Source organism: Cupressus sempervirens, chromosome 3, assembly GCF_028749045.1.
Source record: "Cupressus sempervirens isolate cs-2001-9-10 chromosome 3, ASM2874904v1, whole genome shotgun sequence".
In the NCBI taxonomy this organism is placed as follows: Eukaryota; Viridiplantae; Streptophyta; class Pinopsida; order Cupressales; family Cupressaceae; genus Cupressus; species Cupressus sempervirens.
The window spans coordinates 643,771,463-643,843,551 of NC_143120.1; the positions used below are offsets into that span (position 1 = coordinate 643,771,463).

The 72,089-nt window shown below is 33.6% G+C and overlaps 1 protein-coding gene and 2 pseudogenes across 1 annotated transcript; all 3 read left to right on the forward strand.

Annotated features, from left to right (window-relative positions):
- Positions 1-1,806: 1,806 nt before the first annotated feature.
- LOC149568333 (G-type lectin S-receptor-like serine/threonine-protein kinase At2g19130) lies at positions 1,807-34,488 on the forward strand (annotated as a pseudogene).
- A 25-nt stretch (positions 34,489-34,513) lies between these two features.
- LOC149568334 (G-type lectin S-receptor-like serine/threonine-protein kinase At2g19130 pseudogene) lies at positions 34,514-36,978 on the forward strand (annotated as a pseudogene).
- Positions 36,979-37,424: 446 nt separating this feature from the next.
- Positions 37,425-39,475, forward strand: LOC149568335 (secreted RxLR effector protein 161-like). Its single transcript, XM_089816715.1, has 5 exons — positions 37,425-37,544; positions 37,632-37,825; positions 38,155-38,215; positions 38,971-39,096; positions 39,416-39,475. The coding sequence occupies exons 1-5, from the start codon at positions 37,425-37,427 to the stop codon at positions 39,473-39,475; spliced, it is 561 nt and encodes a 186-aa protein (XP_089672841.1).
- Positions 39,476-72,089: the final 32,614 nt, after the last annotated feature.

Sequence of the window (72,089 nt, forward strand, 5' to 3'; positions counted from 1 at the left end):
TCACCTCACCGCGTGAAAGAAGTGCGAGACATTTTAATTTGAATTAACAATGTGTCATGAGATCCAGGCTACAATATTGTTAAAAATGCAATAACCGTGCGCCACCCCATTCAACACACTATCAACTCATGATTCAACTTTGTTAGAATTAATCTGAATCTGTGGTTATCATGATGGGCAAGTAGTGATATGATGCCAAGTTTTAAATGCCTTCCGCCCTCCTCCCAAGTCGAGCCGCACGACCTTCGGCAATTGATGACACTATAATGCGTATTATCAATATCAAACCCCTTGATAATTGATGGTTTGATCTTGCACGTAAATGAATGACGCGAGTGATGTTAAAATGGGACAGATGAAGTGCGGGGACTCCGGTGGAGATTGCAAACGCGAAATGAATGATAGCTAAGGGCGGGATTACAGCTTTGGAGATGGTGAGCAAGCAAAGTGTTTGATATTAAAAATTCAATTTTACTGCCATTGCTAATACGCAGGCACTGTATCGGCTGCAAACCCAAGGCATGACAGAATGTCTCAGCCCGTAATGTTTTTGATTTAGAATAGTGCCAAAAGAACAAATTACCAGTATCGAGTATGGAAGATGCCTACAAAGTGTTTGATACATTGCCTAATCCCATGTGGTTTCGTGGACTACGATGATTGTTGGATTTGCTCAGCCGGAGCTTTGTATAGAGGCTCTCATCTGTTTTGCATACTGCTGCAGTGAGGAGCATAAAAGATGCAAGCAACTCCCGAGATCGCCCCTGATTTGTTTGACGTAATGCCAAGATAAAAAAAGGGTGGTGAACATAAACCGAACATACAAGGTGTTGGCAAAACGTTTGACAAAATACCCTTTCCTGACCTACAACTTTGGAAGCTCCACTCATTAAGTCACCCGAGTTTGAATCAGCATTCTTATTCTCTTTGTAACTCGACATATTTGAGAAAAGGATTGGAATTCAAACCATGAAGTACAAGTATCAGAGGCCGAATTATGCTCCTATTTTAAGAAGTACGCTTCCAGATATTGGTGACACCATTTTAGGAAGTATCTGCCTTCAAAACTTCTGGTCATCTCTTGTGAATGAAGAAAAGACTCCATTAGCTACAAAAATATTGGACAGTGGCTTGGCCCAGGCAGGTGGGCATCCCATTTCCGTACAATGCCCAGAATTAGTGTTGGAATGCATGAAAGCTTATCATCCCAGCACTAGAGAAGTTCTTTCACCGAACAATGAAACAATTGCCCGCCTGGACCCTGCCTCTATTGCTATCATTTTTCGACTGCCCACTAGGATGCAATATGCCAGCATTAATCTAAGAACTGCCCAGGAATATTTTACTGCCAATCCAACTCAATGTTTAAATACTGTGGCAAGATCGTGGTTCTTCCAACTAAGAAGAGGCAAATCTCAATTAGGCAAATCCATTCACAGATCATCACTGAAAGAAGATGTGGCGAACATGGTAACTTTGTTGAGCAGGATCGTTGGTCTTCGGGATTCACACGAGTTTGAAGGTTGGATGTTTCTATTCATTAATATGGTCTGTGAAGGAAAACAATACATTGATTGGGCTGAAATTATCAGTGACTCATTGCAAAGACAGCTCATGGGACTTCAGGAAAATGACTACTTTTATATGACTTCATATCTTTTCTATGCAATTGCAAGTACCAAAAGTTGGCCAGGACTTAACCGGCAGGGCATTTATGATGACACAACCATCATTTATAATTATCTTCCTCAAATTCAGTATGATAATAGCCTACACCATTTCAGAAGAGTGAATGACGCATTCACCATGCTAACTGTAAGGGAAATTCAGGGGAACATTGGGCTCAGGATTTCACCAGAGGCAGTGATGAAAGTGCAAAAATACGGAAGTGTTTTTATACAATTTCCGAAGTTTACTTATATCCGGCTAGCTGCCTATGATGGATGTCCGTTGATGCTACCTAGATTTGTTGATGATAAATTAGTCTTAATTGAAATGTGTAGGCAAATTAATCAAATCAACAAACTTTGCAGGAATAGGAGGACAGATGAAATAACTTTTCCTATCGGCATCGGATATTATAGTTGACACTGCATCAGATGCCAGGAACATTGAAAGATCTATTGCCACGATAAATTTGCATCCTTACACGATGCATTTCCCTTATGATAGTAAGGGCTATGCTGTGAATGAATTGAAGTTAAATCCCAGTCTTGGTCACTTCCCGGCTCTAGAAGACTTTTGGGAGGATTGTGAAAATGACTTTGAAGTCAGGAAGAGAGATTGGATGCGGCTTACAGTATGACAGGTAATAGACTTCAAGTTAGACATTGATGTAACATGCATAGATGATGATGAGGTTTCTTTGGTTGATCCTTATTATTATGAGAAAATTGAAGTGCTAGAGCTCTCTCCTATTGATTGGTCAATTCCCGAGTTGAAAAGCTTGAAGGAGAGGTCTTCCTATGTTCTTAAAAGAACAAGAGACTGGATCAGTAAGGTTAGAACCGAAAAAGCAACTGGTGAATCTCAAAATAAAGAAGGGAGAAATAATATAGGGGAATCATCTCAAATGGCGATAGAGGCCACTTCTAGTGAGAAGGTACAACAACTAGATATAGATGCTCAAGATCAAGATGAAGATTTGAATCAGCCAGACAAATTTACAGTCCAAAGGAAAAGAACAAGAATGAAAGGTAGAAGGAATGAAAAAGACCAAAGAAGCCCTCAAATTGTTGAATCACATGTTTCGGTTACATCCCCTCGTGATGTAGCGACTCCTCACTTGAGTCTTCCTCCTCCTGATGTGCCCATAATAGACATTACACAGTTAGATGACCCGTTATCTAATTCGGAAGACTTAATGATGGTTGCTGAAAATGTAACAGATGCCGAACAAGTTTCAAAGGTTACACATTCATGGTTCCAAGATAGTCTTCAGAAGAGGAAGAAAGTTGTTCAAATGGTTCCACCTCCATTTGATATGGTCTCTAGCATTCTTTAGAAGCCTCCTAAGGCGAAAAAGGCCAAAGTGATGTCCAGGTTAGCTATTGATAAAACTTCAGGCAATTTGTGTGTGGAATTAGCCAAGCCTATAGTTGAAAAGAATGTTGATGAAGCATCTGAATCAGATCTCATCCTAGAAAATGTTGAACTTGGTCCTTCTAATGCGGAAAGAGAGTTTCAAAATTTTGAATTGATTGTCGCTCAGATGTTGCAAAGGGCGAAGAAAGAAAGAAGAGCCAAAGAGCAACTCAAAGAACAACTTCAGATGATGGTAGCTTATGTTAATTCAATCAGCAATACTTCTAATACTCAAGTCGTGGCCACCCTGCCGGTTCTAACAGGTCTTGATGGTATTTTAGATCATATTGTTGTTGAAAGAATCGACCAACAAAATTCATATAGTATGATGATCGAGGCTTGGATAAACAGGATGATAGAAGATGCTTACAAACTTATAATTGGAGTAAAAGAGATATGTGGGAAAGCCATCACTCAGATACAGGAAATTTCTAAGGAGCTGGAAAATAGCAAAGAACATAAATCCAACTGGAAAAAAGTAGCTGATGAATTAAAGGAAATGGCCAAGCTGGATACGAGCACCCTACTCCTTGAGAAAATTATTGCTGATCCAAGCGACAACCAAATACGTATGTGGAGTAAAAGTGTTGGTTGGAAGATGATAAACATCAACAAAGGGATCACTGAGTTCAAAAAGTTAATAACTTCTTTGGAGCAACTGAAAGCAAAAAGTACAGATGAATTAATCTCCACTATCACAAGTGGGGTGCTAGTAAGTGATCTTCAGCATATTGATTGTCAGTTTCTCCTTGATTCCTTCAGTGTTCAGATTCATTCGAAGATAGAGAACCATGTATCAGATGCTGAAACTATGATGAAGCTTAGCCTGGTTGTAGTCACACTGGGAGATTGTAACATTTCAGCTTATCGGCAGGAGTCAGAAGAAATCCAAGATAGATATCTCACAGCCAAACTCAGGATGGAAAATGTGCTCATTCCAAACTATGAATCAATGATGCTCATCCGAGATGCTTACAAGGCTTTCCGAGATAGATCAATTGTGTCCAGATAGATAGGGCTAATAGCTAGAAGAATTAGTGATTGTATATGCAAACGTTCTTAGGAACTCTAGCTAAAGTTTTGCTTTTACGAGTTTCCTTGTATAGGTTAATTTTCTTGAGGTTAATTAACCTCACCCAAATCACATATTTGGGAGGTGGTTATTAACCTCAGAGAGGTAGTTATTAACCTCTATGTCTATATAAGGACACCTTTTGGGCTTTGTAAGGAGACTTTTTTTTGGCTTTGGAAGAAGGGAACACCATGCTGAAATTTCAATCTAGGGATAAATTTTGGAAAGTATGTACACTTTTTATCTCTGAATTGAAAAATCTCGATTGCTTTCTTGGTGCAAGAAAATAATGGAATGTGCAGTTTGAGTTCCCTCTTTTCGAATCTAAATTGTTTCAAATGTTGATTCTCTTTGTAGTGAGCATTCTCATGGTATGGTGTAGATGTTTATGAATTTGTGGATCAGCGTTGTGCTAGTAATAGTTTTTTTTTTTTTTTTAAAGCGTAGATCTTGATCATTATTATTAGCAATTTTAAGTTAGTAGTTTGAGAAAGCTTTGAAGTCGTGTGGTGCATTCATCATCATGAGCTTTCTCACCTTTAAAAGTTTGATTCCATCTTTTATTCAAAAAACCCTTTAAATATTATATCATACGAGGGAGCTGCCCCTCTAAACGCAGAGGAAGGCCGCATACCAAGGGCCTATCCAACTGTTGTGAATGATTTGCCACACACTCCGTTGGGCCAATTCTACTGTGACAAATCTGTTTACCAACAAAGTATCACAGTCGAATAGTTGCTTTGAAAAGCTCTCGTGAGAGTGGATGCAACTGTATAATCGATAGTTGTATGAGGTGAATCTGTTAGCCAGATTTGTACAAAGAAATTGTACATATAAATATTGTGTAATATATGTTCAATAACATATGCAAATAGACATTTTCTCTGCAATATTGATGTCTCAATAAATTGAGAGGAGTAGAGAGTTGTTATTGGTTTTGTAGAATTATACTTGGTTGAGTTTCTATTTCTACTTTGTTTTTTAAATGCGCTTGATGATGGTGCTCTCAATATGACGATTTCTATTCAAAATCATAGTTGCTTTTAAAATTGTTTTAAATTTATTAATTTTAATAGCCTTCTTCAATCATGTTAATTTCTTTCTTTTGTTTAAGGCTTCATATAGAGAAGAATGTCTGGTGGACACTATTTCATCTGATGTAACATCAGACTCGAAGATTTATGTAGGCCATTTTGAATCTTTATCTATCATGTATCATATGTTTTGATCTATCTTTATTTATGACAAAAGATACCTATGTTGTATGTTATTTCCATTATTTGTTTCTCCTACATTAATACCATAGTTACTAGAGGCCTACATTTTCATTTTCATAATCATTTACAATTACTGAATTATTTTAAACTAATTTCCTATAATTATTCTTTCCTCCTACATATGTTGCAAGAAATGAATTTCATGTAGTATTCTAAATATGTTTTTGTATTTCTTATTATTACATTTTTGAGCATATGGTTTGGCTATCGGGATTTAATTGTGTAGTTTTTCAAGTCAAACTCATTGAATCATGTTTCATGAGTAGTGATTTACACAAATCCATCTCTCACGGCAATAAATAGAACACTTAGCACTCATTGGATCTAGGTGATGCTCACAAAGGTGAGCATATCATGAATGAATCCTTTATCTTGAGATTTTTTTTGATATATTTTTGGCTACTTCTGATTTTCTTGTAACTAATTAAAAATATTTTGGAAAATTTTGATGGGAAGAGTTTATACAATTTACTATTGCAATAAATAACAAAAAATGATGAAATTTGTTTGGTAGGAGAGTTTGAATTTTTTCTTTGCTAGCAGAAATGCCAAAGTCAATCAAGAACACATACCAAGAAAATTGTGGGAAATAGCTATTCTAAACTTCTACATCTATCTAAAGGCATAGTACACAGTGAATTAAACCTCCTTTTTAATTGAAAGAATAAATTATTATTTTCCCAAGTTCCCTGGTTATACTTATCAGTTGAGGTTCCTCTATTGGAATAAATTTTAGAGTTGGCCTAAAACATGTATAGAGTTACGAACTAATAGGTGTTCAAAAGTTCAACTTCACTATCTCATAGCCTCATTAAATTTGTTAAGAGGGTATGGTGGAAGAACTACAAGCTTACCAGAGAGAAAAGCTTCAAAGAGTCTTTGGCTATCAAGACGCAAAATAGTGACATGCCAAACCAAAGGAAACAAGTCAAATGAGATGGAGGCCATGGGCTAGGAAGATAGCCTTTGTAATCAGGAAGCCTCAAATTCCTAGTCATCACAACCCAACAATTTCAGGTATACTCCATGATGTTTAAATTATTAAAATTCTATAACTACAATACACTTCTAAATGGGACCATTGCAAAATTAGTATAAATATTTAAAACATATTTATTCGTTAAGGGATAAGTTTAAAGTTAAAATATAAGATTTTTATTGTACAGGCCGAAATTTAATTTAAATATAGATTAATTTTAGTTTTTTGGGTTTACAATATTGAGGTGATTTCTTAATCAAAGTAGATTATTAAATAGTGTATACTAGGAAAATCCATTAATTAAAAAAATTCACATGCCCTATTTAATAGCTCCCATTTTTTAACAAGCGGGGATGATGTTGGCAATATTTGTGGGGTTTGGCTTTACTCCTGCCAATTGTATTTGCTAGAATGATTTTCAAGCCCTAAAAATCAAATCATCCAAATTTGGATTTGTTGGGAAATCATTGCAATGCATAGGCATTATGTCAAGCACTTCACATGCCCACTCTTCATATACATGTTTGATGGCTTTCCATGTCCTAGTAAAATTAAGGACTATTTTTTTTAGACTGGGAGTATTGAAGACATCAATCTTCTCACCTTTAATATATATGAATGAAGTAGAAGTAGTCAAAGTTAATGTGGTAGAAGTAGTCAGTGCTACAAAATCTCCCCATGTAGCTATTTTAATTTCAGAGAAATAACACAAATGCAAGTAGGATGACCACTATTCAAAATTATTGACAAATCATTTCCCCATCATTTCAAAATTTATCAGCAAATAAAAAGGAGCATGAGACTATTCCGGCAAGCTTTGCCCTGATGTAAAAGCCTGTCGACTAATTATTTATTAATTTCTTTGTTGGCTCTCATTAATAAAGGTAAGGAGAAAATGATTTATGCAAACCTATTTTTGATAGAGGTATATGCTTTATATCATTTCATAAAAGAGAGGAAGGTAAACATTAAATATTTATAGTAATCCATTACTATCTCACACCTCTATATATCAAAGGAATTAAAGACAAAACTATAATATCAATCATCTATCTATATTATATTGTAATTATTTAGCATGACTTCAATTGTCAATCTAAATATAATAAATATATAATAAAAACTTATAGAATATATTTTTCATACATAATAAATAATGCTTACATTGAACAAACATGTAATAGTAATGCTAGTAATAAAATAACCTTTCAATAATATATTAGAGTAAACAAAATCATAGAATATAATAATTGTATTTGTTAGGGATATCTATTTGTATTATAAAGAAGTTTAGTTTAAAAATATTTTAAAATCAAACATACATAATTGCAAATAAACAAATAGTACATTAGATGCAACTTGATCAAATGAATACTCGAACTACTAAGTAAAAATAATTTGTACACATCCTTGTCAAATGAAAAACTTCATAACTCATGAACAAATACAATGCATTTGAGGAAGATAAATTATTTGTACAAGGATAGCTTAAATACTAATGCATTGAAGAAGATAGATAGTCATTTTCAAGTTAAATGATGCAAATTTGATAAGTTTCAACATAAGCCTCTAGATAAAGATCAAAAAGAAAAAAGAAAAACATAATGGATATGGTTTTCAAGGTACTATTCAGTTTCATTATTTAAAATAATTTTAGTTCCTATTGTAAGCTAGGTCAAGAAATATAAATGTATTTCCAAATATCTTTTTCTCTTTCCAAATGGTTACCTCAAATTTACATTTCTTAAAGAATGTGACAATTTTGGGCACGGCCCAAGGTATTAAATGTACAACATATAACATGTCAATAAGGTTTGATAAATTTAAAAGAATACATCACAATAATAATTAAACTATTTGTGTGTCCAAAATGTATGATGGTGTTTATTCAACTGTCTCTTTTTTAGATTTATGCTTTTAACTTAGCATATCCTAATGGTTTGTTCTACATATCCAATTTTACTTTCTTGCTATATATTTTTACTATCATAATTTCTATCAATTTATGTAATTACTGCTTTTGTTTTGTTACTTTTCATTTGTGAAGAATTCAAACCTTGTCAAGAACAACATTTGGTGAAAGTTTTGTAGGATGTCACCCATCCCCATTTGAAAAACCTTAAGGGGCTTTCTAATAAATGGTTCATAAGGTACAACACTTGGTGAAGGTTTTGCAAATGAGGCTGCAAGTAGAGTGGGTTTAACCATGGAGGAAACTTTGTATTTAAGCACGCTTGAGTTGGAGTAGTACTGGGATGGGTGACCTCCTAGGAAGTCTCGATGCTTCGCCTCTGTGGGAATAACCTAGATCTAATGAATGCTAAGTGTTCTATTTACTCTTGTGAGAGATGGATTCATGTGTGAATCACTACTCATGAAACATGGGTCAATGTGTTTGATTAAAAAAAATACATAGTTAAATACTGATAGAAATATCACAAGAATGATAAGGTTGAAAATGCTAACCTCACTAAACCTAACTATGGTTAAGTATCTAACAAAGATTTATAAGAAATCAAAGAATTTATTAAACTTGATTTTCATTTTAATGAATTTTCAGCCAATTGATGACAATTTCCAAAGAACCAAGCTAGTAAATTGACCAAACAAGTACGTAGAATCTAGATTCAAGAGAATAGACAACATATTCCAAAACATTTGTCGTGAGAAATAGCATGGGAAAATAGTTGTGAAGGAAAAATCCAAATTTCAAATCACTCATCATCCATGTATTATCTAGTGATTCAACATTACAGTATGTCCAAGAAAGCCTTTGAAGGCATAGGAAATAACAACAAAATTGTGCAAACTAAGTAAACACACATTACATGTTGTTCTTCCAACCTTTTAAAATGCTACAAACCTACCTTACCTCCAAAAATACCTTTAGGGTTTCTTCCTAGAAAGAAGATCCCACAAAACTACCAAGTGGTAGTACATAAATCATCTATTGCCTAACCTCTTTAGCCCCATTCATTATTGACTATTTTATTAGTTTATTTTCCTAATATTAAATAATGATGCTAAATATTGTATTATAATGATACAATATAATTTCAAGTGTGACCTAGGAATATTCTGAAATAATATCTACATGTTGCATCATGTTCATCTAGGCGCTCTAGGTGTACAACACATAAATCAAAAAATTGCAAGTACATATATTATAATGAAATGTGTACAACACCTATGTCCTAAAATAATTCCACTTGTACATATATTTCACAAGGGTCAATAAGTAGCCACAAAAATGATCAATAGAATGATCCCTCTAGCAATATGTATTGTAATGATTCAAAGCACTTTATGTGCTATATAGAGATACTTGCAACAAAAACAAAAAATACCACCACCCCATACATGAATGTTCACATAATCTATTATGCCAGTTATTAAGTGAAACTCATAATATCAACATATACAACATGTAACTCATGAAACCAAAAAGATATAGGTGCAATCCCTGCCATGTGCATTTATAGAATCAGAAATCGCATAGATAATGTCAAAATTGAAATGAAACTCTTGACAACATCACATTGAGCTTGTGACCATAAACCTGTAATTTCAAGGAACATCACAATGATCTACACATGCAACTCACATAGCTGTAAACTCTTCCACAACATGTCAACATCCTCCCAAAATATGTAAACATCATAATCATGGAAGAAAACATATGATAAAGATACAAAACTTGTGAACTAGTAACCTACAAGAATTATTTTCACAACAATGCTCTAATAATCTAGATTATGTTCTCTAAAACCAACAAAATAAAGAGATAAAGAAACCTCAATGTTACATTCCACATGAAAATATTGTTAGCATGAATGATGATGATATTCTTGTGGGGGAGTATCGTATCATTGTTGGAGAGATGTTACAGTGTTCATATGTTGCATTTTTGTAGTATTATTTATCATTGATGTCAACATACATATTATTCCGTGAGACTAATAGAGTAGCAGACATAGTTTGAGGTCGTGATGTTTGAGAATTGAAGATGAGGCTATGCACAGTTGAGGACATGTTCTATAGAGTGTCCAAATGATGTGGTTAAGAGAACGTGTAAAAACATGAAGAGAATGGACATTTATTGAAGATATATTGAAGAAAATGTTTAGATAGAGTTCACGTGTAGCTATTGTTGATGTTTCGATTATATCTCCTAACAGAGATAAAATCTAGTTAAGAGAAGTTGTACATATGTAGAAGACATGATGAAGATGTTGTGGACAAACACGCACATCCAATTGAGCATCATATGAAGAGTTATGAATACTATGAGTTGATAGTGTAATTGCATTCGATGTCCCAATCTCTTCAAGCCATTCGATCAAATTTCTCACAAACATTGCCAATACTTCCACATTTTCTTCGATGGTTGAAAATAAGTTCTTCAAAGCTCGTGTTCACACTTTCCATCCAGACTTTGGCTTTGCAACTCTCGATTTCAAAATAATGCCTTTTCAATAATTACACTTTCAATCATTGTGTCCATTGACATGACAACTCTACTAGCTTGCATCTTGGTCTATACTTTCTACATATGACAATTTTCTCTTTCCCATATCTTCAAAAGGTTTGGGGCTCATTTTATTTGATAATTGTGTTGACTAAATAAGTCATTTTAATTGGTCACTGAAATAATTTACATTGTAATTAATGAGTCTATGTCCACTCTTTCTCATCTCGCGAGTCTAAAGAAGCACACATTGTGTGGGACTGGAAAAACAAATTCAAAATCACTCTAGGGACTGCAAAAGAATTAGTTTATATGTATGAAGAATGTAGGGATCAGATCTACTGCGATATCAAGCCAGAGAATATTCTTTTATATTTACATTTTTCACGAAAAGTGTCTGACTATGGGTTGTTAAAACTTGTCAGTAGATATTTCAGTAGAGTGTTGATGCCAACAAGAGGAGTGAGAGGGTATGGTTTAATGTTATAATAAAATGCCAATCGCACCTAAGGGTGGTGCAATAGGCATACCAAAGAGATATTGAAGGTGAGTTAGAGGTAAAATTTAGTATATTTTCTTGAAACATAAAAGTGATGTTATATAAATAAATTTACCCAAACTTCTAATTAGAAAGATAATCATGCTTCATATTTTAGATAATCATGTTTCATTACCATAGATCTTAATCTTAACCATAATCATAATCTTAAATTATATCATAACTTAACTATAAACACAACCACAACCGTAACATGTTGTGTTGGTTCTATCCTTAATGTTATTGTTGTCATTTTAAGCCATGGAATCCAATTGATTTCATATAAATTTACAAACATTTTTCACATTATTGTACTTTTTGTAGGCAATGTACTATTGCATTCACTTCAACCGATAACTCAATTAACCTAATGAATATGCACCAATCACAAATAAATATTTTTAGGTAATTTACATATTTCTTAAGTTCTATAATTTATGTATCATTTTTTATAGTATAAAAATCAAATATCTTAACTTTGATTTTCTTAATTCATTTTGTGTTATACGAGCCCTTTTTTGAAAGGTTCTCCATATTTCATATTTTTCAGCTAAATTTTTGATACACAATTTGTGAATTGTAATATATGTTAAGAGTTAAATAATATACTATAGCTATATTTGAATAATAATATACAATTAAAATGTAGGTACAAAATTCATTATAGATAATGTTTTATTAAAATATATAACTATATTTCATAAAACTCTGTGTGTGTGTGTGCGTGCGCACGCGCTCACAATTTACGTATAATATTTAATTCTATAAATTTATAATATGTGATGATAATTAAATAATATAATACTATTATATTTGAAAAATAATATAATATACAACTATTATACATTCTACACTATTTCTTATACTAAACTTATAATATACAAAACAGTAAAAAATGACAATTTAAAATACTTTAAAATATTAATATATACTATGTATCTAGTACTAGATATTAACTCTTTCTATATATAAAATAGTAAACTATCATTATTTAGCATACTTAAAAAATAAAATTATATACTATAAATCTAGTGCTATAATTATGACAACTTTATATTTCTAAAATCGAACTTGACAATATTCAATATTAAATTAAAATTTCTAATTATTATTAAAACTATTATGACAAGTACATGCCACTATGTGGCACTTGTTGCAAAAGTAATCATTTGATAGAAAGTTGTTACATTTCACCTATGCTGTGTCTAATCACATTTCCAAGTTTTTCACCCAAGGATAACTATTCTAAACTTCACACATTAATTTTTGAAGGAAAAAAAATCTCTAAAATTTATATGCAAAACTTTGAGCAAAAACACCTTCCAAAAATTATTTTCATTTTACTTTTCATTTTGATTTATTTTAAAATAATAATTATTTTTAATTTCAATTTTTTTTAAAATAACAAAAAAATTTACTATTAATTTTTTATGTAATTTTTTAAAATGTTTTATTTTGATTGAAATCTAATATTGATATCATAATATTTTTAATGAAAATACAATCAAATTTTCAAAAATGCAATCAAAATTTTAAAACAATGTTGTTTAAATATTTTCAAAATTTTCATAACCATTTTATAAAACCATTTTTTAAAAATATAGATTTTTGACTTAATACATTTAAATTTTTTTTTTTTTATGGAATACTCTGTAAGACACAAATTATAGTAAGATGAAATCTCTTTGGAACGAACTATCAAATATTTTGAATAATTTAAACTACTAGATATTTTAAATAATTTAAATAGCTTCCTTAATTAAAATGCAAATTCATTTGCTTGTCCTCACAACCACATGCATGTTTTTTGCATTTAAAATATAGAACAATTAAAACTCTCAACATTTTTTTTTTGATGGAGGGTTCAGACTTGCGAGGCAGCCTAGCGAGGCACAAAGCCTGCGAGCTACCAACCAGTGAAGGCCACCACATAGACTTTTTAAGAACCCGATACGAGCCCACTCATGCCTGAAACCTCTTCAGCTTAGAGCCAAGGACTGAGGGGCATCCACGTCATCAAAATCACCTGAGGCATGATCCTAGCCTCATCCCTTATAATGTTGGAGCCTTGCACTTAGCAAGACTTGATCCTTGGTGGGCTCTTTGTGAGCCATTCAACTTCACCAGTAGACCAAGGGCCCATTGACCTCTCAACATTTTTTCCTTTTACATGAAATCTATTAAAAAATGATCCATATTTCTCAAAAAAAATGTACTCTAAAATCATTTCCTCCTTAAGAGGAAGAGCCAGCCCGAATGTGGCTTTTGCCACACTCTACTTGCTTTGTCTATCCTTTAACTTTGCATGAATGTGTGAACAAATAATGGGATATAGTTTTAATACACAAGCTACAACTCAATTTGAAAAACATATGAAGTCATCTGATTTATATGGTTTTGTATCCATAATAAACAATTCAGTAACCCCAAAAATTTAACAATAAAAGCATAATCCATGTGTTCTTATTTATTCCTTCTTTACTAGTTTTTTTTATGGGCATGCAGAGGTAGCCAATGACATATGGCAAGGACAATGAATGGCTAGATAGAATGTCCATAGGAACAATCAAAGACATTGGACCCAATGTTGTGTTAGATGTAAATCTCCATGAGATAGCAATTTTATGGAGAACAACTTTGGAGAGCCCACTTCTTTTGTTTCATACTCTCTATGTTATATTAATAATTTTTTGATTCTAAATTGACATTTGAAAAGATGAAATGAAATTGACATTGTCTATATGGGGGAAAGAGTGATGAAGGTGAAGAATTTAGTGGGAACATAAGAGGGAGATGAGGCATGAGACAATTGTGGAGAAACCAAGTGAGACATGGAAATTGTTTGGGGAATTTGGGAAACAAGGAATTGTAATGGTTAGTTGTTTACATAATGGGTGTAGAAGTCATAGGAAATTAGTAGAGGGAGATGAAAGAAGATCAAGGAGAGACATTGCAAGAGAAGCTTATGCTAGAAAATAGTAACAATTTTCTCTTTGATAAAAGGGGGAGCAATTGCATTTTATCCATAAATGACTATGGTGCAAATCATTCGTGTAACTAAAAGCATCTGCTATGTGCATTATTTGAACATAAAGTAGATATGGAATCTGTTGCAATGAGCTCCCCCATTCTTTCTTTAAGCTTCAACATGCACTTTTGTAGAAATATTTTCTCATGTTCAATTGAGTTGTATCTACAGTAACCCTTGCTTCTTGCTAGGATTTTATGGAACATAGAGTTTCAAAAGCAATATAATCTCATGTTCATGAAAGTTGGAAGAGAAATAAGTTTACACAAAATCATATAAACAAGATTCAAATTAGTTGAAAATTAAAAAAAAAAAACATCTTAAGACTTCCAGAACACACCTTCAGTGTGACTTCACTTGTTGAATAGTTCCATGGATTTTGGACAAGACAATCCTCTTAGAGGTTATCAAGCATGGCTACAATGTTTGGAATTCTTACATTTTTATGAAAATCACGTGAGCATCCCTTATTACCCCAATTTTGGATGGAGTGAATGCGGTAGCAGCTCTATGTCTGAATGTACCACTAGAAGCCACATGTTGCAATGTAGCTATCTTAGCAGGTCAGTGTTGAAACATGGCGGTGACAACTGTAATTCTGTAAGTAGTAGCTTGGTGTCACATTTACGATAACGAAACTAATTAGTTAATTATTATCTTTTCAAAAAAATTCGTAAGCCAATATTTTAACATATTTTTTCTTTGACACCTGCACATTTACGTCATTTTAATAGGAAATAAAATGTATTAAAAAATAATAAAGTGATGGGAAAAATGGTATTGATGAAGAATTAAGATAGGTGAAAATCAATTCGACCCACCATTCAATGTCAATTCCCATTGGACAGATAAGATAGTGAATGAAATAAATGTTTGAAAAAAATTAAAATGATCTGACTATGGATGATATTTCAATCGTTTTGCACTATTATGAGTAAATATACACTATAGATGCAATTCTGAAGTTTGATAACTTCAGTATAGGTATGCCTTTGGTGTAATTATGTATTATGTCTTTAGTTTTGTCATTACAAACTACTTGATATTGGAAAAAATTATAATCAAGAATATATAAATGAACAATGTTGAAGTGATAAGATTTCTTATGGATTTTAAATGCTTCACAATTGTTCATCTTTATAATATGGACATCATCTAAATACATTAAATAAATAAAAATTATTTCTATGATAAATATATTTATGTAAAAAAAAAAGGTAAGAACAACTTGCTTTCTTATACTTTCACATCATTCTTGATGCTTAAAATAATACCTTTTCTAAAGCTTTTGTCAACATGGGTTGTAAAATTGTTGATGCTCATTGCAATTTGTGATATTGCTATCAGGATTTAAGTTTGTAGTGTTTGAGTCAAACTCATTGACACATTTCATGAGTAGTGGTTTACACAAACCCATTTCTCATGACAATGAATAGAATACTTAGCACTCATTTGATCTAGGTGATGCTCATAGAGGTGAAGCGCCAGGACTTCCCAAGAGGTCACCCATCCCAGTACTACTCTAGCTTGAGTGCACTTAACTACAGAGTTCCCTCCATTGTTAAACCCACTTTACTTGCAATCCCATTTTCCAACCTTCACCAAGTGTTGTGCCTTATAAACCATTCATTAGAAAACCCCATAAGTTCATCAATTGATAAGTAGGAGATATTTTCCATAACAAGTCAAATTGTGATATTGCTATCAGGATTGTGTAGTTTTTGTGTCAAACTCATTGACAAATATTTCATGAGTAGTGATTTACACAAAACCCATCTCCTATGACAATGAATAGAATACTTAGCACTCACTGGATCTAGGTGATGCTCACAAAGGTGAACCTCTTAGGAAGTCCTGGTGCTTCAAGCATATTTCCAAGCATCCAAGACATTTTGAAGGCAATATTCTCCATTGTAACAAGATTATCTTCCATTATAGGCAAGTAGAGGAGTTCTCAAAAAATAAGGAATATACTTTGTCCATTCATATACATTCTTTTATAAAAAGTTTTGTGACCCTTGTCTTCTTTCTGCGTTTCAATGTAAGCAACTATAATTTAGCTATCTTCTTGAATATGTGTAATCTCAAAATCTATTCTTGATTTTCAAAATAGATCTAATATTTATCTTTACATGTAATCTTTTTTTTTTCAATCTATTGATTTCTAAAAAGAGTTTGACCAAAGAAAACCACTTTCTATGATCTTTTTAGTATTGCATTTTGAGTCAGGAATTGCTTAATCAATTAAAAATGCTCTAAGTATACTTGGAGACTTAGTTGATGTTGATATTGTTATATGATTAGTGATGTGCTGGGACAATTGATGGTTTCAGCCAAAAGTCATCTTTGTCAATTACATATGTTTGATTAAATGCTAACCTATTTATTCTTGAGTCAATGTTCATCAGCACACACGTAGTTATAAAGATTAATATTTAACCATTACATTGATGTCCCGATATCTTCAAGCCATCTGGTCAAATTGTCCACAAACATCTCCACATTTACCTTTGTGAAAATTCCTATTACAGCCACTGATTACTAATATCCTATCATAAATGATTATTAATGCCGAAAAATAATTCATGACTAATATCAAAAAATAACACAACTGCAACTTCACCAATAAAATACAGAAAGAAATTCACAACACAATGAACACAATATTTTCGAACAAATCATCCTTGGAAAAACCCCTAGGGGAAAACCAGTTTTGCAGACGGAAAAAATATTAACTTCAACAAATTAAGAGATAAAATTCCTTGCCTTTCACTGGTAGAATTATGACAACCTCCTAATTTCTCTTGCTGATATTCACCACTGCTATCGACAATGCTATCATTACACCCTTGCTAACACTGCAAGATTGTTTGCTATCATTGCAAACTCATTTGCTAACACTACAAATGTTTCTACAACTTTTTGTTCTCCAAATGCCTCCCTTGATTCCCTTTTATACTACTTGACCAAGAAGTTTCTAGTTGGTTTTCAACTAAAACAACCTCACCAATAGGTTACTAGTTGCTTCTAAGAGTCAATTAATTAACAAATATTTGCTAATTAATCACATAAGAACAAACAGCTGTCCAAACTAACTAAAACTAACAGCCTTGAAACTTAAAATTTAAGCTTCACTCTGTAGTCTGATCACAACTATCGACTGCAATACACGACACCTATTCAACAAATGCACTTATGCGAGAAAACACAATCAGTGCAGTTATTAGATGACAACTCTTTGGCACGATCTACAAGCAGCATGCGTCGTCGTCTATGCTTTTACATTTTGCTATTTAATATTACAATCTTTGGTAAGTGCCTTGACTAAATAAATAAAATAAAGACATATTTCTCAATTAAATATGTCAAGTTCAACGACACCCGCGTACTTGGGGAAGACAAAGTAAAGCTCAGGACGTTTTCAAACAGTGAAACATTTGAAATGGGCAATTTTTTCCAGATAACAGTTTTACCATTACAATTAGAAATTCATATTTTCCACTCTGCGGAACCTTGAATGAGCAGAAAGAGTGCACCAAGGAATGGATTTTTCCCTTTTGAATCATTTTATTTTGGCTCTTGTACTTTTGCTCATTCTTCAGCGCAATTGTGATTTGTTTGTTGATGCTGGTGGAGATACCCTCTCTTTGGGGGATTCTCTAAGGGAAAAGCAGACCATTGTTTCAGAAAATGGCACTTTTGAACTGGGATTTTTTAATCCTGAGGGAATGAGCAACTGGTATGCCTAGATCTCTGTCAAGACCATCATTTGGGTGGCTAACAGAGAAACTCCCATCAAAGACATGCCCGGCGTCTTGACTCTCTCTACGTCTGCTTACCTCACCGTATCTGATTTGCAAGGAAAAGCCATTTGGTCCACTAATAGTACCCAGCAAGCTTATAAGGCATCAATGGCGTCTGTACTTGACACTGGTAATTTAGTTCTCCTTGGCTTCCAAAACATGACTTGCGAGGGGAGATCTTTGTGAACCCCACGAATCATTTTATGCCAACCATGAAGCTTTCAAAAGGTTTGAAATTGACTTCTTGGAAGAGTTCCAAGGATCCAGCGCCCGGGCCTTTCTCGTTCCAACTGAATCCATCTCCTGGAGCGACAAATTATATGCTGCAGTATAAAAATGGTGTTTCATATCACAGCTCGGGAGAATGGAATGGTAGGTATTTTGCCAACATGCCACAGACAGAATCAGATACTTTTCTTAAGCAGAGATTGGTGGAAGAATCTCCGACGAGAATGTACTACACATACTGGCTCACACCTACGGCTAGTTCGACCATGATGGTGAGGCTAGTTATCCACAGCAACGGAGCACTGACAGTTCACTTTTGGCTTAACAACAAAACGTGGAACGTGCTCTTTAACGCACCCATGTCGAGTTGCGGCGTGTACGGTGTATGCGGGGCCTATGGATTCTGCTTCACCCATATTAACGTTCAGTTGTGCGAATGTGTGCAAGGTTTTCAGCCAAGAGACTCAATTGCATGAATGAAAAGATTGCAGAGAAGGCAGATGTGGAAGAAGTGACAAGAGCGTCCATGGTGAGCATTCAGTGCATTGAGGAGGATGAGTATGGGAGGCCGAGCATGAGCCAAATTGTTTGGAAGTTGGAAGGCATATCAGAGTCTAATGTAGAACAACAAGAGACGCAAAGCGTCATAATTCCTGTCAATAATGTAACATTTTTAGAGATAAGTTATGATGGAATGGAAACGTCATAAAGATACGGTGGAATGGATATGGAACAAGTCATATCAGTCTAAATTTTAATTAACTATGTTAAATGAATTAATCAACTAATGCAAAATTTAACTAATATATAAATCATAAATTTTTTACCATATTTATCTTATAAAAATAACAACCATGGTAAGTGGTGATCAATCATACTTATAATTATAATTTTAAAAATTGTTTAATTTATTCATGTATCAAAATTTAAAAATAAATAAATTTGATATATAATGTTACTTTTATTTTAAAAATTAACTTCATAAATTAATAATGAATTATTTTAATAAATTCTTAATTATTATAGTACATTAATAATATAATTAATGATTCATCAAACTAATTGACTTGCAAATATATATATATAGAAAATCTAAAACTACAAAACAAATCTACTAACATACAAATTAACAAGATATTTAAAAATATTCATTAAAACTAAAAAAATATTTTTTTCCAAACTTTTAATACTATTATTTTGGTTTATATGTTAGCTATGCTTATGATTTAAAAATATTATAATTTAAAAAAACTAATATGACAATTGAAAATATTATAATTATAGCTCCATCAGTGCTCAAAGGAAAATTGACAATATGACTTAGATGGGTTATGCATTACGGTAGGAGGAGGGAGATGGACACAAAGTGCCTATGATGTATTTTTTCCAATTAAAATTAAACAATATTATTTTTCATTGTTATTTTGTGTTAGGGATAATGGAAGAAAAAATAAATAGTATTATCATATTCTCTTAAACATATTAAAATTATCCAACTATAAAATATACAACTAGACCTAAAAATACAAAATATTGATTGGACAATAATAAATATTTTTGCATCTAATGATTACTGCCAGTGGCAAGAACTAATAATGTGAGATGTTCCTATAGGTGTTCACCTATTGTATTGTCATTGACACCAATAAGCTTTTTGTGTTTTCTGGCCTCTTCAATGATTGAAAGTTATTGTTATTATCTTGAACAAAATGTTAATTTCTCCCATATTGCAATAGTCAAAACTATGCAAGACTATTGCTCACACATACAGTAATTGTTAGTAAAAATGGTGCCCAAGAAGTAGGAATTGCCACTCACCTAGATCCTCAAGTTTACTCTTCTCACTTGAAGTATGTAGTTGTCTAGTTCTATAAATATTTTGTAATTTCTTTAAAATAGTTTCCACATCTCCCAAAATAATAGACTGGTGACATATGTTAAGGGTATGCTTTGTTTCAATCTCTAAATTTTGGTGGACTAAAATTTCTCTATAAAAAATAAAACGTTAATGTAATTTGTTATTGTTGACAATCAGTTAAAAGAATAGATTTAAGTTGTAGTAAAATTAATAGAAAATAAATAAATATAGTCTACTCTATTTGTTTTGTCTTATTTTTTGGTGCTCTTTACTGTCAAAATTGATATAAGGCTTGGTATTTATTGTTTATGCAAATTTGAAGCTTTGTAGATTTTGAAGTTTGGGAATTTAGAGGTATATTGTTTGATGAAATGTGTTCCTTGAAGAGACTATTCTATACACATGACCATAAATAATAAAATATCCTAGTCTTAGATCCCCATTTTTTATGCTAACAATTATATTATTTGGTCAATAAAAATGAAGACTTTGTTTTGTCCTCAAGATACATGAATGATTTGGTAGAGAAATGTTTTTTTTAAACCACACAATTAAATAGTCTACGAAGCACTATCACAAGAAAATAAAGATTTTTTAAGGATGACAAGAAGAAGGGTGCCAAGGCTTTGTTGAAGGATAACGAGAAGGATGTTAAGGATAACAAGCTTTGGATGATTTGGTGTTCCCAAAATTTGTTAAACTAGTTTGAAACAAACTTTAGAGACCTTACAAATTGCTTATCGTGGTACACCAAAAGAAAATGTAGAAAAATTACAAACATTAAGGAGAAAATTTTAAAATCTTCATATTAATGGATTAAATTCTATAGATAATTTATTTATTGAAGTAATGAACATTGTTAATCAATTGAGGACACAAATTTTGGTTCAATTGCATCCACGATTGAAGAATCAAAAGACTTATCTCATGAGCCTCGATTATAAAAATAAAGGTTCATCTCTTAAGAATTCCTTTTCAGCTCAAACTTCATCAAGAAAAAGAAGAGGAAGACAAAATTGTAGAGGAAGAGAAAGAGGGAGAAATGGACTTATGAATATAGATGAAGGAGGAACGACAAGTTACTCCAATCATAGTTTCAATAATATAGAATGGGATGTTAGATAATTGAGAGGAGGTTGAATCAATTATCCTCACAGCCTTTAGATAATTTGCCAACTTTTACCAACTTGAACTTATCAACAAATTTACTCAATAAATAGATTAAGCTTAATCAACTGATTCACAATAGTAAATAATAGTTTTTACAAGTAAACAGTAAATAACATGTAAAACATTCATGCACACATTAACTCTAGTATTTTTTAACGTGGAAACCCAATTAGGATAAAAACTATTTGGGATTTATCACCCAAAATAATTCGCTCTTTATGCTTGGTTAACACCATTCTCACTCGATAACCATCCATGATGGCGAGGCTAGTTATCCACAGCAACGGAGCGCTGACCGCTCACTTTTGGCTTAACAACAAAACGTGGAACGTGCTCTTCAATGCACCCATGTCGAGTTGCGGTGTGTATGGTGTATGCGGGGCTTATGGATTCTGCTTCACCCAGATTAACGTTCAGTTGTGCGAATGTGTGCAAGGTTTTCAGCCAAGAGACTCAATTGCATGGCGTTCTCAGGAGTGGTGGTCAAGCGGCTGTATTCGGCATACTCCTCTAAACTGCTCCGCCATCAACGGTAGTGCGAGTCACACGACAGCAGATGGTTTTGTCCAAATCAGTAATATGACCTTGTCCGTTGAAGAGCCTGTTGTGCAGTATGGCCAAGACCCGACTCTTTTACGATGTAAAACTGCCTCTCTCCACATTTGCTTTCACTGATTCTGTTCCTTCTGTTTGTAAATTGTGGTTTGGAGATCTGTTGAGCCTGCAAGCAGCTTCTTCTACCACCCAGTCGGCCTTATTCGTCCGATTGGCTGCTTCCGATGTGTCCCAGTCCTTACGTGGCGCAGGAAGGAGCAGAAGAATAATTGGGCTCTTCGTATCAATTCCTTTGGCCGTTGCTCTTTTGGGTGCTCTGTTTTCATGGCTCGTTCGGCGCATGCGAGGAAAACTGACTGAGAAAGCGGAGGACTGCGACACGACAATGTTGCTGAGAACGTTCAGTTTCAAAGAGCTCAAAACTGCGACCAACAATTTCTCCCATCGGTTGGGAAAGGGCGCATTTGGCTCTGTTTTCAAAGGAACTCTGGTGGATGGAACTCTTGTGGCCGTGAAAAAATTAGAGGGCTCCGCACAATCGGAAAAACAATTCCGTGCAGAAACAAGTACCGTGGGAAACATACATCATGTCAATCTGGTGAAGCTCCGGGGATTCTGCGTAGAGGGAACTGAAAGAATGCTTGTTTATGACTACATGCAGAATGGGTCTCTCGACTCTTTCCTGTCCCGCATGTTTAAACCGGCAGAAACAGTGTTGGACTGGAAAACCAGATTTGCAATCGCCCTGGGGACTGCGAGAGCGTTGGCTTATCTGCACGAGGAATGTAGGGATCAGATCATCCACTGTGATATTAAGCCAGAGAACATTATTCTAGATGCAGACTTTTCCCCAAAAGTGGCTGATTTTGGGCTGGCAAAACTTGTGGGCAGAGATGTGAGCAGAGTGCTGACGACGATAAGAGGAACGAGAGGGTATTTGGCTCTCGAGTGGATTTCTGGTCTGCCAATCACAGTGAAGGCGGACGTCTACAGTTTTGGCATGACTCTGCTCGAGATCATCTCAGGCCGACGAAACAATGATTTGAGTGTGCCGGACTCTCAATACTTTCCGATGTGGGCAACGGCTGAAATTGAGAAGGGAAACATTATGGGCATCGTGGATGAAAAGATTGCAGAGAAGGCAGATGTGGAAGAGGTGAGAAGAGCGGCCATGGTGAGCATTCGGTGCATTGAGGAGGATGAGTATGGGAGGCCGAGCATGAGCCAAGTTGTTCGGAAGTTGGAACGCATATCAGAGTCTAATGTAGAGCAACAAGAGACGCAAAGCGTCATAAGTCCTGTCAATAATGTAACATTTTCAGAGATAAGTTATGATGGAATGGAAACGTCATAAAGATACGGTGGAATGGATATAGAACAAGTCATACCAGTCTAAATTTTAAATAACTATGTTAAATGGATTAATCAACTAATGCAAAATTTAACTAATATATAAATCATAAATTTTTTACCATATTTATCTTATAAAAATAACAACCATGATAAGTGGTGATCAATCATACTTATAATTGTAATTTTAAAAATTGTTTAATTTATTCATGTATCAAAATTTAAAAATAAATAAATTTGGTATATAATGTTACTTTTATTTTAGAAATTAGCTTCATAAATTAATAATGAATTATTTTAATAAATTCTTAATTATTATAGTACATTAATAATATAATTAATGATTCATCAAACTAATTGACTTGCAAATATATATATATAGAAAATCTAAAACTACAAAACAAATCTACTAACATACAAATTAACAAGGTATTTAAAAATATTCATTAAAACTTAAAAAATATTTTTTTCCAAACTTTTAATACTATTATTTTGGTTTATACTTTAGCTATGCTTATGATTTAAAAATATTATAATTTAAAAAAACTAATATGACAATTGAAAATATTATAATTACAGCTCCATCAGTGCTCAAAAGAAAATTGAGAATACGACTTAGATGGGTTATGCTTGACGGTAGGACGAGGGAGATGGACACAAAGTGGCTATGATTTATTTTTTCCAATTAAAATTAAGCAATATTTTTTTTCATTGTTATTTTGTGTTAGGAATAATGGAAGTATAAATAAATAGTATTATCATATTCTCTTAAACATATTAAAATTATCCAACTATAAAATAAACAATTAGACCTAAAAATACAAAATATTGTTGCATCTAATGATTATTGCCAGTGGCAAGAACTAATAATGTGAGATGTTCCTATAAGTGTTCACCTATTGTATTGTCATTGACACTAGTAAGCTTTTTGTGTTTTTTGGCCTCTTCAATGATTGAAAGTTATTGTTATTATCTTGAACAAAATGTTAATTTCTCCCATATTGCAATAGTCAAAACTATGCAAGACTATTGCTCACACATACAGTAATTGTTAGTAAAAATGGTGCCCAAGAAGTAGGAATTGCCACTCACCTAGATCCTCAAGTTTACTCTTCTCACTTGAAGTATGTAGTTGTCTAGTTCTATAAATATTTTGTAATTTCTTTAAAATAGTTTCCACATCTCCCAAAATAATAGATTGGTGACATTTGTTAAGGGTATGCTTTGTTTCAATCTCTAAATTTTGGTGGACTAAAATTTCTCTATAAAAAGTAAAACGTTAATGTAATTTGTTATTGTTGACAATCAGTTAAAAAATAGATTTAAGTTGTAGTAAAATTAATAGAAAATAAATAAATATAGTCTACTCTATTTGTTTTGTCTTATTTTTTGGTGCTCTTTACTGTCAAAATTGATATAAGGCTTGGTATTTATTGTTTATGCAAATTTGAAGCTTTGTAGTTTTTGAAGTTTGGGAATTTAGGGGTATATTGTTTGATGAAATGTGTTCCTTGAAGAGACTATTCTATACACATGACCATAAATGATAACATATCCTAGTCTTAGATCCCCATTTTTTATGCTAACAATTATATTATTTGGTCAATAAAAATGAAGACTTTGTTTTGTCCTCAAGATACACGAAGGATTTGGTAGAGAAATGTTTTTTTTAAACCACACAATTAAATAGTCTACGAAGCACTATCACAAGAAAATAAAGATTTTTTAAGGATAACAAGAAGAAGGGTGCCAAAGTTTTGTTGAAGGATAACGAGAAGGATGTTAAGGATAACAAGCTTTGGATGATTTGGTGTTCCCAAAATTTGTTAAACTAGGTTGAAACAAACTTTAGAGGCCTTACAAATTGCTTATCATGGTACACCAAAAGAAAATGTAGAAAAATTACAAACATTAAGGAGAAAATTTTAAAATCTTCATATGAATGGATTAAATTCTATAGATAATTTATTTATTGAAGTTAATGAACATTGTTAATCAATTGAGGACACAAGGGTGAAATATTTATGATAAAGAAATTGTTAAAAAAAAAAAATGTTTTCTTAATAATTTTGGTTCAATTGTATCCACCATTGAAGAATCAAAAGACTTATCTCATGAGCCTCGATTATAAAAATAAAGGTTCATCTCCTAAGAATTCCTTTTGAGCTCAAACTTCATCAAGAAAAAGAAGAGGAAGACAAAATTATAGAGGAAGAGAAAGAGGGAGAAATGGACTTATGAATATAGATGAAGGAGGAATGAAAAGTTACTCCAATCATAGTTTCAATAATATAGGATGGGATGTTAGATAATTGAGAGGAGGTTGAATCAATTATCCTCACAGCTTTTAAATAATTTGTCAACTTTTACCAACTTGAACTTATCAACAAATTTACTCAGTAAATAGATTAAGCTTAATCAACTAACTCACAATGGTAAATAATAGTTTTTACAAGTAAACAGTAAATAACATGTAAAACATTCATCCACACATTAACTCTAGTATTTTTAACATGGAAACCAATTAGGGTAAAAACCATTTGGGATTTATCACCCAAAATAATTCGCTCTTTTGAAGTTATCTCGATTAAGAGACAACCCTATCAAAGGCTTCATGTACACATTTACTAGATATGACCGTACTAGGGGATTTTGACCAATGATTATCTAGACCTTATCACCCTTCAATTAGTGGCCTATCTAAAGGACTTAAAAATATTCAATGGAATTTCTCCTTATAAAAGGATTTACAAATAGAACTGTTAAGTCCACTTAGTTAAGAGATTTTATTCTACAATAGTTAGAGAGTAATAAAAAAAATGATCTAATAAATATGTAACTAAATTTGCTTATTCAAATATTCATTCCACTCATATATTTCCTTACTAACTATACATACACAATCACCTTTAATCCACTTCACTTCACACTTAATATCTGCTCGGTATACCCTTCTCCAATCTCTTTCTAAAAATTTACCAACAACTCAATTGACATATAGAATAACAATGTTTGTCTTCTTGTCGTCTCCTTATATAGATATATTTTTGCTACTTCATCACATTCATTAGGGTTTCTATAAATTCCTCTCATCTACATGATCAATTACCAACTCATATTCAATGAATTTGGCTCTAGGTAAAATATTTTTTGAATCTTTCTAGCTGTATCTTCACCTAGGAACTTGAAATTTACTTGGATCTAAAAACACGTCTTTAATCTTCACCATCTAAATTTACCTATCCAATTTCACAATCACCATCTGAATTTACCTTTCCAATTTCACCATTTATCTTTCTCATTGAGTTCATCCTTATCATAGAATCTTCTAGAATAGTCATGACCTACACTTGATGTCATCCTTTACTTTATCTTTCACAAATTCTTCATCTTTATCAAACTGTGTTATTTCTTCATCAAACATCTGCATTACTTAGTTAACATCATGCTTGGTTAACACTATTCTCGCTCGATAACCATCCATGCTCAATTTAAATCTCCATCCATGCTTCATCACATTTGTTAGGGTTCCTATAAATTCCTCTCATCTGTACGTTCAATTACCAGCTCATATTCAATGCATTTGGCTCTACATAAAGCATTTTGTGAATCTTTCTAGCTATATCTTCACTTAGGAACTTGAAATTTACTTCGATTTGAAAACACATCTCTGATTTTACCTTTCCAATTTTTCCATTTATCTTTCTCATTGAGTTCATCCTTATCTTAGAATCTTCTAGAATAGTCATGATCTACACTTGATGTCATCCTTTACTCTATATTTCACAAATTGTTCATTTTTATCGAACTGTGTTATTTCTTCATCAAACACTTGCATTACTTAGTTAACATTATGCTTGGTTAACACTATTCTCACTCAATAACCATCCATGCTTAGTTTATATCTCCATCCATGCATAATTATGTGTTATGTTTTTAGTTTTGTCATTACAAACTACTTGATATTGGAAAAAATTATAATCAAGAATATATAAATGAACAATGTTGAAGTGATAAGATTCCTTATTGATTTTAAATGCTTCACAATTGTTCATCTTTATAATATGGAAATCATCTAAATAAATTAAATAAATAAAAATTATTTCTATGATAAATATATTTATGTAGAAAAATGGGTAAGAACAACTCATGTTCTTATACTTTCACATCATTCTTGATGCTTAAAATAATACCTTTTCTAAAGCTTTTGTCAACATAGGTTGTAAAATTGTTGATGCTCATTGCAATTTGTGATATTGCTATCAAGATTTAAGTGTGTAGTTTTTGAGTCAAACTCATTGACACCTATTTCATGAGTAGTGGTTTACACAAACCCATTTCTCATGAAATTGAATAGAATACTTAGCACTCATTTGATCTAGGTGATGCTCATAGATGTGAAGACCGAGACTTCTCGAGAGGTCACCCATCCCAATACTACTCCAGCTTGAGTGCACTTAACTATAGAGTTCCCTCCATGGTTAAACCCATTTTAATCGCAATCCCATTTGCCAACCTTCACCAAGTGTTGTGCCTTATAAACCATTCATTAGAAAACCCCGTAAGCTCATCAATTGATAAGTAGGAGATATTTTCCATAACAAGTCAAATTGTGACATTGCTATAAGGATTTAAGTGTGTAGTTTTTGAGTCAAACTCATTGATAGATATTTCACGAGTAGTGATTTACACAAAACCATCTCCCATGACAATGAATAGAATACTTAGCACTCATTGGATCTAGGTGATGCTCATAGAGGTGAACCTCTTAGGAAGTCCTGGTGCTTCAAGCATATTTCCAAGCATCCAAGACATTTTGAAGGCAATTCTCCGTTGTAACAAGATTATCTCCCATTATAGGCAAGTAGAGGAGTTCTCAAAAAATAAGGAATATACTTTGTCCATTCATATGCATTCTTTTATAAAAAGTTTTGTGATCCTTGTCTTCTTCCTGCATTTCAATGTAAGCAACTGTAATTTAACTATCCTCTTGAATATGTGTAATCTCAAAATCTATTCATGATTTGCAAAATAGATCTAATATTTATCTTTACATGCAATCTTTTTTATTTTCAAGACTGATTTCTAAATAGAGTTTGACCAAAGAAAACCACTTTCTATGACCTTTTTAGTATTGCATTTTGAGTCAAGGATTGCTTAATCAATTACAAATGCTCTAAGTATACTTGGAGACTTAGTTGATGTTGATATTGTTATATGATTAGTGATGTGCTGGGACAATTGATGGTTTCAGCCAAAAGTCATCTTTGTCAATTACATATGTTTGATTAAATGCTAACTTATTTATGCTTGAGTTCATGTTCATGAGCATGCGCATAGTTTTAAAGATTAATATTTAACCATTGCATCGATGTCTCGATATCTTCAAGCCATCTAGTCAGATTGTCCACAAACATCTCCACATGTGCCTTTATGAAAATTCCTATTACAGTCACTGATTATTAATCTCCTATCATAAATGATTATTAAACTACCAAAAAATAATTCATGACTAATATCAAAAAATAACACAACTGCAACTTCATCAATAAAATACAGAAATAAATTCACAAAACCATGAACACAATATTTTTGGACAAATCGTTCCTAGAAAAATCCCTAGGGAAAAACCAATTCTGTAGATGGAAAATCTATTAACTTTAGCAAATTAAGAGATACAAAATTCCTTGCCTCTCACTGATAGAATTTAGGCAACCTCCTAATTTCTCCTGCTAATATTCACCATTGCTATTTGCAACGCTATCACTGCAAGACTATTTGCTATCATTGCAAACTTATTTGCTAACACTACAAATGCTTCTACAACTTTTTTTCTCTGAATGCCTCCCTTGACTTGATTTTATACTACTTAACTAAGAAGTTTCAACCTAACCAATAGGTTACTAGTTGCTTCTAGAAGGAGTCAATTAATTAACAAATATTTGCTAATTAATCACATAAAGAAAAATAGTTGTCCAAGCTACGTAAAACTAATAGTCTTGAAACTTAAAACTTAAGCTTCACTTGGGTAGTTTGATCACAACTATCGACTACAATACACGACACCTATTCAAAAAATGCACTTATGTGAGAAAACACAATCACTGTAGTTATTCGAATGACAGCTCTTTGGCTCGATCTACAAGAAGCATGCATCGTCGTCTATGCTTTTACATTTTTCTATTTAATATTACAAGTTATCTCTTTCCACACAAGGTTAGTCTTTGGTAAGTGCCTTTACTAAACAAGGGGTGCATGCACCAAAGTTCCTACCTTCATCATTTTATGGTTGATTGAAGTAGGTTTTGGTTAAAATATAATGTATTTAATTTAATAAATATAACAAATAAATAGTAATGAAAAATATAATATTATAGTGCTAAACTAAATTAAATTATAAAGTATAGTTAGTATATTATTATTATTAAATTATATAACTGCAATGATATATATTAATTAAAGTAGTAAAAGAATATATAAATAAACATTATAGTATCCTGCTAAATTAAAATTAGTTGACATCCTAGAGAACATTTATCATACCAACGATATTTATCAACTAATTATATATAAGATATAGATAAAATTATATAATTTAAAAAAAATAAGTTAAATTGATTAATTTTAATTATTAAATTATTTGATATATCTTGTTTAAGTGGTAAATTCATCCAATTGAAGAAGCTGGACAATATTCTTAAGCTTAAATCTAATGCATAAAAATAAATAAACATAAATTAATTTAAAAATATTATTTATGCTTTAAAAAAACCAAACACACTTATAATAAATAAAGTTGATAATATACCAAGCTAAACAATTTTTACTTTATTAAAATTGATGCAAAAATAATATTATGTATTTTAAAGTATAAATTAAAAATATCAATATAATAAAAATTATATATCTTAAGAAAATGTATCATCTAATAAAATAAAAATAATTAAATTTTAAGTTAAACTTATAGATAAATTAAAATTAAAATTAAACTATGTAAAAATTAATTTTTGAAAATTGACAATTTAAAAGAGTTAAAATGTTGATAAAATAATTATAAATATGAATAGTTATATTTGTTAGGTAAAGGTCTATAACAAAATTACAATTTTGATAGCTTTTGTGTCAGATTTCTTTGATTCGAGTCTATTTGAACTTAGAGATAAAAATTATTTAATTATAACAAATAATAATAACTAATCGAAACTCGGCCTATTACCCTCAAAGATATTAAACTATTTGAACCTAGTATGTAGCATGGATACATTGTTGACAAAATAAATTTTTTAAAATACAATGGGAAGTGAGAAGCGGATGAGAATGGTTTTCCTTATCCTTTTGAAGCTGATTTACTTCTACTTAGCTCAATTAACGCCAATAAATGAATGATTAAATAAATAAATAAAGGCAATGGGATATATCTTTGTGTAAATAGATGATGGAAACAAACGCAAGGAATGAGATTCATACACTTCTCCCAAAGGGATAAAATGGGCATGGAGGAAATGCAAACTACACTTCAAAAACAAAAAAAAATTAAAGCTAAATTATTTTTATTTAAATTAAAGAAATTTGTTCTTTAACTTTAGGTAGGAATTAATTTGGCCAACTCCCTTGTTCCTACCGAATTCACTGCACATAGGGAATTGTAACAGATTTTCTCCACTACGAAGCACATGTGATTCAATGAATCCACAGTATTTGAGCTTCACCCAAATTGATTGTAAGTCTAATTTCAGCAATCCCATATGTCCAGATTTTATAGAAACTACCTTTTCAAAGAACAGGAAGAACAATGCTCAAACTTGTTAAATTAAGACCAAAAGAAGCAAATGATACCTGGGCTTTCTGATGCAAGCTATGCAAGATTATAGGGGTGATTTTAACAAATCCTCATATTTTTCCACATATTTCGACCTATTGTATGAGAGTGCTTGGTCTTAAAAACATGTAATCTGACTATCAAATGATTATAAATGAATGATTGAGAATTTATGCCAATCCAACAACATGAAATAGGGACTTTGAGATTTTTTAATGTATTTTATAATAGGCTAAAAGCATAGATCTGTGTCACTGTTTGTGATACAAAAACCTATTTTGGTCAAATCTCATTTCTCTATCAAAACTCAATTTAAAAAAAAAACTAAAAATACCCTTTTATAGATTTCAAATTCAATATCATCATTATATAAATTTTTGAGTGTTTTGATTAGTTATAATATGCTATAATCTAAAAATATTATAAGTCGATATTTCAACATTTCAGAAGATGCTCTCTCAAAAAATGAAAAAAAGAAGTAAATCATATCAAAAAAATAAAAAATAAATATTTATCACTAGAGGAGAGAATCCTCTTCATGAATATGTAATTTTTTTTTCAAGAAGGTATAGATTTGATAGGGAAGTTTTGACGGGAGGAAAAAACTGTTGGATTCTAACAAGGTCGAACTTGAGTACTTATAACAAAGAAAATATACATCAAAAATAATTATTTCTTTTTTTGTGCACTAGCTATACATGTCATCTATAAAATAGTTTCAAATCATAACAAAAAAAGATGATTTGCACATACTTGTTTGATGAGAACTACATCCTATATTTTTTATAGTTAAAAAAGGGACTTCACAATAAAATAAAATGAATAAATTTTTAGTTAAAAAAAAAGTAAAAATTATAGGCATAAAATTCATACAATTCTACACATTTCATCAGTTTACATCATCTTCATATTTTAAACTCAAATACCTTTTTTTTTGTCATTAATGTTGAACTGTCACATTCTAATATCACTTTTCTTTATAAAAGGTGACACAGGTTTGTGCTTTTACCCAATAATGCATATGGCTCTTACGATATTAAATTCTCCATAAGGACTGGGTACCTTCGGTATAAACTAAAAGACTAGGAGTGATGCATGAATCATTCTTTCAAAATTCCTTCATTGACAAACATGAACCAATGAATCCCCAAATTATTTTGTCCTATGGATCTTAATTCTACACTTGGCTCCTAATTATTCCTCTAAAGCCCACTCCATGCCACTATAGCCACTTTTAGCAAAACTTAAATGTGGAATATATGGATTCTGAAATTCAAAAAGCTTTGAGGAATAGAAATTATTCAACAACTATCCAATAGTAAATACGAGAATTCGTTTCTACTTCAAACTTTAAAAATAATTAGTGTACTAGAGTGAATTCTGGGAAGGAAAAATTGAATCGATCACAAGTACCAATATATTTTGATGAAGAATTCTCTCTTGGAAAACTAAAATCTAGAATTTCAACATTTAACCAAATCTAATGTTCCACTATTGTATGAAAACGGGGCAAATTGTGCATAAAAATCAAAACTAAATTTAAGCTACCACAACAACTCCAAACTCCAAAGCACTTAAATGAAAAATTACCTTAGGGTTTTCCATAGATGTTTTCATTGAGTTCGTGTTCTATGATTACAATTTGGTAAGACATGAAAGACAAAACTCTAGAGATTAGAGGATTAAACTACCAGAACACAAAAAAAAAGATTAATGATATAATAGAAATATGTTTAAATTTAAATTGTGGGCATTGATTTTCCATTTTTCTGCATTTAAAATCTTACGCTGACTACGCTGTATTTTTTAAGTCACTAATCCATTTTCCAAAACTTGCATCTAAAATTTAAGATACAAACAAAAGAGAAAGGAAAAAAATAGAAATCCGCTCCATAATGACCTCAGGAACAAGAAAGAAACGATGAGCGGAGAAGAGGGTTGAAAAAGACATACTTCTAGCAATGATATAATCGCTTCCTGTGTTGCCATCGGTTTTGTAAGGAATGAATTTGAAGCAAATTTTTTGAAAATACCCACTGAACAAAGACACTAAAAAACCTAGATTGAAATGCGCTCAAACTCAACACTGATATATCAGATAACCTACAAATAAACCCCTCTGTTTAACTGAAAATTGTGACACTGATGCCGACAAATAGATTTCATCAAGATATTAAGGACAATAGGCTCATTCAATAACATTAAATGGTATTAATGATACAATTAAATGTAGTGATGTGAGGGCAAAAATTTTAATTTTCATGATAACAGTGTTTTTTTTTACTGTATTCTTAAGTTTAATAATATGAATTTGATACTTTTACCTATATTTTCACTAATGGAGCAATATTTTAAATTTCTATGAAACAATTAAGTTAAATTTGAAGAAAAATGTACAACCATTTGAAAATATGATATTAGTGAAATTTTTTATATGACTGGATAAGTCTAATAACATGATTAAAATTTTGAATTATAAATAAATTGATAAATATTTGTAGATTTCAAATGAAAGTAATATTTATTATTATTTTTTATTTAATTATGTCGTATATAAATAATACAAATAATAATGTATGAACTAAATTTCTACCACTTAAATTCATATGAATTCTTCTTCGTAAACTATCTTAAATAATAAATGTGTTTAAAAAAAATAAAAAAATATTTAACTCTATATTTGATTAAAATATCTATATTTGAATAACATTTTACAAATTACAAAAATAAACATCAATTAAAACTGATTTTCTTTTTGTTTTTTTAAAGTTTATCCACTTGTCACAAATGTGGAAAAGATAATGTGGAAAAAATAGTTGTATTTTTGTTGAAAACAATTGAATTTTTTCATTGCCTTTTTCATCATGAGCCAATACAATTTTTTAAAATTTGTATTTTTCAATTCCCAAAAAAATGCAGATTAATAAACTTTTTGCAAACATTAGTATATCAATGAAATTTTTAGATTATGTAACTAATATGGAACCTCATGATTCCATTAGTTTCCTCCCAAAAGCAGGAACTTAGTTTCCTCCAAAAAGCAGGAACTAATAAATAAAATGAAGACATATTTGGCAATTAAGTAATCACTTATTTATGTTTTGAGTCAAAGTTCAACGACAGGGGCGTACTTGGGGAAGACAAAGTAAAGCTTGGGACGTTTTCGAACAGTGAGACATTTGAAATGGGCAATTTTTTCCAGATAACAGTTTTACCATTACAATTAGAAATTCATATTTTCCATTCCGCGGAACCTTGAACGAGCAGAAAGAGTGCACCAAGGAATGGATTTGTCCCTTTTGAATTGTTTTATTTTGGTTGTTGTACTTTTGCTCATTCTTCAGCGCAGTGGTGATTTGTTTGTTGATGCTGGTGGAGATACCCTCTCTTTGGGGGATTCTCTGAGGGGAAAGCAGACCATTGTTTCTAAAAATGGCACTTTTGAACTGGGATTTTTTAATCCTGAGGGAACGAGCAACTGGTATGTTGGCATCTGGTATGCCCAGATCTCTGTCAAGACCATCGTTTGGGTGGCTAACAGAGAAACTCCCATCAAAGACATGCCGGGCATCTTGACTCTCTCTACGTCTGCTTACCTCACCGTATCTGATTTGCAAGGAAAAGCCATCTGGTCCACTAATAGTACCCAACAAGCTTATAAGGCATCAATGGCGTCTGTACTTGACACTGGTAATTTAGTTCTCCTTGGCTTCCAAAACATGACTTGCGAGGTTGTGTGGGAGAGCTTTGTGAACCCCACGGATCATTTTATGCCAACCATGAAGCTTTCAAAAGGTTTGAAATTGACTTCTTGGAAGGGTTCCAAGGATCCAGCGCCCGGGCCTTTCTCGTTCCAACTGAATCCGTCTCCTGGAGCGACAAATTATATGTTGCAGTATAAAAATGGTGTTTCATATCACAGCTCGGGAGAATGGAATGGTAGATATTTTCCCAACATGCCACAGACAGAATCAGATAGTTTGCTTAAGCAGAGATTGGTGGAAGAATCTCCAACGAGAATGTACTACACATACTGGCTCACACCCACGGCTAGTTCAACCATGATGGCGAGGCTAGTTATCCATAGCAACGGAGCGCTGACCGCTCACTTTTGGCTTAACAACAAAACGTGGAACGTGCTCTTCAATGCACCCATGTCGAGTTGCGGCGTGTACGGTGTATGTGGGGCTTATGGATTCTGCTTCACCCAGATTAACGTTCAGTTGTACGAATGTGTGCAAGGTTTTCAGCCAAGAGACTCAATTGCATGGCGTTCTCACGAGTGGTGGTCAAGCGGCTGTATTCGGCGTACTCCACTAAACTGCTCCGCCATCAACGGCAGTGCGAGTCACACGACAATAGATGGTTTTGTCCAAATCAGTAATATGACCTTTTCCGATGAAGAGCCTATTGTGCAGTATGGCCAAGACCTGACTCTTTTACGATGTAAAATTGCCTGTCTCCACAATTGCTCCTGCACGGCCTTTGCTTTCACTGATTCTGCTCCTTCTATTTGTAAATTGTGGTTTGGAGATCTGTTGAGCCTGCAAGCAACTTCTTCTACCACCCAGTCGGCCTTATTCGTCCGATTAGCTGCTTCCAATGTGCCCCAGTCCACATGCGACGCAGGAAGGAGCAGAAGAATAATTGGGCTCTCCATATCAATTCCTTTGGTCGTTGCTGTTTTGGGTGTTCTTTTTTCATGGCTTCTTCGGCGCATGCGAGGAAAACTGACTGCGAAAGCGGAGGACTGCGACACGACAATATTGCTGAGAACGTTCAGTTTCAAAGATCTCAAAACTGCGACCAACAATTTCTCCCATCGGTTGGGAAAGGGAGCATTTGGCTCTGTTTTCAAAGGAACTCTGGTGGATGGTACTCTTGTGACCGTGAAAAAATTAGAGGGCTCCGCACAATCGGAAAAACAATTCCGTGCAGAAACAAGTACCGTGGGAAACATACATCATGTCAATCTGGTGAAGCTCCGGGGATTCTGCGTAGAGGGGTCTGAAAGAATGCTTGTTTATGACTACATGTAGAATGGGTCTCTCGACTCTTTCCTGTCCCGCATGTCTAAACCGACAGAAATAGTGTTGAACTGGAAAACCAGATTTGGCATCGCCCTGGGGACTGCGAGAGCGTTGGTTTATTTGCACGAAGAATGTAGGGATCAGATCATCCAGTGTGATATCAAGCCAGAGAACATTCTTCTAGATGCAGATTTTTCCCCCAAAGTGGCTGATTTTGGGCTGGCAAAAAGTGTCAGCAGAGTGCTGACGACGATAAGAGGAACGAGAGGGTATTTGGCTCCCGAGTGGATTTCTGGTCTGTCGATCACAGTGAAGGCAGACGTCTACAGTGTTGGCATGACTCTGCTCGAGATCATCTCAGGCCGACGAAACAATGATTTGAGTGTGCCAGACTCTCAATACTTTCCGACGTGGGCAACGACTGAAATTGAGAAGGGAAACATAATTGGCATCGTGGATGAAAAGATTGCAGAGAAGGCAGATGTGGAGAGGTGAGAAGAGAGGCCATGGTGAGCATTCGGTGCATTGAGGAGGATGAGTATGGGAGGCCGAGCATGAGCCAAGTTGTTCGAAAGTTGGAAGGCATATCAGAGTCTAAGGTAGAACAACATGAGACGCAAAGCGTCATAAGCCCTGTCAATAATGTAACATTTTTAGAGATAAGTGTTGAGCTTCAAATCCCAAGAAGAAGGGACATGAACACCTTTATTGCAGATTAAATTGGAGTTTGTATGGTCTGAAACAAGCCTCGAGACAGTGGTATGTAAAATTTGATCACTTCATGATTGAGCATAATTTTACAAGATGTGAATCAGACCCATGTGTCTACTTCAAGAAACTTCCAAGTGGTGAGTTTGTCATCCTTCTTCTTTATGTCGATGACATGTTAGAAGCTGACACAAACAAAAGAATAGTTAATGAGTTGAAGCAAAAATTGGCAAGTAAATTTGCAATGAAAGACTTAGGGGCGGCCAAAAAGATTCTTGGCATGACAATCACAAGGGATAGGAAAAAGAGAAAAATCACTTTGTCTCAAAAACAATATATTGACAAAGTTGTTGAAAGATTTGGCATGGCTGAATCAAAAGTAACTCCTATTCCTCTTGCTGGTCACTTTCGATTAAGTTCTGAATTATGTCCTAAAACACAAGAAGAAAAAGAATTTATGGAGAAAATTCCTTGCAAATTAGCCATTGGTAGCATTATGTATGCTATGGTTTCTACTTGCCCTGGCATTGCTCATGTGGTGGGAGTTGTGAGCAGGTTCATGAGCAATCTCGGAAAAGTTCATTGAGAAGCAATCAAATGGATACTAAGGTATCTAAAATGTACTTCAGATTATGTCTTATGTTTTGGCGGAAACAAAGTTCAGCTACAAGGTTACACTGATTCTAATCTTGCCAGAGACTTGGACAAACGAAGGTCTACCATAGGTTACACCTTCACATTTGTTGGAGTTGCGATCAGTTGGGCTTCATGGTTGCAACATTGCATTGCTCTTTCTTCAGCTGAAGTTGAATACTTAGCTCTTTCTGAAGGTGCAAGGGAAATGATTTGGCTTCAGCAGTTACTTGGTGACTTAAAAGTTCATCAAAGTGAATATAATATGTTTTGTGACAACTGTAGTGTGATCTTCATGGCACATAATTAGTCATCACAACGTCACTCCAAGCATGTTGATGCACATGCTCACTTTGTCCATCATGCAATTGAAGAGGGCAAGCTGAATTTTGTTAAGATTGATACCAAGATCAATCCGACTGATATATTCACGAAGGTTGTTGCCAAAGAGAAGTTTGAATGTGCTAGAACTTCTCTTGGGCTTGTGAAGAAAAGATAGATCATTCTTTGAGCAGGGTATTGGGTGATCAGTTGCAACATTGGTTGTCTTTCAGGTGGGAGTTTGTTGATATTGTGAAGGCCAACAGTCACGTCATTCTTCCCTCCAATAAGCGAGTCTCTTGGTTTCCAGAGACTCTTCATTTGTAATATTATTGGAGCCCTTTTTATATGCTACTCCTGCTCATTTTGTAATAACCTTTTACATATTAATTCAATACTCTGTAGTCTAGACATAGCCACTATTGTGGTGAACTAGGATAAATTTGGTGTCGTGTATTTTTCTTTATTGCATCAATTTTATTTTTGTGTTTAAATCCTTTCAATAAGTTATGATGGAATGGAAACTAACATTTTTAGAGATAAGTAACAAAACTAACTTTGGTCAAGTCCACAAGAATAAATGTAATTGAGAATAATAAATGACAAATCAAGAAATCATTCATCCAAATAAAGAGATTAGACATCTAAATTTAAAAAATTGATAATAATAAAATACCAAAATATAAAAATCATAAGCCAATTCTATATGTAATTATGCTTAATTATTATACTTAACAATACTTTAAACAAACAAAGCCAAATCCTTAATAACAATTATTTTTAATATTTAAAATTTCTAAAAACATATTTTAAAAAAATCCAACTATAACTATACGCATGAGTAGCCTCAAAGCACATTCAAAGTATCTCCTTAAAACATTAATTAGTTTGAAAAGCAAGTTGAAAGTAACATTATTTGAATGTTAACAATCACATTATAAGTTAAATTATAAGTTTGCGGCTGCAAGAAACATTCAGAATACATGAAACAAAGAGAAGGAAGATTACCACTTTCTTAACCTGCTATGACATGTTCATCGTATTCGCAGTTTGCCCCATGGAGGAAAAAATCACAGAAATCCACAAGTAGTACGTTATGTTCAATCCTCACAATTATAGCTTTGCAACGACTGAAGATGCGAATTGATACTTGTGGCGAAGAATCAAAAGAATTAGTGCTCTAGTTATTCTTAGAAGAAACAATCGGCTTCAGGTGACTTTGCGTATACGTTGAGAATACCAATTTCAGTGCAACTCTAGTTCCTCTGCCACTTGCCGCATTTGTTCTAAAAAGAATACGTGTATGACATGGCACTGTCTATACAAGGATCAAAATGTATTTTTATTAATTAATTATAAATTTATATATGAATGTTAATTTGTTAAAAAATACAAACAAATTAGTTATGCCGGTGAATTTTGGCCCCTCCATAGCCAAAATCGTATGACATTGCCTTGTTGTATGATTCAACGTGTTTTTATGATAATGTTCAGTTTTACGCGGAGTTACGAGAAATGCGTTTGAGATATCAAAGTGTCTATCGTGGACTGTGAAAATGGCAGGAAGGCAATCATTTTCAAATTAAAGGCTGCTATACGCCAAAATGCAATGATTTTCAAATTAAAGCTTATATGCCAGTAGTTTCTTTTGATGTACTTCAGATTTTCCAAGGAGTACGGATGGCAAGAGAAGAAAAACACCTTATTAGGGATTTCCATTATGTTTTGATGTCATATTCCTTTTTAATAATAGTTTGTATTTTTATTGTAGATACTAGTACTTGCACTTTTGAATGGTGCAAGGATCAAGCCTATAGTATTGTATTATTTTGATGATGATCTCCAATAGTTATTCATAAATTTTCCATGTTTACTTCCCTACCTCCATCTTTAGATCTTTATTATCTATGCATATACACTCCTTTATTCCTCCCTGACTCTAGCTTATCTTACCCATCTTTACCTTTTTCTCCTCTTTATTTATATCCCAATTCCACTATTTCTCTTTGATTCTCTCTATCTATCTATCCATCCACTATCCATCTATCTCCTCAAATATATTTATCGGTCCTTCCTCTTGTTTCCTCTTCTTATCTAATAAATATGCTACAATAGTTAGAGAGTAATAAAAAAATGATCTAATAAATATGCAACTACATTTGCTTATTCAAATATTCATTTCACTCATATATTTCCTTACTAACTATACATACACAATCACCTTCAATCCACTTCACTTCACACTTACCATATGCTCGGTATACCCTTCTCCAATCTCTTTCTAAAAATTTACCAACAACTCAACCGACATATAGAATAACAATGTTTGTCTACTTCATCACATTCATTAGGGTTTCTATAAATTTCTCTCATCTACATGATCAATTACCAACTCATATTCAATGAATTCGGCTCTAGGTAAAATATTTTGTGAATCTTTCTAGTTGTATCTTCACCTAGGAACTTGAAATTTACTTGGATCTAAAAACACATCTTTAATCTTCACAATCTGATTTTACCTTTCCAATTTCATAGTTTATCTTTCTCATTTAGTTCATCCTTATCTTAGAATCTTCTAGAATAGTCATGATCTACACTTGATGTCATCCTTTACTCTATCTTTCACAAATTGTTCATCTTTATCAAACTATGTTATTTCTTCATCAAACACCTGCATTACTTAGTTAACATCACGCTTGGTTGACACTATTATCACTCAATAATTATCCATGCTCAGTTTATATCTCCATCCATGCTTCATCACATTCATTAGGGTTTCTATAAATTCCTCTCATCTACATGATCAATTACCAACTCATATTCAATGAATTTGGCCCTAGGTAAAATATTTTGTGAATCTTTCTAGTTGTATCTTCATCTAGGAACTTGAAATTTACTTGGATCTGAAAACACATCTTTAATCTTCACCATCTGATTTTACCTTTCTAGTTTCACAGTTTATCTTTCTCATTGAGTTCATCCTTATCTTAGAATCTTCTAGAATAGTCATGATCTACACTTGATGTCATCCTTTACTCTATCCCTCACAAATTGTTCATCTTTATCAAACTGTGTTATTTCTTCATCAAACACCTGCATTACTTAGTTAACAACACGCTTGGTTAACACTATTCTCACTCGATAACCATCCATGCTCAGTTTATATCTCCATCCATGCTTCATCACATTCATTAGGGTTTCTATAAATTCCTCTCATCTACACGATCAATTACCAACTCATATTCAATGAATTTGGCTCTAGGTAAAATATTTTGTGAATCTTTCTAGTTGTATCTTCATCTAGGAACTTGAAATTTACATGAATCTAAAAACACGTCTTTAATATTCACCATCTAATTTTATCTTTTCGATTTCACAGTTTATCTTTCTCATTAAGTTCATTCTTATCTTAGAATCTTCTAGAATAGTCGCGATCTACACTTGATGGCATCCTTTACTCTATCTTTCACAAATTGTTCATCTTTATCAAACTGTGTTATTTCTTCATCAAACACCTGCATTACTTAGTTAACATTACACTTGGTTAACACTATTCTCTCTTGATAACCATCCATGCTTAGTTTATATCTCCATCCATGCTTCATTACATTCATTAGGGTTTCTATAAATTCCTCTCATCTACACAATCAATTACCAACTCATGTTCAATGAATTTGGCTCTAGGTAAAACATTTTGTGAATCTTTATAGTTGTATCTTCACCTAGGAACTTGAAATTCACTTGGATCTGAAAATACATCTTTAATCTTCACCATCTGATTTTACCTTTCTAATTTCACTATTTATCTTTCTCATTGAGTTCATCCTTATCTTAGAATCTTCTACAATAGTTGTGATTTACACTTGATGTCATCCTTTACTCTATATTTTATAAATTGTTCATCTTTATCAAACAGTGTTATTTCTTCATTAAACACTTGCATTACTTAGTTAACATTACGCTTGGTTAACACTATTCTTGCTCAATAACCATCCATGCTCGATTTATATCTCCTAATCAGTAACACTTGACTTACACATCAGTTAATGTCCTCCAAATATGATATCATCAAAAAATATTTCAGCTATTAAGATCTTATCTTCAAATTCACTTTTCAAGTATAGATTACTGCTCTCAAACTAGTTCTCATTGAATATAAATGTGTAATATTTCATACTGTTCTCAGGGTGCTTGCTTCAACCCATATAAATCCTTCTGTAGTTTTTATACCATGTTTTCTAATTCTAGGCCACAAATCCTTCTAGTTGCTCAACATAGACTTCCTCTTCTAGAATTCCATTCAGAAAAGAAGACTTCACATCCATTTGATAAACCTTGAATCCTTTGTAAGAATCATATGCAATCAATATTCCCACACCTTCTAATCTAGCAACAAGAGAAATAGTCTCACCATAGTCAATTCCTTCCTATGCATATCCTTTATAGACTTGTCTTTCTTTGTTCCTTGCTACTTCATTTTCATTCATCTTGTTTTTGAAAATCTGCTTTGTTCCAATAACATTCTTATCCTTCGATCTTGGTACCAATGTTCATGTGTTTTTCTTCTCAATTTAATCAATCTCTTCATTCATTAAATTAATCTAATCTTCATCCTCTAGTGCATCTTTGACTGTTCTAGGCTCAAATTTAGAAATCAGACATGTAATATCTACTATAAAGTAGAAATATATTGTTTATAAAAAATGATAGTTTTTAATTACAATAGACCATAGATTATAATCAAGGTTGTGCAGGTATGCATACCCAAAGCCTTGGTATGTGTATCATGTACTGGGTTCTGGTACACATATCCCATATTAGGTACTTGCTTTGGCATGTATTGTGTAGCCATAAATACCATGTCAGCTCATAAATCTCTCCCCCCTTCCCCCCCCCCCCTCCCCCTCCTCCCCCCCCCCCCCTTGAAAAACATTAAGAAAATCACCACGTAGATTAAGATGTATAATTTTTGTTTCAATTTTTCATTTGTATATCAACTTGCTACTTATCAAGCTTAATTAAATATGTAATCAGTTTGAAACTTGATACAATATTGATAAACAATAATTTTTAAACTACTAAATTTTTTCTAATTTTCACTATTCAAATTAGAACTAGAAGTTTATCCTTGATGATTTGTCATTATATGATTTATGATCTTCTTGTTCATATTTAAAGTTTTCCTTTTTTTAATGCATCTAAAGTTGAAATATTTATCATTTATATTATATTCATGACTCATATTTTGAGCTTTCTTATTTTGAAAGCTCAATGTCATGACTCATGTTTCCTATTTTAAAATTTTCTATAAAATATCAAAATTATATTAAAAAATATATTTTGGCAATACCCTTGTCCCCTATTTTGAAAAATAGTCATACCCATAACCATACACATACCAGTACCCAAGTACCTCGTACCTACGCAACCTTGATTATACTTTTTAATCACACTTATAATATAATATTTGTAAAAACTATTAATAAAGAAATTACAACATGCCATAGATCATGATTTTTTATTACACTCTTCAAAACATCAACTAATTGAATTTAGTAAAGTCTCTATCTTATAGTGTGGAAGGGACTAAAATTGAATTTACATAAATCATTCATATAATATGAAATAACAAATTTGTTTGAAAAACTACACAATTTTCACCAAATCATAAAATAAATTGCATTAGATGTCCCAATGTCTTCAAGCCATTCAATTAGATTGCTCACAAACTTTGTCAATACTTCCACATTTTCTTTGATTGTTGAAAATTAAGAATTTTAAAGCTCATGTTCACACATGTTATTCAAACTTTGGCTTTACAATTGTCTGATTGTGATAAATTTCCTTTTCAACAATTGCACTTTGTAATCTTTGTACAAACACAACAACTATTGTGTCTATTGATATGACAGATCTACTAGCTCCCATCTTGGTCAATACTTTCTACATGTGACAATTTTCTCTTTCCCATGTCTTCAAAAGGTTTGGGGATAGTTTTATTTGGTATGTGCCTTATAAGTCATTTAAATTAGTATGATTAAAATTGGTCATTGAAAAAATTCACGTTGTAATTAATGGGTATGTGGATTCTTTCTTGTCCTACAAATATATTTTTTAAACAAAGTATTTGACATAACTAATACTTTTAATGGAATTTAACTTCTTTATATTTTAAGCCTCTCTATTATAAAATAAATAAATGTGTGTTATGTTTTTTTATTTTTGTCATTACAAACTATTTGATATTGTAAAAACAATATAATCAAGAATATATAAATGAACAATATTGAAGCATTAAGAGTTCTTATGGATTTTAAATTCTTCATAATTATTCATCTTTTTATGAACATCATCTAAATACATTAAATAAATAAAAAATTCATTTCTATGACAAATATATTTATGTAAAAAAATAGGCAAGAATAATTCACATCCTTATACTTTCACATTATGCTTTGATGTTTGAAAAACTACCTTTTTCAAAGCTTTTGGCCGCATAGGTTATAAAATTGTTGATGCTCTTTGCAATTATTTGAAATTTTCATTTTTTTAGTTGTAATTGCAATTTATTGGAGGTTTCTAACAAAATTAGAAAAGTGTGCTTTGTGCATACCCAACATGTATTGCATTCACTAAGAATATTGAAGATTTGTTATACTCAATGGGGTGACATGATCTCTTTTTCGTGATCTACATGTAGCTCACATCTTAGTAGTCTTTGTCATGATCTAAATGTAGCTCATATCTTAGTAGTCTTTTTCATGATCTACATGTAGCTCACATCTTAGTAGTCTTTGTCATGATCTAAATGTAGCTCATATATTAGTAGTCTTTTTCATGATCTACATGTAGCTCACATCTTAGTATATGCTTCTACTAGTTCCTCCACCGCCTTCGTGGCTTTGCGGACTTAGCTGGAGGCTAACATAGATACCTTCACTTGCATATTGCTCTTTAGTTGCTATTATAGACTCTGATCCAGCCTCTAGGGCTAGTTGTTGGTACACTCAGGCTACTATCCTACTAAGATCGGTCGGGATAGACATCAACTGTCTCCCTCCCTACCAATTTTCATTGGATGCTCCAGCTCACCTCCTCCCCTCTCCCTAGGAGTTGAATAGATATGTCAAGCTGGACATCTATAGACAATATATTATCCAGACCTAGGTTGATCCTTTGAGGGGGTTTATGCCCGAGGATGACATGTTATGTCGAACACTTCTTGGATATTTGAGACGGGATCATTTGGTTCTTAGACTACTTACATAGATAGTGGACCCATGCCCTACATATCTACCTTGGCTCCTTCAAGGTGGGCTCTCATTGACTCCAGATTTAGATCGACCACGATATAGATAGAGAGGATCAGGTTTGTAGACTTTGTATCATGGTGAAGGTGAAATCTAAGACCATTTCCTTTTTAGATGCCCCATATAGTACAAGATCAGAGGGAGATTATATTGCTTGTTTAGAGAGTGTAGATCCCTCTCGGACTTCTTTAGGTACACAGATCAATGTTGTCTTGCACTCTATCTTAGTGAATCCATGTAGCTTTGAGACCACACTTTGCAGCTATCTTTCCCTAAGGGTTAGACCCAAGTACAACTTATCATGACCTTCTTCTTGCCATTATCTCATGCCTGGAGTACAAAGCGACCATATAGTTTCCCTAACATCGGCCACTCCAAATCAGTGAAACCTTGTAGTGTTCCTCTTTGCCAGCGACACTCCTCTCGCAACACTCAGTGACAGAATAGAGCCCTTGGTCGCTCTCATCCATCTCATCTGAATTTTTGTCTTTCTTCCCTTCGAGGAAGGATCCCTAAACCCTAATCATGTTTGGGTGACTCTTTCTCTCTTCTTCATCTTCTATTTTAGGTTTGTGCTTGCTCTTTTATCGACACCATTTGGTGTTTCGTTTGAGGCTATCTTTTTGGTTGTAAGCTCCTAGTCCCATAGACCTGTGTTGTGGTCTCTTGTTGAACATTAATATTATCTTATCTAGATTAGAATATCACAATCTCTAAAGGGTTTTTCTTAGTTTATATGGCAATAATTATGTTTCTTATGTCTTGAAAAGGTTTGGAAGTCTCTACGTTTCATTACAACCTTACTCTATGGTAAGACAATTGATCTGAACCTATAAATACCTACACAATATATCAATTCAAGGTTGGTCCATGGAAAGGATGAGAGAGGTGACATGATTATTAATCATTTTATGAATCTTTGAGCTTTTCTTAAGAATGAAAGAAGAATTTCTTTCAAGTTTCTTACAATCTCCATAATGATATTAATAATAGAATTAAGAGATGAGTAATTAGAAGATATATTAATGACATTGTAACTTTGAAGTAAATTGTAGATTTTGTGTGTACTATCCTAAACATTTAGAGCCTATAAATGGATACTCAGTTAGGCCCAATTTTGGCAATTCTAAGATTAATGTTTGCATGTTTGATTTAGCTATCTATATCCCTTTGATATGGTATCTATATTATCTTTATGTCTTTCTATTTATATTCTAGTTATTTCTCCCATGTACATGACATCTAGGCTTCCTAGAAATAGAAAATACAAACTTTTTTGTTCCTTAAGGATTGGCCCAAATTTTAACTCCAAATTTGAACTAGAGCCATGTGTTCTAGTGGGAAATTAGATCCTATGGTTAGTGTGGTTTAATTTTGAATCCTAAAATGGGTGGGATGTATATAAACACCCTATCTATCTTATTTTTGTAACAGAGATCAATTTTTATCAACCACAATTAAGAAATGAAGAAGTAATTCAACAAATTTAAGATTTAATGGAATGAATCTAAGAACTAGCATCTTTCCAAGCATCCAAGGTATTTTGAAGGAAATATTCTCCATTGCAGCAAGATTATCTCCTATGATAGGCAAGTAGAGGAGTTCTCAAGAAATAAGGAATATCCTTTGTCCATTCATATGCATTCTTTTATAGAAAGTGTTCATTCAAGCATAAAAACATTGAAGATTTAAAAGTGACATTCATAGATCTATGCATTTGTGATCATTGAGTGCTTTCTAAGTTTCAACATAAGCAACTATAATTTAAGCATCTTCATGAATATGTGAAATCTCAAAATCTATTCATTATTTTGAAAGTAGATATAATATTTACCTTTACATGCAATCTTTTTTTTTTCAAGATTGATTTCTAAACAAAGGTTTGACCAAAGAAAACCATTTTCTATAACATTTTCACTATTACATTTTGAGTTAATTATTGATTAATCAATTACAAATACTCATGGATACTTGGAGACTTAGCTGATGTTGATACGGTTTTGATTAGTGATGTGTTTGGATAATTGATGGTTTGAGCTGGAAGTTATATTTGTCAATAAAAAATTCCGATTAAGTGCTCACCTATTTATGTTTGAGTCAAAGTTCAATGACACGTGAAAAGTTGGTGATGACAAAGTAAAGCTCAGGACGTTTTCAAATAGTTTACATTTGAAGTGGGCAAAATTTTGAAGATAATAATTAGAAACTTATTTGTGTAAGATTTAAAGAATAGCAGAAGCACAATAAAAAAATAATAAAACTCAGAATAGGAGAGGCTCTATTTTTATCAGAGAAAACACAAATATTTCTTTTGAACACTTGAGAAGATAGATTTTATTCACGGCTATCAAAGAAATTACAAAATAGAAATTTATTTAATAGTATATAATCATTGTAGACTTCAGATCTAATTCTTAAGAAAACTAAAACAAAACCAATCCAAACTTACTCATGCATAGCATAACATATTCAAGGACAACATGTATTACAAAAGAATAAACTATGGTAGATCAAACTGTTGAACACTATTATCCTAGGAAAATAAACTACACATCAATTATTAGTTAAAACTAATAATCATGCATTAATATAAGACCAGAAATTATGCATGATGACTTCTTAGTTTAAAGTACTTCTAAACTAGAACAAGGGTGGTGGAACTAAAGTGGCTTGAACAGTGATTCTGGAGTGAATCTCGGTATCAATCTTCATACTCCCCCTTGATGTTGAGAGGGCTTACAATCTAATCTCTAAGTGTGAAAAATTGATCCTTTGCAACTGCCTTTGTGAAGATTTCTATGATTTTCTCCTTTGTGTTTATGTACTTCAACTCAATCACTTTATTTTGTACCAAATCTCTAATGAAATATTGTTTCAAATCAAAGTGTTTGGTCCTATTGTGATGAACCAGATTCTTGGCCAATTTAATGGCACTTATATTGTCATAGAAGATCACAGTAGGCTGAACCTATATCTCTCTAATTTCTTCAAGAAGTTTTCTGAGCCATAAGGCTTGTGTGCCAGCTGAAGTGATTGCAACATATTTCACTATTGTAGAAGAGAGAGCAACCATGCTTTGTTTTTTTGAACTCCATGTGATTAAACTGGAACCCAAAGAAAAATAATTACCAGATGTAGATTTTCGATCATCCAAACTACCTCCCTAATCTGAATCACTAAAGCCAACAAGCTAAAACTTATTAGAAGAATAGTGAATGCCAAAATCTACTATATTTTTCACATACCTCAAAATTCTCTTGCCTTCCTTCATATGTTCCTTTGATTGATTTGTCATATACCTTGAAACCAATGAAACTGAATAAGCAATATCAGGACTTGTGTGAGTTAAAAACATCAAACTCCCCACAATGCTCATGTATGATGTCTCATCAATAATTTTAGCACCATCATCTCTACATAATGCAACTCCATGAGCAATTGGAGTGAAAAGAGGTTTACAATCAATCATATCAAATTTCTTCAACATATCTTTTGCATACTTTTCTTGACAAATAAAAATTTCATCTTTACCTTGATAAACCTTCATGCTAAGAAAATACTTCATGAGACCTAAATATTTCATCTCAAACTCATTCATCATAGCAAATTTGAATTTATCTTTCATCTTTGAACTACTACCCATATATAGCAAATCATCAACATACAAACTCACAATGAGAATATCATTACCTTCTTGTTTTTAGTAAAGGGTAGGTTCACTCTTACTTCTTTGAAAGCCCTTCTGTTGAAAATATCCATCAATTCTTGCATACCATGCACGTGGTGCTTGCTTGAGGCCATACAAAGCCTTCTTAAACTTGTAGACATGATCTTCTTTGCCTTGAATCTCAAAACCTTGTGGTTGTCCCCACATATACCTCTTCTTCTAAGTATGCATTCAAGAAGGCACTTTTCACATCCATGTGATGAATACTCCATTTCTTTTGAGTTGTAAGAGAGATTAGCATCCTAATAGTTTATTGTCTTGCTACTAGTGCAAAAGTTTCTTCATAATCAATGCCATACCTTTGAGCGAAACCTTTAGCAACCAATCTTGCCTTGTGTCTTTCAACACTCCCATCACTATTATACTTGGTCTTGTAGACCCATTTTGTGCCAATCTTCTTCTTCTTATGTGGAAGATTGACAAGCTCCCTTGTCTCATTCATATGAATGGAATCCATCTCTTCATTCATTGCTTGCATCCAAACCTCATTAGCACATGCATCTTCAAAACATGATGGCTTATAATCAGCTTTAGCAAGTAATGCAAAATTTATTGTCTCACCTATTGGATCTTCTTCATGTGCTTGATTTGACAACTCTCATAGATATCACTCAATCTTCTTACCTTTCTTGGAGGACTTGAGGATAGACTTTCTCTTGGGATTGTTGAGGGGTTTCTTGGTGGGCTTGGTGATCTTGAAATAGAACCATTAGTTGGCTTTTCATTATCATTATCAGCAATAGCATCATCATCCAAAATTGATTTTGGCTTTTCAACATGGTTTTTTTGATGACCATAAACTCCACCTTCATAAAAAATAACATCTCTTGAAACAACAATCTTATTAATAATAGGACTAAAAAATTTGTAAGCTTTGCTTTCCTCACTATAGCCTACAAAAATACATGATTCACTTTTAGCATCTAGCTTTTTCCTATTTTGATCAGGGACACGAACATAAGCCAAACAACCAAAAACTTTAAAATGATTTTAATTAGGCCTTTTTTCATACCATGTTTCATATGGATTCATCTTGTGTAGGACACTTGTAGGACTCCTATTGAGAATATATACAATTGCAGCAACTAAATCAGCCCAATAAGAATTGTTCAAACCCTTGGTTTGTAACATGCTCCTTGCCATTTCTACCATAGTACAGTTCTTCCTTTCAGCCACTCCATTCTATTGAGGTGTGTATGCAGTTGTGAGTTGTCTTTTGATCTCATTCATCTCACAAAAATTATGAAAATCTTTTGAGCAAAACTCTCCTCCACAATCTGTTCTCAAACATCTAATTGTGTTCCCTTTCTCATTCTCAAAACGAGCTTTAAACTTCTTAAATGTATCAAAGGCTTCACCCTTAGTGTTCAAAAATATACCCAACACATACGTGAGTAATCATCAATAAAAGTAATGAAATATGACAACTTACCCAAGCTTTGTGTTTGCATAGGACCACAAATATTTGAATGAATATGCTAAAGTGAGTATTGGGCCCTCCATGCGTTGCCTTTAGGAAATGATTCCCTTGCATGCTTCCCTTTTGCACACCCTTCACAAATCTTTTTATGCTCTTCAACCTTAGGCAATCCAAGAACCAATGCATTTGATGTTACATTCTTCAAACTATTGAAATTCAAATGGCCATACCTAAGATGCCACAACCAACTTTTGTCCTCATAGGCCCTATTGAAAATCTAATTGTCATTTTCACCAAACTTCAAAGGAAACATCCTATTCTTTGTCATACGAACAACTGTAATCACTATATTTCTCTGATTCTTATCACAGATAGTACATTTCATGTTCTCAAATACCACTCTATAATTCTTCTCACATAGCTACCCAACACTCAATAAATTATGCTTCAATTTGGGAGTATAATAAATATTTGGAACACTTTTCATACCTTCCTTTCTCTAAACATCCATGGTTCCTTTGGCCACAACATCCACTCTATTGTTATTACCAAGAGTAATATTGGATCTATAACCATCATCAAGCTTTGAAAAAAATTCCTTGTTACCAGACATGTGGTTAGAGCATCACGAATCCTAATACCAAACATCATTCACATTACTCTCACCTTTCCCATAACACAAAAACAAATTACCTGAGGAAGGATTCTCATCTTGTTGAGCATAATTAGCATTATTGTTACCTGATTTCAATCTACACTCTTTCTCAAAATGTTCGTACTTATTGCAATGATAGCATTGGATGTTCCTTTTATCAAATATGTCTCTACCTCTTCCTCCTCAAGCGCCTCCTCTTCCTCTAGATCCTCTTGAAATTTTTTGATTTTGACCCCTTCCTGAGCCTTTGTTGTTGTTATTACTACTACTAGCATCATCATTATTTGAAATTTTCAATTGAGAAGCAAAAGCCTTCTCATTAACACTATTAGACATGTCCCTTATTCTATTCTCATGTGATATGAGAGATCCAACCAATTCATCATACTCCATGGTAGCTAAATTTTTGCTTTCTTCCATGACAATTGCTACAATATTCCATCTTGGGGTTGGAGATCTTAATACCTTCTATATTACATGCTCTTGAGTCATATATTCACCCAAAGTGGCCATTTTATGAGTCACATCTTTCACTCTCACATAGAAATCTCCCACATTCTCTATCTCCTTCATCTTCAAGTTCTCGTATTCTCTTTTCAAGGTTTGTAGCTTCACAACCTTGATCTGATCATTGCCATCATAAGCATCTTTTAGAGTCTTCTAGGCCTCTTTTGATGTCTGTGCAACAACAATTTGAGGAAACAAGCTCTTCTAAAGAGTCATCTGAATGTGAAACAATGCCATTGCATTCTTCTTTTCAACTTCTTTCTTCAATCTTCTATCATTAGGTTGGAGATTATTCCAATTTGCAGCCTCTTCATATCTAGATTCAATGTTTTGGTTTAAACAATAATTTTGACAACTGAGTGTCAATACACTTAACCATTTTCCACTAAACAATGCCTAGCAAAGAGTAGGTGCCGAGTAATATGAAGTGTCGAGCTATATCAAGTGCCGAGCTATAACAAGTGCTAAGTAACAGTAGGTGTTGAGTGTTAACAAGTACCGAGTAACATAAGGTGCCGAGTGTTAACAAGTGCCAAGTAGCATAAGGTGCCGAGTGATACAATTTTTTTTAGGTGCCGAGCTATCTAGGAAATAGCATGTGTCGAGTATCAGTAATGCTTCAGGAGCCGAGTAACTCAGGATATTAGCATAAGAGTTTGTGATTGCACAAACTATGATGTAAACCATTTTTGTAGCCGACATAAGATAAATCTCGAAAGATATAGAGATAAGAACGAATCTTTTACATTTCCTATGCAATTTTCATGCAACCAATTGGAAAATTGGAAAGGTATGCAACCAATCAGCAAAAGGAAAGTATTGAGTGGGAAATTAAGAATCAATGTGGATCGTAGATTCATATCAAACCCTAAGTCTTCAAAGTCTTTTTAAGGAAGACAAAAGTTTCATTGAACAAGGATGATGAGAGATGATAGAAGAAGAGCAGAGTAAAAGGGAAAAACAGAATGGCATTTAGTGAAAAAGGAGACATAGAAAATAAGGGCAACAATTCAATAATCAGTTGATCAGAACAAAGCAAGGTAGACAAATAGAAATCAAATCTCAGAGGATCGAAATCAGAAAGAGCCATAACCAGTACTTGCATTCAGCAAACAAGGATTGCAAACTATTAGGTTTATAATACCTAATACTCTCTTACCATTGTATTAGAAAGGAAATCCTATGTAGATAGGTTGGCTTAACAGCTATCTATAGATCCTTATCAAAAGGTGACTAAATCCTTTAACAGGTTGACACTTCATGTTAAGTGTTTGAAAGCCTTTAACCAAGTCACTATTGACACAGTGTAAATCCTTTAACAGGGCAAGCCTTTAACAGGGCAGACCATCAGAAGTGGTTGAACAATATTACTACAATAATTTTTGTGGGTATCATCCCCACCCCAGTTTTACCTTCTTATTCCTGGAGGGTTTCTGGGTTACCAAATTCCAGTGTTATGTGTTGTGTATGCATGTCTTAGTTTCATATTTTCTTGATGTATTTACATGCATGCAATTTACTTTCAGTTAAAAGTTTTATTGGTTAAAGTATGATACTTCTGATTCACCCGCCCTCTCATAAGTATTCTTTCCATATTTGAATATTCCAACAATTGGTATCAGAGCTGGCTAGGTTCTCACAAGAAAAATCCTAACAGCTTGGAGGAAAATTTCTAAAGATGGAAGCTTTCAAACTTGGGAAGATCATTGAAAATCAGGTGATAGACATGCAACTTGCTTTACATAGCTTGGAAGAATTTAGAAACAAGTTGAGAAACTCATTGAAAAGAAGGAAGGATCTAGCCATAGCCGAAAATGAGATAAACTACAAGGAGAGTGATACCACCAACATATTTTCCAATGGAGACACTAAAGAGTTTGATGCAGCAGTTGCAGAATTGATGGAGAAAAAAAAAGTTCAAGTAGATGAGATAAGATCTCTTAAGATGGAACATGAATCACAAGCCATAATGTTATGTGAAATCACTGAACAAAAGAAAAGAGTAGTTGAAGATAAAGCCATAATGGAAAATGACAAAAGGAATCTTGCAAACAGGCTTGAAGAAAAATGTACTGAATTGACAAGGATCTCAAACATGCAGATGGATACACTTGCCCAAATGATGAACCTTCATCATGAACTTAATGTGAAAGAGATTGAGATCTCTACACTAAAGATGCAAAATGAACAACTACAGAACGACCTAAGAAGAGAGAAGGAAATTTTAGAAAACTTCAATAAACCCAATGAAACCATCAAGTATTTTGAGCAATTACTAAAATCCCCAAGATCAACCCATGATACATCAGGACTTGGATACAACAACACTGAAGTTGGAGAATCATCAAAGAATGCAGAACAAAGAAGCGATAAAGGTAAAGATGTCAAACCTACATGTCATTTCTATAGAAAGAAAGGACATACATCTAATGTATGTAGAAACAAGAATGCCCATCAACATAATAAACCTAAAAGTATGAACCATTGTCATAAGTGCAAGAAGCAAGGTCATCAAGCATATGAATGCAGAACCAAGACTATTAAGACATCAAGATTTGAGGGTCACTGTCATAATTGCAAGAAATATGGACACAGAGCTTTTGAATGCAGATCAAAGCCTATGTGGACATCAAATCAACTAGCAAGGACATCAAACCATGAATTTTGGGATTACAACACCAGGTACAGTTGTCACTATTGTCAAGAATATGGACATACACCCCAGAATTGCATAAGAACACATTTCAAGGGAAACTATAAAAGATGATTGAGTCAAACTACATGTTTTAGTTGCTTAAAAACTGGTCATGTCAGTAGGAATTGCCCAACAAGGTCAAAGGTATCAAGTACTAAGTTCAGCAATGGAAAGGCAAAGATAGATGTTGAACATATCAGAAGTGAGATGAATAAGACATGGAAGAAGAAAGATGAGTGCAGCACATCAAGTGCAGAGATCACTTCACCTAATAGGTCAAGTGATCACACTTCATCAAATTAAGCATGTATAGGTGTGAGGGATTGATAAACTAAGTTACATCAAACATCAGTCCCAAAAGATAGAAGAAATGCAAAGAAGAAATCAGCATAAGCAAAGACGCTAAGTCAAAATTAAGAGTCTTGCAAAATCTATTAAAATTGTCTTCAGGTGCTAAGTTGCTAATAGCGACCAAGTTGATAGATGATGCTGAGTTGTGAAAAACTAATGGGAGCTGAACGAAGTGAAACACAATGGGTGCCGAGTCATGTTGAAATCCTTCAAGTGCTGACTAGACAGTTGTCAGTGCACTAAGCATTAATTACTCTATTTTGAAGGGTACATAATTCAATTTTTGATCATTTCCCACCATTCAAACACGAAGGAAAGCCGAGAAGAGCAGAGAAGATCAAGGTCAGCTCAGAAGCCATTTGTGAAGATTTCAACAGCGATTTAGCACAATTTTCATCGATTTGAGGTATTTTACTTAAGTGCCAAGCTACGTAGAGTTTATAAACCTTTTTAAACTGTAAACCCTAGTTTGGTAAACAATGGCATCTGGGTCAAGAACCACTAAGGGTAAAGAGAGTCATGAAATACAACTGGTCAGTAATGAAGTAAAACAACCTGAATTCAAACCCCATTCTAGAAGTAGCATACAAGAATTATCCTGCAGGTGCACTGTCAGTTATTCCTGATAAATTTGTTATGGTCCAAGATGTTCGCAGATGTTATAACTGCAAAATTGAAGCCATAGGAGATTTAGAGATTTACAATGCATATGAAAAGCTATGTGAGAACAAAAGACTGAAAGATGAGTTCTCAATAATAGAAAGAAAAGGATTAACCAAAACCCTAGAATTTTTTATTGTTTTCAAAATTGAATGGGTACGCATAGTTTTGAGCAGAATACATGATGGAGCCTTTTGGTTAGAGCCAGGGCCAGTAAAATTCACCAAAAAAATTGTCCATAGGGTTACTGGTATTCCAACCCTAGATCGGCCAAAGACCCTGCGAAGTGACAAAAGGGAAGTAATAGAGAAAAACACAGGTGCTAAATGGAATAATAGAGGAATGACTATTGACACAGTCGCAGATCCCTTACTATATTTTGATGTGAGAATCATTTCACACAAATTCTATCAATCAAGCAAATTAAATAGTGTGCCTTGTATAGCAGTTGATGATGCATACAAGATAATTAAAAAGGATCATACTTATGATCTAGCAGAGCTCATGTTTCAACAAATTAATGAGAATTTGGGAGCTATAAGGAAGAGAAAGGGAGCTCAGTGCAAATTCGGATCAGTTTTGGTGTGCATATTTTTCTATCTGATGAAAGAATTCCCTTCTATAGGTAAGGTGAGATGGAATCTGGACAAAACAATTGTTGAACAAATCAATGGATATATTGAACAGATGGGTGAAAATTTTGATGCCCAAATGACTAGCTACTTTGAGGACTTTAAACAGTCCATGAAACAAAGAATGAGGATTCCAATCTCATTGACTGAGAAATATAAAAAAGATATTTGTTTTCTTGTAGATATATATTATACCTATATACAAGCAGTTATACCTAGAGTAAGATGGCTTAGGCCACTAGGTTATGAACTTGATATTGATCAAGCTTCTGCAGCAATAACAACCCTTCTTGCAGAAGAAGTTGATAAGAATGCAAAAGCCTTTGGAACTTATGATGTTGTTAAATCAAGGGTGATAATAGATTTGAAGACTGCCTCAACAGTAAAGAAGAAAGAAAAGATGGTGAGACAAATCAAGAGAAAATTTGGTGTTGAAGGTGAAGGAACAATAGAAGAGGAGGAAGAAGACATTGTAGTTAAGGAAGATGAACCATAAGGTCTGACTCAAGGGTTAGGAGAAGACAAAGAGGAAAGTGCTAAGGAAGAAGAAGCTGAGGAAGCACAAGTTGAACCCAAGGTCACAAAAAGAAAGGCCACAACTCCTCCTGCTCCTCAACCCAAAGGAAAGAAAGTAGTTGCTCCTGCACCAAAGAGACCGACTACAAGGGCTGCAACACAAAAAGCCCAAGAGGAGGCAAAAGAGAAGAAGAAAAATCCAAAGAAGACTGCTGCCAAGTCTAAGAAGAAAAGAAAATTTGTTTCCCAGCTTGAAATAGATGAGGAGAAGACAGAGTCAGAGGACAACAGCCAATTTCAAGTGGTAAGACACAAACCTCAGACTGTTGTTGATAAATTATTTTCAAAAATTAGGAATGATGATTTGAAAGGTTTAAAGAACCTAAATTTCTCTAAGCTCACCAAAGAAGAGAAAAATAAATTAGAGGAATCTGTGTACACTATGATGGCTGAATATAAGAACACACCTCTTGAATTAGATGAATCAATGCCTAAAGAATTGTACAAAATTATAGAGGATAAATGACATTTTTGTTTACAAATGGAAAGGGAGATAAGGGAGTCAACATTAGCTAGATTGTTGCCTAATTTGACTAAGGATCAAGTAAAAAATGCAGTCAAAAGGCATAATAATAGATTCACTCCCAAGCATAGAGCATTCAGCATCTTACAGAATAAAATTGAAGAGGTAGTTACAAAATCCACAAGATTGTGGAAAATAGTTTACAAGAAAATAGAAGATTTGTATAATGAAGAATATAAGGTAGAGGCAAGTGCCAAGATAAAGGAAAAGAAGGCATCAGGCATCAAAGAAAAAGAGAAGGAACAAGTGGAGAAGAAGGTTGAAGACGAAAAGGAAGAAAAGGCACATACTGAGGAGAAAGAGGAAGAGAAAGATACAGTTGAGCCACAAGATCAAAGTGTGCAAGACACACAGGTATCCCCTCCTAGTCCTCCTCATGCCACCATCACACCTGTAGAGATTATAAAAATCAAGGATGTTACAGACACTTCAAATCCAAACATCAATCCATTAACTGCAGAGGATTTAGAAATCCTTGACCAATCATCACTAGTAGCAAAATTAAGTTCAAATCCTATATTGGTAAGTGTTGATGAATTACAGAATCCAGAAGTTAAAACAACGACAGTCAAGGTGAAAACACAAGTGCCGCCCTCGACCATACAAACTACTAGAATTCTATTTCTTCCACCACCTCCTCCACCAAGTGTAGTCACTTATACACTTCAAATGCCAAGTACAGTAGCAGGGGAAATAAAAGAAACATCTAAACAACAAACAAGTTCAACCCCACCTAGTGATCATCAAAAGGATACACAAGATGAAGAAAAATATGAGAAAAAGAAGGAGGAGTCTGCAATTCAAACACTGGTTGCATTACCAAAATCTGGTACCCCAACACAGACTCTTCAGTAGCCGAGCACTGGTGGGTTACAATTACAAATCAGGACACTAGGCTCGAGCTCATCAAAGACAGTCATGAAACTTCACTATGGAGTTCCTGAGCTTCATGAAGAAATAAAGATTCCATATTATGAATCTAGCACTCTCACTGAAGAGAAGATCAATGAAATTCAGAGTGCATTGGAGAGAAGAAGGAGACAAGAAGCACTAAGAAGAGAACACAAGCATAAGCTTACCTTGAATGAAATCAAAGACATATTCACAGAAGCTTTTTTCTTACAGTTTCCAAATGAGTCAAGACCAATTATAAAGAAACTATCTAATATAGTTGACCAAGTGACTAGTGAAGACTAGGAAACAAATGCAAAATTTATAGAATGGTCAGAAAGAAAGTCCCAAGGCAAGGTAAATAATAAAATATCTGGTGATATAGCACTGTCACAAGTGGAACTAGCAAAGAAAATTGAAACAGTTAAAACTGTACTAGGAAACATCTTTTCCCCGTACAACAAGTTGTGTGATTTTTCCACATTCACATAGGACACTAGCCAAAAAATATTGAGCTTGGAGAAAAATTTGAAGATTTCTAGCATGCAACTCCCCACAAATCTAGCTTAGAGTGAGAAGCATTTTACCCAATCGCTTCACACACAAAGAGAGTTAGTTGTCTTAGCAGTAGAGGAGGCAACCACAAAAGCTAAATTGATGCAAATTCAATCCTCAATAAATCCTCATTTGGAATTACTTCACAAGGAGCAAATAAATGCAGAGACAATCCTCAAGAAAGACCCCAATCTTTCTACATCTGATGGACTTGTACAACTAGCAACAGAGATTTCCATCCAGCATAAGTCATTGGATGTCGCACTAGCAAATTGGGATGCAGCTCTAAAGGTACTCCTTGAAGTAAATTGTACATTTTTGGCCAAGTATGGCATTTCCTTGTAAGACCCTTGACATAAGTGTCAAAAAGGGGGAGAATAAGTATGGGGGAGTGATAAGAAGAGATTAAGTATGGGGGAGTTAAGTATAGGAATGAAATGGTAAGTATGATAAAAGGGGGAGATAGCAAATTTTGGGAGACTTTTTGACAAATTTTGATTAGTCAGAATGCAAAAAAAAAAAAAATTTGTAGCAAATAAGGAGATACATGCAATAATGACAAAGATCACAGGATCTTAGTTAAGTGTTTTTGTCACTCATGTCAAAGGGGGATATTGTTGGTTTAAAGAATAATTTTGACAACTGAGTGTCAATACACTTAACCATTTTCCACTAAACAATGCTGAGCAAAGAGTAGGTGCAGAGTAATATGAAGTGTTGAGCTATATCAAGTGTCGAGCTATAATAGGTGCCGAGTGTTACACTAATAGATTCGGCACCGATTTGCGACGGCTATGTGTCACAATTATGATAGAAATGTGTCGCGACTGCGACAGACATAGATGTCGTAGTTATTTAGTCGCAATTTATGACGTCTACCCTTGCCGTCGCATTTGTGACGCCCATCCATCACTCTGCAACCACCTTATTGTCACACCAACCCCTCACAATTCCTCTTCTTTCCGTCGACATTGCGACGGGGTTTTCATCACATTTGCGACGCCCATCTGTCGCTATGTAGCCATATATTTTTGGTTTAACTTCCACAGCCGTCGCAATTGCGACTCCAATTGCGACGGGGTTGCTGTCGCATGTATAGCAACCCCGTCACAATGTCTGGGGTTGCCGTCGCAATAGCGACAGAATCCCCAACAATTGCGACGGGGTTGCTATACATGCGACGGCAACCCCGTCGCAATTGCGACGGATGTGGAAGTTAAACCAAAAAAAAAATATTGGCTCAAAACTAATAATTTTTAAAAAATTACTTGACCTTTAAATTACTATCCATAATTTATTGCAACATAAATAAAATAATTAAATACACTTTCTAAACTGTGACATTTTGTTTATGAAAAATAAGAAATTTTTAAACAAGCATATTACACTAAGATGTTTAAACAAAAATCTAAACCAAAAGTTCTCTTTCTGCCTACCAAAGCCATTAAAAAATTGAACTCATCTAACCACAAATCCAAAAAATTGAATGTTGATAAATGATATGATCAAAGAATACATTCTTACAATATAAACAAGTAATTTTTTATATTGTAAGAATGTATTCTTTGATCATATACCTTGTCTCGTACATTATCTTGTCTCGTACAATGTATTTTTTATATTGTAAGAATGTATTCTTTGATCAGAAGCATACCTTGTCTCGTACATTATCTGCATCTTCGCATAATAGTTAGAATTGATCAACAAGGCACCCATCCACCATGGAGACACTTAACCTTGATGCTATGTACAAGTGAACTTCAGATAATCACTTGTCTATATCGTCGACGCTAGTGAGCTGCATGATGGACCAATGACTTGATTACTGGTAGCAACCATTATGTGATAATCATCATGATATGCATCGAACTTTATATGCATTGCCATCCACAGATATGCATCCACTCATGATACATACATTGTCATCCACATAAATGCATCCATTTATGATGTTCCATCACATGCATACATATATTCATGACACCCACACCATATATAGACACATCCATCTAGATGTAAATGCATCATCCACATCATGTTATCATTATCACATTATTGCATTCCAATCCACATTTCATTAAGCATCATATAAGTATGCACATATCTTTGAAAAAAGGAAAATCATCAGATCTAATACAACAATAACCATAGATCATAAGACTAATGAATCACCATACATCATTAGACTAAAGAAAAATATGATCGGCCATCACTTTTGATTCATTTATCGGCCTTATAAGTTTACCATAGTACAATAACATACGCTGATAGTATTATCCACCTGGCAATTAGTGATTCATGATTAATAGCATAATCGGCTGGCAATTGTTAGCAATAATCACTCATGATTAGTTCACTGAATAATCATGAATGATTATTGGGTAACAATATAATTAGTAGTTGTTATGAAGGGTGGCATCTTTCCACCCGCACAATTTCATAGTTTGATGCACATATATATACAGGTCAATCAGCTCTCCAAGAGGCAGTGAAGAATTGACGTTTGATAACTTATATATTCCCTTGCAGAAAGTGCTCGACTTAGGAGCATAGAAGGTTACTACCACAAACACTAGTACAAGTTATTTAACTCTATATCAGAGACAAAATCCATTAAAGAAGCATAAACCATATTTTCCATATCAGAGACAGCTTCACAATCCAGAGAATTAGTGCATAAGCCATTCAAAGATATACCGGAGACAGCCTATCTCTGTCCACGAACACCATACCAACGTGTATTTGCAGCATGGATTAAATAGAGAGATCAGAGATAGCCCTTCAGGTTATTGAGCATATTTTTGCATTGTTATATTTGGCACAACCTTCACTTATTTGTATGCTACATTCTGTACTGTACAGAAATTCAGCATTTGCATTTGGACTTACCAGGAAGACATTTCTGATCATAATTGTGTATGCCTTTGTATATTTGAATCATTTGCATTATTTACTACTTGTTAATTAAAATTGGATCAATAAAACAATTATTTAAGTAGGAATTGTATATTTTCAGTAGTGTCTCATATATACCAAAAAGGGGACATACAAACACCTTGTATCTGGATGGTAGTGCCCGTGAAACAGTAGGTCTTAAGATAGCATCGTTAATTGTTTTAAACAAAGCTTGTGAAGCTCTCAACTCAGCAATCTTTTTGAAAAAGGATTCTAACTATTCTCCAATCTTCATCAAGATATGTAGCTGATTCTGCAAATGATGTTGGGAAGTCCACCGAATTGCTTCATAGGCTTCTTCATCCTCACCACAATCTTGGCTTATAGACTCTTCCTTTTGGAGGAGATTTACTAGTTCCTCAAAACTGGGAATGTGTTTCATGACATTCAATGTTGTCACAAACGCCTTGTATCTGAATGGTAGTGCCTGTAAAACAATAGGCACCAAGATAGCATCATCAATTGTTTTACCCAAGGCTTCTAAGGAAGCTCTCTACTATTCTCTTGTAGAGTACAAGAGAATATAGAAACAAAAAATTAACATTTTTGATAAAAGGAGTTGAGAGATATACAAATTGTTTTCAAAACAAAATTTTACAATAATTCATTTTGAGATTTAGGAAAGAATTAAAAATAGCTCCCCACAAATTTAATCATATATGCAGGCTTCTAAGTTTTACATACATGTCTACAAGTAAACTGTTAGAGAAAATATAGGAAACCAATTGACAAAATAGGGGAGAGTAAGATGAAATGTAGCTTACTAATCACCCAGATTAATTATAGAAGCTTGGCATTTTAGTAGTTCTTGGACTCTTGGGTTTTGTGATGTCTGTTGGGACCATGATCTGTGACTAAGGTTGTCAACCCACCTAGTTTCCTTTGCCTTGTCATCCAATGCCACTTATTCCATGATTCAACAACATAGATAAAGTGAGCCTACATCCTAGACAAGGTCCAAAAGTCCTAGATAGTATGGACCTAGTCCACCTAGTCCAAACTCATCACCACAATTGACTCTTGCAAGTTCAAGAGGAGATGCAGCCTCTTTTGCTCCAGCAAAAACTCTCTTCAATATTTTTAAGATGTTGAGGCCTTGGTCTCATAGGAAGATGTCAATGCTATTATTTTAAAAACAAAGAGACTACTCAAATAGAGGCAATAAGGGAGCACAAAGTCACCACTTTATCACCTAAGAAACAGAGATCCCTGTGCTCATCACATCACAAGCACTTGTATGCTTGTCAACACATATAGGGTTTTGATTGGAATGAAACACAATCTTGGAGTAACCAATATTGATGTTTGGAGACTTACACATCCCACTCATTGCTACAAGCCAAAAAGCAAGACAGATTGGGAAATTGACAAAATAGTGATGTTATGAATAGTGACTTCTATGCAAGACTTCAATCCAAGATGTGAGACTTCTTAGCAATTCCTTCAAATCATGCTAAATCTATTCCTAGTATTCACAGACATAGCATAAACATCCTATCTTCCTCCTTTGTCTAAGGCACACCTTCCTTTCTTTTTCGAGAAGTACAAGAAGTGGAAATTGATAATTGTAGCTTAGAAAGGTAAGTTTGAAGTAGAGTTTAAGTTAGAATGTACTTGTAGGAAGTAGACTTCAAGTAGACTCTACTTTTCCCAACTGTTGTTATAAAAGGAAGCTAAGGGTTGAAATAGAGTTCAAAGAAGGGATTTCTGATTTCCAGCAGGACAAAAAGGATAAAGTTTACAACAATCATCAACAAGGGAGAAGGTAGCTATATCAAGTATATCCCAGGTTTGTTGTTTTGTTTGTAACTTGTTTCAGAGCCATTTTGAATGAAGAACTCATTGAAAAGGATATAAACTGTGTGTGATTTTGTTTTTCTTTTCTAGTTTTCTGCTACTTTATTTTGTTAAATAAACCTAGTAGTGTAAATCTACATCTGATCTATTTACCTAGATATTGGATTTAAGAAATTAACATAGTATCAGAGCTTTAAGGTCTAAAAGAAAAGCATAAGACATATAGCAGCCAAAAGTCTCGGGTTTGAAGACATGCTAGATGGGGTTTCAAACTTCTTGCCATGGAAGGGAAGAGTCACACTACTTTTAAAAGGACAAGACTTGTGGAGAATGTAGAGAAGGTTCATCCAATGCAAACAGATCTTTCACTTCAGGCAAAACAGGATAAGGACACTAAAGGACAAGGGATGATCCTAGATGTTGTAAAGGATCACTTGATTCTGCATATAATAGAAAAGACAAAAGCCAAGGACATGTGTGATGCCTTAGTTGGTATCTTTCAGAGTGACAATATGACGAACAAGATCTAAAAGTGTCAGATGACCAAATCTGATAATGTTATCAATTACCTTATGAGGATCACACAGATTCGTGATGGAGTTCTTACTGCCCCAATGAACTAGCCGCTAGTTCACATGGAGTTTTCCTTATTTTTATCTTATAGTGCACTTTGAGTGCATTTTACATCATTTAGGGGCTTTAATAGCCTATTACATCATGTAAACACTACCATCCACCCATAACTCTTCCTAGGACACCCTAGGACTTCAAATGACCCCTTACATCATATTGACTCCCTATTTGTGCCAATTTGAGCTTCACTACTTACATCTTATTGAGCTTCACTTTGTTTCGAGAATAGTTTAATATTCTCTACTAAACAGGGCCAACCACGTGAAGGTGGAAGCTCATTTGGCCCCACCCCCCTCCCCCTAACATCACTCTACATTCCCCATTAACATCTAACATTCATTCATTCTTTCAACCATTAATAAAATGTAACATTCAATCAATATCACATGATAACATTCATTAACACATTAGATTCATAAACACACAACATTCATCAATATTTTGCATTAACACATAATTCATGAACATTCATTAGCACATAATTAAATTCATTGAGACATGAAATTCAATCATTATCAATTAAGGTATGTAGATGACAATCATTTCTTTTTTTTCTTTCTATTTCTTTTTTCTATGTAAGCTCTAAGAGGAGCATCAGTGTCATCATCAATTCCCCCCTCATCAGTTCTTTTCTCTGTTCTTGATGATCTCAAATTCATATGCTGTTGCAAAGGGGGGTCCTCCGCAATAACAAATAAAAGAGTTAAATTAAAAATAATTTATTATAATTGTTACAAGTATTTAATTATTTTAAATAACATAATTGTGGCACTCTTTACCTGATCTAACCACATCATTTTGTCTGGACTCAACGTCAACATGCTCATGAACATCGATGCCTCGATCATCTACAACTTCTATACAAAATGTTACATTAATCCAAACACCAATTGCAATTACATATAAATTTTTTTATAGCAAATGTATACCTCCACCACTGGGATGCACATCATGCGGACCTTCAACATTCACAGATTGTGTAGAAGGATCGTCAGGCTACATTCCAACATCCTACGCATTGTTATCATTGCTTGCTTAACATCAAATAGACTAATTGGTAAAGTATTCAATTTGAAATAAATTTCATTTAGCTTATTTACCTATGGCTCAGATGCATCATTATTAAAACCTTCCACACTAATTTCAGATCATAGCCGTTCAGCCACGGCTCTATAGCCTTGTTGGAAGCCAATTCTCTTATCCTCTTCTGTGAGGCATCTCTTGAACTCTGAGCCCTACATTTTTGTGTGGTATGGTGAATTTTACTTGCATTGTTTCATCAACCAATGGAGGGTAGTTAAAACATCAAAAGGAAATACAAAAGTTGCAAAAGTTGAGGATCAAGAATACTTACAACTCGTGCTTGAAGTTTCGAAAAACCACCAGAGCCGAGCTTGTGTGTCCTGTGCTTTTCTAGTCTTGCCTTTGTTGCCTTTGATGTGTCAGGCAATCTATGAAAAGTTTGAAATATGTTAGATAATATAAATATAGAGGTTAATTAGTTCATAATTACATTCTCAATAGTATCACATACCTTGGCGGTGAACTCTCTACTGGTGTAACTGTATTTTTCTTGTCAGCTTTATACTTTCCATCCAAAATCAGAGCCTGCCACTCAGCCTCAGGAACATAGGGCGGACGCTTGTACCTAGGGTTATCCCGTAAATTTTTTCTGTATTGGTCCCTAATATACTTCAAACATAAACTAGCTTTTTCAAGGAGCTTGTTTCTCTCGAATGCACGAGGTCCAAAGAGTTGGGTCATGCTCTCTAGAAGATCATCCTTCAATTTTTTGTCTTGTTGATTCCACCTTTTAAGTAAAAAAAAACATGTTAGACTCATAACTGAAGTGAAGCTACCTTTAATATAGTTCAAGAAATGGATGAAAAAGGAAACTATTCTAGCAATGATATGAAATCAAAATAGTGGTTTGGGGTTTTAGTTAGGATATGATGTTCTACCAGGTACGCACGGTGGGCCCGAATATTCGCAAACACTCATCACCAAGTTTTTTCCAAAAAAACATCATTCCCTACAAAACAATCATGGGATCATTAGTCGATGAAGAGTGATCAAAAACTAAATTACTATTATATCACTATAGAATAATAACTTTAAAGTACCTAGAACTTTGGCTACTTTTAATGGAATGCCTTCATCGTCGCTGACGATCAATATGACATCCTTCACCGTTCCTGTGCTAGGAACATAGGAACATCCAGGGAATGATGCTGCAGCTCCTATTGCAAAAGGTTTCATAAGTTTCATAAGTTCAGATAAATTAACCTATTTCAGATAAATTATTGCAAAGAGAAATTTGGAGATATTTATTGCAAAGAGAAATGGGTTTTTTACTTTATCTACATCTGCAAGGATCACCCTCTTTTATTATTAGTTGTTCCAATAATCAACATCAACTAACTAATCAAGTCAATTCAAAAGAGACATCAATTCAACCATCTCCTTGCTGGTTGGGCATTAAGGGTTGCCCATATCCTAAAATGCTGAAAGTATCCTTGTACATACTGATAAAGTGGATAGCGATACAAAGATAGTTTAAAGCTCTGATCCCTTTGGTTCTTCATCATTAAATGACTAAATCTATTATTTCAAATTACATCTAAACACATTATAAATTACAAATAAATTAAAGAAAAGTATAAAAAAAACAACAATTATGCTTACCCTAATCTCAAATGAAAAGAATGGAATCAAATTTGTAAAGGTATTTCACTGTTTATTTCTGTCTCTGTTGATTGGTGCCCACATTTGTGGCACTGCTCAATTCTGTATTTCTAGCTGTAAGTAATCAAACTTGCCATTCTTTTTTTTAATATATTTTAACAGCAAGTGTTGGACAACATTAGTGACTTTGAAAGGGACTTCATTTCATATATTTTGCGGCAAAGGTGTTGTCTCTTGCCATTGTTTAACTTTACCTCATCTTTGTATCCTTCTGCTAGAGATTGTGCTATTTTGCAGCATACTTGTGAGATTGCGCACATGATAGATTTTTTAGCTAACCTATTAAAGAGGCTAAATCTTCAAAGAGAAAATAAATTCTGGGTCCCAGATTCAACTCTAATTTGTTCTGCAGATTTTGTAATACATCCTACCTTTCACCTTGGCATTTAATGCCTAATATCAACAGAACATTTTGTTGACTATTTTTTTTCTAAGTTCTAAAGCTTTTTTTTATTTTAAGCTTTCAAACATATCAGTTTCTCCTTTATGATTACATTCTGCTATTTGCAAACTAGGCACAACTTCTCATTTGTGTTTCTGTTAGGGAATGTCATTTCATTTGTGTTTTTGTTTAGGATAAGTCATTTCATTTTGTTTTTGTTTGGGATAAATCATTTCATTTGGTACATTTTGAATATTTTAAATGTAAAAATGAAAGATATTGCAAATCAATTGTTCCTTTATCATACATTGACACCATGTGCATAAAAAAAGAGAGAAAAAGAGGGATTTGTGTACCAGTAGATGGTGCAACAGTCGATGCCTGTAAACTGCGTGTTGTCGACTCAATAGTCGAAAAAGAGATTTGTGGTTGTCCTGGATGGAGGCGGTGTCATCATAGGATCTGAAGCTAAAGAATAAAATTGTTAGAGCATGCATAAATATAGAACACATGCATAAATTCAGTCTTAATTGCATGTATTGTCAATGATTATGATAATTTCTATCTATATTCAATGGAAAACACAAGTGGGGAATGGAACATGCGATCTACCTGAACCACCTGCAGCACCCTCATCATGGGAATGGGGCTCGAAATCACGCAATTTTTTTTGTAAAGACAACACATCCATATTTTAATTAATGGCATAAAAGAGCATAACATAAAAACTATTATTGAACTCTTGTTATAATTAAAAATTTCATTAATACTTACTTTTAAAGTTTTAGAGGTGTGCAACAATTTAGATGCCCTATTTTTTATTTCCTGAGTAGTAGGCTTAATGGTTGCCAAACGTATAATTTCTCTGCCAATTTTCTTTAGCAACTTTTTAATCGAACCGATCGGGTCATTGGTCTCTGCTAAATCAATATAAAATGGGTCCTCCTCAGGGGTGGACTGCTGAGGGAGTGCAGGTTCCTTTCCCTCCCTCCGACCACTGGCCCTCTTTAACAACAATAGTATTAGTATTATCAAAATTACTCCAAAACAATGAAGAAAACAACATTAAAAAAATAACATTTTGCTTCTATCTATTTTACACAATTACAATGAGTTTTACCTGCTCATGTGTAGATGAGCCGGGAACATCGCTAGTATCCCCTCCAGGCGGTTGCTCCATATTGTGCCCCTGTGTCAAAGATCAAGTATAAAAATGTTAGCCAAAAATTTATTGACTAAATGGTATGTTGGAATCATTGATTAGAATTTGGTTTAATAGTATGTACCACCCCCATGATAGTAGCCTCGTTTGTATCTATGCGGTTCAAATTGTAATCAATAAGAAGCTCTTCCCCTGCACGTATTGATTTTATCGCACAGATGAATACACGATTTCCCTCGCGCACCTCAAATATGCAATTGGGTTGCTTTATAGTTGACCTGGGTCGTGTACTATTTATAAAACCCGCAATATTCCCTGTTGCTTTTGGCCTTCCATCAATGTATATAGCCACACTTTTACTTTGATTATTGTCTTGCTGCTGTATATAATTTGCCGAGAGGGCATACCTATGCATACTTTTTTTATATTGAACAATATGCATCCAACTTTTGTAATCATAACATGGTCCAACATACTCCATCAATTCAGAAACTTTGTTGTAAGACACCTTTATGCCGTCCATAGAAAATAGGCCCAAACCATGTAATGATGATGGTGCTATGCGATATATCCTCTTGTTAACACAAAAATCAGTGTTTATTGGAGGAAGTTCCTTGGGTACCCAATGTTTCTGTAGATGTTGGTACCTCAAGGGCACGTCGATGTCGCCTTCCATCTCATCATCATAAGAACATGACCCCCCTTGAGCAAGGAAAAATTTCATGCGTTTATTGAATTTCCTTCTAGTCCTTTGACCTCTAGTTAATCTCCCTGTTCTAGATAAACTGCATGTCTCGCTTTCCTCTTCTATTCCTATATTTCCCTCACTCGAGGAAGACACTTCTGAAAAATACCTATTCGCGGCTACCTGCAAATGGGAGAGATCTTAGAAGAAATCAATCTTACTATTGATAAGTGTATTAAATAGACTGTCTATAAGGAGTATTGACTTATACCTGTCGATCCATGAGACTATGCAGGATGCTCCTAAAAGGGGTTCAGTTTCCTGCAAATGTAATTCAATTATCATGAGTATAATCACATCATAATCATAATCACATCCATCATAAGCATCACATAAAAATTAAAAACATTAAAAGGTACACAATATAACACTTAAATCAAGCTCACATTATAGATATTATTTTAGTTACAACTCCCTTTTATAGATATTTAATGAATTCCCTTTTCTAAACTAAACACTTACAAATGCTTTTGACCTAAAAGAAAATAAGGCTCAATACATTCACGCATCAATATGTGTTTTAAATAGTTTTATTTAATTAATTTAGATTAATAGTTAATTTAGATTAGCAGTATTCTATTCTATTTCTATTAGCATACCTCTAAATTTCATCATCATCATCCTCGTCATCGTCATCATCATCATCATCATCCTCCTCGTCATCATCATCATCCTCGTCGTCATCATCATCATCCTCACCATCATCATCGTCGTTGTTGTCGTCGTCATCATCAACATCATCATCATCAACATCAACATCATCTTCATCTTCATCATCATCATCAGTAGCAACATCTACATCATCTTCTACTTCTTCGATATCTTCTTCTTCCATCACATTATACTTTATTGGCCTTCCTCTCGGTTCATGTCTAACGACAAATGACAAACCCGGTTTATGTGGAACCTCTGAGTAAAATACCTACTCACATTGGCTTGGAAGAACATAGGGCTCATCCCCAACTGGCTCAAATGACCTTGTATTAACCATTGTAAATCCATTATCATGTTCAATAATAGTTCTATCAGGATCATTTGGATTAAGTCGTAGCTTGTACCATTTGACAACGAAGAGTACTAATTTGAAGGAACTAAAATCACAGTCTAGTATATCATCCAAAATGCCATAGTATCGATTTTCAGACTCTCAAGGATGTAAGTCATTTCTAGATGAAATATTAGTCACTTGAAAGACTGCAGTTATTTTTGAATCACAAGTTTTCTTCATGTCATCCAACACTTTGACGCAAAATTTTTGACCATTATAGAACATAGCCTTGTGGTGTTTAACCTGCAATAATATGTGAAACATGTCAAAATTATTGTATCATGAGTTGATAAACATACGGGTGATTAATAAATTTGTACGTACCTGGAAATCTCTTAAACCACATGCTAAATCTATTTCCCTTTGCGTAACATTGGAATCTCCATTACGATGAGCTTCTTTAACCAATGAAGATACACCATCCCATGTTAATGTCCGACCAGAATGTTGACATCGTTCAATCCATACCATCATCCAATCAAAGATTGTTTGCAATATACAAATGTAGTGCATCCCACTCTCGAGCACCTTTCACTTTCCTCAATGTACCTTTCCCAATCAAGTACTCCCCTTCTAATTTTTTAAAAGGCTCGAGATCCCAAATCCGATCTACACGGATATTTGATGCAAACTTAGGAAAATATTCAGTAATGTACACCATAGTCTGGTATACCATATATCCCTCTACCATAGAACCCTCAGGATGTGCTCTTTGTCGAACCAAAGCCTTCAAAAATTTCAAGTTCCTCTCAACCATCCACATTGACCTACTGTGTACAGGTCCACACAATTCAATCTCCTCAACTAGGTGTATGAGGTAGTGTTCTTGTGCATTGAAAAAAGTTGGAGGTAGACACTTTTGCATTTCACACAGTAAATGAGGAATTCTTCTCTTCCAATAGTTTATATCTTCTTTATGGATTTCTTTAGATGACAACCACCTACATTAAGAGATTCAAGTCACAAAAAATATATAGATACGAGACTTTACAAAATAATATACAATAGATTACATAGCAAGAAAAACAAATCACGAATATAATAAATATATACAACAAATTGAACAGATATTACTGCTTACCTCATGTATTTTCCAAGATCGTATATCACTTGTTTGATGTTATTGTTGAAGGGCTCTGGGAGAGATAGAGGAAGCACGTACTGCAGTAATTATAAACCAATCATTTCATTATTTTCTAACATAACATAATGAACAGTACACGTAGTTTATGAATATATTGTAAATACAGAAGAACATAACTTACCTTGATGAAAGTATGTCAATCATGTGTTTTGAGCCCTGGCCCAAATTCACTTTTTTTTGATATGAGATTGTTTATGTTCGCAGCAAATCCTGTGGGAAATCAAATTTTTCGTATGACTTCTTTTATGGCATCACTTTGTTGCTCCGTTAATAACCAAGGAAGGGCACTTATATTAATCTGATCTCTGTTGCTATTTGAGTGAATGGAATTCTTCAATGCATGATTGGATTCATGAATGTCATTACAAATTTTGACAATTTTTTCTTTGTCACGCCTTCCATCGAATATTTTCCACAATGTCTCTATTATATTCTTTCCAATATGCATAGAATCAAACAAATGCACAATTTGTAAGTGCTCGTAGTAGGGAAACCTACTAAATTGTCTGGGATAGCTTTTTAGTCCCTTTGGAAGGTTGTCAGTACTGCCTTGACGACCTTCACGATCATCAATTACACAATTAGTAAACAAAAATCACAATAGAAATATATAAATTACAAACATAAACCATTAGGTGGAACGACATTACCTCGACGATTAATTCTATTATATTCCAACTTCCATAGGCGAGGTGTCATTCTTCGTGGCTTTGATGTAGTCTCTTCTTTCCCATTGAAAAGATGTTTTTTCGTACTTCGATACTTATGATTCCTGTGGAGGAAGTGTCTACACTCATCAAACACCTTCTTTCTTAAACTTTTTGAATGATGAGATTTCATTTTTGGACCACAAACTGGACATGCAAATTTTCCCTTTGTTTGAAGACCTACAAGATAATGATATAATTGGATTATTAAATATGTTGATTTTTATACATTAATGAATTATCGTGCGCAAATTGAATTCACTATAACATACCACAAAAATGTGTTAGCCCTGGGGCATCATGTATTGTCCATGCAAGTATTGCATGGAATTGAAATTGTCTTTGTCC

Coding starts and splice junctions, on each gene's coding strand:
- LOC149568335 (XM_089816715.1), top strand. CDS start 37,425: ATGGAGAAAATTCCTTGCAAATTAGCCATTGGTAGCATTATGTATGCT. Junction 37,545..37,631: donor TCATGAGCAATCTCGGAAAA/GTTCATTGAGAA, acceptor AACAAAGTTCAG/CTACAAGGTTACACTGATTC. Junction 37,826..38,154: donor GAAATGATTTGGCTTCAGCA/GTTACTTGGTGA, acceptor GTTGTCTTTCAG/GTGGGAGTTTGTTGATATTG.